Below are 72089 nucleotides of genomic sequence, written 5' to 3'. Positions count from 1 at the left end.
TCCATGCATTCTTACTTTTGCCATTTTTACTGATATTTATTTTTTATCGTAACGTTGAACTATCTGTAGGAATAATTTTCCTATTGCCATCTGCACTTATATACTTTGTTACTTGTTTATTTGTCTAGTTCCAGTTTTTCGCACATTTTTCCTAGCCGTTTCACTAATATCGTTTGTGTGTGTTGTTGGAGCTTTCTCACCTCGTGCCCTCTACCGGACATCTGTGACAAAAAGTGCTTCATAGCTCGTCGGATTCTTCCTACAGTAAAAAAAAACACACATTCTGATTCTGATATTATTTGTCAATTCAGTATTTTCGCTCACTCTGTGCCAAGCTCTCATGCGTTTGTCTTTGATGCCCAGTTTTATTCCTTATCTGAGGTGTCCTCCGAAAAAAGGATTTAACTCAAACTTCTGCCTATGCTGCTCATACAAATTTACAGCTTCAGGCAATAGGACATGTATGGAGTTTGTTCGACTGTCTCAAGAGATTTTTTTTTTCTCACAGATGTCCGTAGAAGAATGTTCGGTACCCATCAGCGTTTTCAGCGAGAGGTTCCATCTGTTTGATGGCTGCGTCGAGGTCCTCCGCAATACCCCACCAGTCTGCCTTTTCAAAAATTGTAACGTTAGCTGACAGGCCCACTTCTAATGGATACCGCACTGGTGAAGTCGAATTCGCTGACGGTGACCCATGGCTTGTCCTGGGCAATCTTAGCGTGGTCAGGAAAAGTTAAACTTAAACTTTTCTTTCCACCTGATGAAGACCGCTTTTGTTGTGATCGAAACATCGTGGGTTTTTGGCTTTTATTTTCAATTTTATTTTCAATTTTATAAAAATTTTACTTTTAATTTATTTTCATTTTCTATCTACATGACTTTACCGAAAGAACCAAAGAATATGAATTCCCGCGGTCACAAAAATTTTAAGTCAAAAGATATGTAAGTCTTGCTGATATGCCCTACACATCTGCTGCAGCAGACGGATAGGGAAAATGGCATCTGTGCAGGACCGCCCTGGTGTTAAACCACATTCTTTCCCTTAAGAATGGTCATAAGTGAGGTGCTGCAAGTTACTTTTTTTACGGAATTAAATAGTGATTTGAAGCTTTCGTGACTGCAGGAATCCATACTTTTTGGTTCTATCGGCAAGGTCCCGTCGGTAGAAAAATAAAATAAAAAGATTAATTATTATTAATAAAAAAAAATTATTTTTATTTTATATCTACGTGACTTTACCGAAAGAACCAAATAATATTAATTCCTGCAGTCACGAAAGTTTTAAGTCAAAATTTAAACTGGGTGGTTTGTAGAACGATGTGACTGCCTTTACCTCAATTGACTGACAGGTTCTCGATGTTATTATCGTAAGTGGTGTTGTGCAGACGATAGTGGCGGGCTTGACAAGTACAGTGCTTCAATATTGTTGGTAGGTCCCCAATGTGCCTCCTGTAGGTATTGAGCGTCCATGCACAGATTGGCGATCACGCATCGCTTTGTAATTCAGAATCTTTTATATTCACAGACGTGATGATTGTCAATTGCTCGCTCTAAAGAGGGCCCTTGTGATCGACAATGGAGACTGCTTTAGTCTCCAGGCATTATTAGTAAGTTCAGTAGCAGGATGGTGTTGGTCTTGGTATTGATGGTATTAGAGGAATTGCAGATTATGAGTAATTTGCTGGGATCTGCGATGAGCACTGACGCTCTGGGCCATTTTAGATGCCACTCACAGCTGCCGAATTCATAGAGCCATGTGCTCACCACTGCCACTGCTCTCCCCCAATTAAACATAGAGAGTCAACATGTTAAATTATATTTTTGAAATGTTTAGTAATTTTCCTCCAAGTTTTATCCCCTAATATGCAATCAGCATCCATGTCATAAGACTGATAATTATTTAATAATTATTGCAGCATAGTGCTGCAATAATAAGTGGATTTCACAGAACTCTTCATGAGATCCCTTTGGCTCACCCCTGGTCCACACACATTACTGTCAGCTTTCACTGTTAGTAATCTTCGTCCAATGACGGCCAAAGTGATATTACATTTTAGAGCTGTAATTGAGTAAAAGTAGGTGAAAAACCAAGTTTAATACTATGAATGGAATGTCCTTCATTCGTGACTGGGCTGAAAATATCAGCTCACTAAACATGAGAATCCAGGTTTAATCACATGCAGCTGAAATCCCAGAATGGAAACCAGATCTCAGCCCAGTGCTCTGACCCTTGAGCCACGCACTCAGACCCTTGCATATGTTAACCTATGCTACTGATATACAATATTTACCGGTGTGATGAAGCGAATTTCTGGTGGAGTCACGGGGTAGCTTTTCATAAACTCCACGTACAGCAGGAACACCCCAGAATGATAGGGTGTCTTTTGTGGTCCTTGTAGCAGGATATTCCAAAAGCCTTCAATAAAAAAAGAATAATTAGATTAGGCAACAATGCAAACTCGTGTATTTGCATATACAGCGGTATCTTGGTATACGTCGTTAATTCGTTCCAGAAGGTAGGAGGACTTATACCGAAAATGACAAATACCAAACGAATTTTTCCCATAAAAAATTAAGGGAAAGGAAACAATCCGTTCAAGAGTATAATAAATTATATTTTATATGGCATATTAAACATTAAGGGGGTTGTATAACATAATGTAGACACTACTTATTACTAAAATGCATACATACATTAAAATAAATGCATAAATAAATTAAAATGAATTAATCTCTTTTTCACGTCAACAGTGACCCTAACCATTTTGTTTGTACAGTAGCTTGGCTTCTCTCACTGACCTTCTTAGGAACGATCTTGAATGAATTCGCAAAAAAAATTACGTTAAAATGACAAATAATGCGTGAAAATTCACAGAGTTGTCGCAAGGGTTGTGCACTGAACGAGATCTACAGGCAGACTGAGGAGCGGCGCTTTGTTTCAGTCGTGAACGGGGTCTACGCAGGGACGCAGTGACTCATCCCGACCCATACAAGTTCTAGCAAGCGTGTCGTATCCCAAGCAAGACGTCGTATCCCAAGACATTTTTTTTATCGTCAAAACACGACGTATACCAAATTCGACGTATTCCAAAGCGATCGTATACCGAAGCATGACTGTAGTGTAATAATGTCAAATATGCGTTTGACTTCGTAACTATTTAGTTAGTTACACTGTAACAATATTACATTATTAACTGCACAACGAGAAGATGCAATATATAATGAAGTCATTTTGCAATGTCACACATAATGGAACCATCGCCTTGGCAATGATGCCATTTGCCTTGTCAATGATGTCAGTATGATTGTTCCTCCAAGGGTGGGATTACTATAAGGTAGGTATCTCATAGCAATACAACTTTACACTAACACGTGTTCATATTCACTCAATGGTTTAAAATTTGAACTTTTAAAATAACATTTAAAGGCATGGGAGAAAGCTAAGGAAAGTGTGAAGATTCCAACCGAAGGATGGCACTGATGCCAACATGCGTAGTTGAGGTATTGATCCTGTGGCAGAAGACTAATATTCGCCTTGTCTGGCTCGAGAGTGAGGCTTACCGAGGATGCCATTTGGGAGTAACGGCAGAGTTTCTATGCCACTAGCCACTCACTGGGTTGTTACATTTTGGGTTTTGCCCCACACCATGCAGTATCAGCCACATCATAGCGTGGGTGTGTATGAGAAGCCACTGCCTTTCCGCCCCCTCCCCCCTAATTTCCCAGGTGTTGGAGGTGGTAATGGTCTGCATTGGAGGGCCCCTTTCCAGAGCTCACGTTAACCTCAAAGTTACGTGATAAGTATAGGCAGGTGCTTGGTCACATTGATAGTGACAGAGTTTGGCTTGCACAAGTCATGCTAGCATTATCACCAGCTGTGGACAGAGGAATCCGTGTGGGTAACCGACACGTCGAGTGCACATGATGTAAGGATGGAATGTGTCTATTGATGAAGAGATGAAGTTGTTCAGAGCTACAGCAAGGCCATCAGGGTCAAAGATAGTGGAACATGCAGCATCATATTTGGTTATGTGTTACTTAAGTTTAGGGAGGCCATCTACATCAAGGCAGGAACGCGTGTCCGTTATGATATCTGAGGGATGGGAGGCAATGTCAGAAGTGGCGAGTACAGATCATGATCAAGAGAAGGATACTGATGGGGGGGACTATTAAACAATGAGAGAGGGGGGGGGGGTGGCAACCAGGCCAGAATGCGCTCGAGGAAAATGAGAAATGGACACGCAAAAAGGCAGAGACAAGGCGAATGCACAGATTAATTGAACCTTATATTTTTCGGGTTTTCCGGTAAAGCCACGAGGCTTTACCGAAAGACCCAAGTAATATGAATTCCTGCAGTCACAAAAGCTTTAAGTCAATATTTAATTAAACTTTATTTTATAATTGTTACAAATATATAATTTGGTACGATCAACTAAGGAAACATCACGTTAATTAATCCTCTCCAACACGCGTTTTTCCTCAAAAGTATATGTCTTAAGAAGATAGTGATTTGAGGGAGCCAAGGAATGCAACACATTCAATAATATGTCTGCCAAAGAGGTGGAGCAATTATTTCATCCAGTGTGCAGTTGCTGGTTGGATTTGTTAAAATGTATCACGATAACACACGAGTGTTGAGTTTTTCACTTACCAATATTGCTTTCACATGGGTAGACAGTGACGTAAGGATGTGGTGTACGATGCAGTATTTTCAACTCTTCCATAATTCTTGATTGGAATGTCGAGGGCAGCAGAGCAGGTTTTTTCTCTTCCTTATTTATTATACTGAAAAAAGTCAGTTAAAGCAATTTATAATGTAAAAAATGCGAAATTTTCACTGAAACAAGTTAAGAAATAGTCTGCACAGGCCTGGATTCTGTAACAATTTCCAACATGAATGTATTGTCGGTGTTTAATTAAAATCGCGTTTAATTTGCATTTAATAATCCATATAGAAGCTAACGCATAGATGCCAGGGCAATATGTTCAAATTTAAAGTACTCTTTGGTACTGCTTGTCGCTTCCTGTTTTGGACAATCCTTTAAACAATGCTTTTTCGAGGAAACTCGAAGCCACACAACGTTACACTATACTTTTTAATCGTGTTTCTGGGTATTTATTGTGACACCTTTTAGAAAGCTGGACAAGCTAAATTCTCCCAACCTTAGCTGGAAAGCCTTTAACAATAATTATAGTGTATTTCTCTAACTCTAATTAACCACTACCGTTCTGTCCAATCTTTCTGAACTGCTCTCAGTGGCTTGCTTCCAATCTAATTCTGCTTGGATACTGTTGTCTGGAGATTTTAGAATTTAAAGAAAATTCCCCATTATATCCTTTAGCTAGAGATATTCTCGCCATTCGTTAGTCGTTTAGTCTCACACAGCATGTTATTACTTGCTTGTGGCAGTCCACCATGACTGCAGGAATTCATATTCTTTGGGTCTTTCGGTAAAGCCACATAGATAGGTATTTTATTTGAACCTATCTACGTGACTTTACCAAAATACCCCAAAATATGAAGATAATGTTGCTTTCATTTGTTTGTTGTAAAATTATTTCGTGGCTATTGCTGCTGGCGATTATGCCACTGCATATGGCTATGCAGCCCGATCCTGGAGCCACATATCGTGCCGCAGCTGGAACATGTAAGGCCTGGGACTGGCGGCTGGGATGGTTCTGGTACAGCGTGTTGGTGTCTGTGCTGTCGAACCACTAACTACCTGCTGCTGGATGCGTTGTTCTTCAAGGTGTTTGACACCCTGTGTCGCATGAGGAGCGCCATAGTGGGCGGTCGGCTACAGCTGTCTCAAGGTCGCTGGGCTTGATGTTGCACCTTTTTAGTGTCCCCTTCAGCTGATCCGTACAGGTCAGTGTTTGACCACCCGGTCTTCTGCTGGCTGCTGGGAGTTGTCTATAGAGTACCTCACGAGGTAGATGACTGCCAGGCATCCGAATGATGTGGCCTCTAACCCAGCGGAGTTGCCTCTTTGCTCGGGTTGCTTCCATGCTGATGGTCTCAGTATGCTGGAGAATACGAATGTGAGGGACACTATACTCCCAGGTGATGCCAATAATTTGTTGGAGACACCTGATGTTGAAAGCCTAAGGCGCCTGATGTGAGAGCAGTAGGTTGTTCAGGCTTCAGAACAGTAGATTAACATTGACACACAGAGTGCCACGTAGAGTGCAACTTTCGTTGGTGTCCTTAGATTGCTCTTTTCGAAGACCTGAGAGCACAGTCTACTAAAGGCTGTCGAGGCAAGGTTGATGCAATCCTGGATGTTGTCATTAATAAGGCTGGTGGGACTTAATATGCTGCCGAGGTAGCAGAACCGCTGTACAACGTCGATGAGCATGCCGTCAATGTTAAACTCGGGGTGTGGATGATGGAGAACTTTCCTGAACGATGACCTCGGTCTTTTTGTGTGTTGACCAAATGGCCCATTGAGTGGTAAACAGAAGACACAACATTTAGCCCATGTTGCATGGCAGTTGGGCAGTGCACAAAAAGGGCACAGGCATCAGCGCACCGAAGCTTTTGAAAGTTGCTGACTATAGTTTTGATCTTGGCCTGTAGGCATCTGATGTTAAATAGACTCTCATAAAGGCAGAATTGTAGCTGTATACCATTATCTGCCTTGAGGGGTTTGCGGGAGAGGTGAGTGACTGCCACTTACGAGTATGCATGCCTGCATATCGTCATAAAACTGTTTGAGAATGAGAATAGGTGTTCCCCTTTTTTCTGGCAACAAAACAGGTGTTAATATCTTCTTTGGTTCTTTCGGTAAAGTCACGTAGAAGGAGAATAAAATAATAAATTGATAAAATAAAATAACACAATAATAATATGTTAAAACACTAAAATGAAACCTTTTACATGGAATCATGTCTGCATTAACCACCACATTTGTGGTGAGAATGCAAACAAAAAACATACTCTGACAGTATTTGCATTGTCCTTGAAACTGATTGGTCCACACCAGAGACATCTTTATTTGAAGCCTCGTCTCAATTGGTATTAGATCAGAGAACGACTTTTTGTGTCCTCTGGTCTGTTTGAGAATGTTTATGAATTTTGGTGGAACACCAAAATGATTGAGCACTGTCCAGAGGATTTATCAGTCAACAGTGTCGACGGCTTTGGTGAGGTCTATGAAGGTAATGTAGAGTTCTTTGCTCTGCCCTCTGCACTTCTCTTGTATTTGTCGCACAACGAAATTCATGTCAGAGATGCTTTGGCCTTTCCTGAAGCTACACTGTGTTTCTGGAAGAATGTTTTCTGAGACGTGGGTTGTGAGGTGAAATAACATGACTCGCGTTAGCACCTTGTCAGCAACAGAGAGAAGTGATATGCTGCAGATGTTTCCACACACAGATGTGTCCAATTTCCTTTTGTAGATGGCGACTCTGCTGCTGTCCTTCCACTCTTCAGGTCTCATTGAGCCAGATTTTACGAATGAGTTGATGAAGCTTTCTCATCAGGAGGTAGCCGCATTTTTTTAGGAGTGCATCGAAGTGTTCTGCCCAGTGCTCAAGGATTGCTGTTTATCCTTGAGAGAACAGAGCCGTCTGCTCATCTTACTGGGGTGACGTTTTGTTTATAAGGGCTGCACCGTGACCTGACAGTGTTGTGACATGCATGGGCATTTTTGGTGTCTGCGTAGCTCTGGATTTCATGGGCTTTCCTGAGCCACCACTAATTTTGAATGAGCCAGAGTCGTTTTTGGGTCTCTGCACGGATTTATTTTCAGTGAGCGATAAGAGAGTGCGACTGGGGGTTAGAGAGCTACGCAACATGGGCTTTGCGTTTTGCCTCTAGGAGCTCTCCTCTATTTTAGGGGAGATGTCATCAAACCAATACTGATGATCTTTTTGGGTTAAGCCAATTTTCTCGGAGGTAGCTTGGTCTATGATGGAGCACAGTTTTGCCCATTTGATTTTTACATCGAGGGCGTCGTCATGAGGGTGGTCATCCTATAGTGCAGCAAACCTGACAGCCAGTCTGCTGAGGAAGTTTGACAAGAAGTCTCGAGATTCAAGGGTTCTGCAGTTAAGTCGTTTTCAAGGCTGCTGCTTTTTGCGTAGTGGCCAAATTTTTATGTTGAACTTGAATCTGATCAACCTATGATTGGTCCAGCATTCGGCTCCGTGCATGGCCTGGGATATGGAGAAATATTTTGTTCTTGTTTACAAGTGATGATGTAGTCCAATTGATGCCGATGTTTGGACTGAGGGTGCATCCAAGATGTTTTGCCCTTGTTTTTCATTTTAGAGATTGTGTTCGTTATGACCAGCTGGTGTTCGGAGCACAGCAAGAGGAGTCTTAGGCTGTTGTTGTTTAATTTTCCGATGCCATTATTTCCAATAACTCCATGCCAGAGGTTGGCATTGGTGCCCACTCTCGCATTAAACTTGCCCATGGGAATCAGTTTGTCAATGCGAGGGATTCTGGATAGTACAGCATCAAGGGAATCATATAAGGAATCTTTTCTGTTGTCATCTGCATCCAGGATGCAAGCGTAGGCACTTATGATAGTGACAAAAAACCTTTCACTAGTGGGATGCACCAGGTCATAAGCATTTCACTGATTTCATGAGGAAACTCAGGGATGTTGCAGAGGAGCTTACTTCTGACAGCGAAGACAATTTCATGAAGTCTACGGGCATCTTCTGGAAGGCCCTTTCAGAAGACGCTGTAACCTTCGTCGACCTCCACCAGTGAGTCTTCGCCAGAAAACTTGGTCTCACTTAATGTTGCAATATCAACATTGTACGTTTTGAGTTCATGTGCAACAAGGGCAGTCCGTCTGTGAAGGCGTTCTGTACCATTCCGAATGTAAAGGAGAATGTGTACTTCCAGGTAGCGAGAGTCATAATCTTATATATATTTTTTAGACCACAAAGGGGAATGCCTTGATGGCTGCTGTTAGCCGCCCAGGTGTGGGAGGAACAGGCAATGGTCAGGAAGGGGCGGAGCCAGGATTTCAGGCCGGGCTGACATTCAACAAATTTTAATTTCAAGAATGATTAGAGAGTCAGGCTGTTGAACTAGACGCCATCGGTTGGCGACACGCTCTGACAATGCAGTTGCACGGAGTCCGCAGGACCGAGTGTCATACACTTATACGCAGAATGTCACCCCTGTCACTCCCCCTGGGTCCGCCCCTTAGGTCAGGTCACCGTTTATAGACCCTTCCCCATTGAAGGGTGAGCAGTGCGGACCCTTAAAAGGGCTGCTCAGTCACGCGAGAAGATGCCAAAGGAGAATGCTATTCCTGGTGCCATCGTCACAACGACCATCAAACACGTGCCTCCTCTGTGAAGGACTCGAGCTAGAGGCTCCCAGTCACATTCATGACCTGCCCCCGCCAATCTATCCAGTCGCCAGAGGGCTTCTATGGTGGAGGCAATAGGCTGTGCTGCGAATAGATTTAGTGTGGCAAAGGGGTGCGAAATTCCTTCCTCTACAAGCTTGACCGCACTCACCGGATTCCAGTGGCAAGAGAGAAAATTCGAGTCAACCTTCAGGTGAGCCAGGCTGCAGGGAGCTGCCAGAATCTCCGTTTTTATATCCTGCCTAATGTGTGTCCCCGACATAATTTTTAGATTTCACTTAGTCTGGGACCACCCCCTCGACCTTACCACCATGTGTGACCCTACCAGGAGTTCATGCTCTGGATGGCCTTGCTCTCAGGTTCATTGGAATACGCAAACCTTTCCACCACTACAAAGTGATCATTTTCTTTGGTTCTTTCGGTAAAGTCACGTAGAATGAGAATAAAATAATAAATTGATAAAATAAAATAACACAATAATATTCTCACGACGTTTCGGCCACAACACAAGCGGCCTTCATCAGGTGAAGGGACGAGACTGTCTGGTAGGACAGCGCTGTCCTTCTGTGGCCAAAACGTCGTGAGAATATTATTGTGTTATTTTATTTTATCAATTTATTATTGTATTCTCATTCTACTTGACTTTACCAAAAGAACCAAAGAAGATTAATCCTTGCAGTCACGAAAGCTTTAAATCGAAGGTGACCATCCTTGGAAAGGGCAGGATGTTCAGCGCCCTACTCACAGCCATGTGTACACGATGGATTTAGTGTGCTCAATTGACTTCCAAGTGAGCGACCCTACTTTAGTTGTTGCATGCTTATCTGATTACTCTACAGTAATCTTCGAAATGCCTTTCACTCACTCTCTTTCCATCAAAGTCAGATTTTTACTGTATGCTTAACTCCGTTACTTCCATATCAATCACTGAGGCGTTTGCCATTTTTGCCTTTCACAGTTGAAATTCCTCTTCGTTGGTGAGATTGGTTTGTTCTATAATACAACTGTTTTTTTCAAATATCAGATCACCTAGTTTCTGTCAAGACATGACTGATTTTCGCTACTAATCCATCCGCATGGTATTCGGGAGAGCTATGGGTTATGAAGTCGATGGTTCATTAATATGAGCAGATCTAGAGGAAGTCGAGTCTTACCATTCATTAACAGCTCTTTAAAATATGACTTCCAAAACTATAAGTGAGTCATATTTCAGGCAAAATGTGTCAATTTTCCTGTTCTATTTGCCACTGGAAAGAACACTTCTGGAGATATATTTGCTACTGTTAATAAGCGTCTGAAACCAGGCCAAGAGCTTAATTACTTAATCTGTACCAATAATTCACTCTCAATTGCTTCAAATTCCAATGGTCTATCTACCTCATGGTATCCTTCCACCTTTTTTAAGGGCACAGCATGAGTCGAGTTGTCTTACGTCATGATTTTTTAGCAGACCACACTCGTTACCAGGTCTCCTGCCACTGTTCCCTTTTCCCATATGGTTACTCAGGGTGAACTTTGCTCCATTGGCCCCAACTTGTATTAGATTTGTTCAAAAGGTCCCTTCAATATGATAGCAGCATCAACAATGTTCAGGACACCTCGCTTAGACTCGGACATTTCTGTCCGAGTCTAAGCAGTGTTAGATATTCTGATCGTCTGGTTGCATACAGCGTCCATCAGGTATCTATTAAAAAAAAACCTATGTTTATTTTATCAGATAAGGCCCACTGAGCTATATATTTCTTATTTAAGAATCAGCCTAGCGACAAATGATAGCCCAACGAAGTGGCTTATCATCACATGGACAATTAAAGCAGTAGCAAAACACTCTGAATGCATGTTTTTTTCATGTGGAGGGTAACATCCAGAGGAGCCGGAGAAAAATCCATGTGACCACGGGGACAGAGACAAATATACTCAAAATATATTTCACGAACTAGAAATGGGCGAAATTTGACAATAATATCTCGCCGGACTGCCCGAGATGCCTCCTAGCACCATCCAGACTGATGGATACGCATTTTGAATAAGCCCGTTGTGATTTCTACCTGACAATCACTTCCAGAAGGCTGTGTGGCTGAAATATTATCATGTGGACCGATGGATATGTGACAAAATACGTGTGCTTATTCGATGTGTTATTTATATTCTCTACATATCAAAAGAGTGATCTATGCATTGATTCACATTTATTCTTGAGGCACTCTGATCTTACAATGTGTTCAGTGTTCAATATTGCTTACCGTGATGTACATGAAACTTTTTAATTCACATCTGGCGGCATAACAGCAGCTGGAATAGCATCATATTCTGTTTGTTGGTACATTTTTTTTAAACAGTCCTGTAATGTAACCACAAGTACATAGATTATTATTAATTTATATTTCACACCAACGAATCTAAAACGTGTACGTTAGAAGTGTTTACATTTCTAACAACTCAAGCAAATGAGGCATCATGTAATCTTAAAATCACGTTGTGCGATTGCATTTTTGGCGTGAAAAATGCGGTCGTGACGCCACCAAAGGGACCTACTTTATTTCGCAATGTTTTTGGATCAATCCGAAACACACAAAAAATCGTATCTTTCCGAAATGTCACATTGAGACCAAATCGAGTTTGTCTAACAATCGGGTAGCAGATTCAGGATACATGTGGCAAGGGTTGCCAATATTCCAAACCATATTTGGAAATAAACAAATACACTTACCAAGACGAATGGCTCCTCGTGAGTCCAAACAGTGCCCTCGACTGTCATTGGCGAGGAAGCTATCTCAGGGGGAGCTGATACACAGAGCACAAATCAGATTTGAAGGTGGAGAACATTCAAATCGGATTGGTTGCCAGGGAAAATTAAATAGATACGAGGGAGGCACTTGGGGACAGTTACAGGGGAAATAAGTGGGATTGGTGGAGAGTCGCCAAAAGTTCGAGAAAGGATGGGGAAGATAATAACAGGAGGGATGGAAAGCGGTTTAGAGCCCCTAATCAGAGTAATTCCCGATATGTGACGCATTGTGGTGTGAAAGGTGTAATACAGACAAAGTTAAAGGTTGTCCCAGCTAGAACTCCTTTGTACCTGCATCACGTTGTTTTACATATTTAATGAAAAGAGCTACAAAAAATATCGCTCAAATCGCAAACATAATATCACTTGGGAAGGGAGTACGCCCATCAGCTTGGGTCTATAAATGGAGTTTTGCTATCGCTATAATTAAAGACAAATGTATCAAACAATGCTGTAGCTGTGTCTACCCTGGCGTACGAGATATGCCCAGCTACTATCCTATTTTGTCTTCTGCAGACCACAGAGCTTGCACCTCTTTCTGCCTTGTCCAGTCCTTTATGGTTGTCATCCAGCCTGCCCTTGGTCTACCACATCCATCATTGAACTCTGCCACTCAGTTTAAAAGTTTCCAGGATTCGCACTGTGTAGTCAGTATTATGGTTACTGGACTACGATGCTGTGTTACACGCAAAACCGCTGCAGCTTTCTCCTCCTCACAATTGTGAGTCACTCTGAGTGGCGGGGTAATGTATTTTGTAGAATAAACAGGGGTATTAATATCTCTGCCCTCCGCAGTTCCAGGTCCATACAGATCCAGGATGGTAGAACCTTAACCTTCACTGCAGCCTTGCACCCCTTTGGTTTTGAATTGTAAAAAAAAATTACAATGTTAATAAATACACAGACTTAATGAAACAAAGTAGTTGAACTTAAGTGCCCGTGCTTAATTTGTGTTTCCATTATTTGCCTACTAAAAAGATCTGGTATGTATCACACCCCCAGAAAGGGCATCTCGCACCCCAAGGAGGGTGCATGCACCTCAGGTTAAGAACCCGTGGTCTAGAGTTATAGGTGGTCCATGTTATCTTGTAAGGATGGCGTCTGGTGCATGTGGACATGACGCTTGTCACTCAGCAGATATATCCCAAGCAAGCTGATGGCAGATGAATCAGCTCAGAATGCTAATAGCACATTTCAATGTGAGACAAGAAAAACGTGCAATTCATGAAAAATGGTAATATAGCTGTTGAGAAAGGCGAGGGAAAACCACACAAATGGTCACAAACAACGTACATACAAAACTACAGCCAAAAGCAAAAACCATAAATAATGTCAACAATTGGAGGGTGAAAGAGGGGTGGAAGATAAGGTCCCAAGGTCGTCATCCAGAGAAACTCTTCCACAAGAATGTGAGATCAGTGAGAACGGACAAATCGTTGGAGAATATAGAAAGAGACATATACATGTTACAAGGGGATAGTTTTATGAAGAAGGGATAATGGAAGGGACAAGAACGAGATGATTGGGATGTTTGAGGAAGAGGCGGGCATGCAACAGAGAGGGATAGAGAAGATGGATTGACAGTGAGCAGAGTGGACTCAACAGCCCATGGAGATATGCCAATATTCACACTGTGAATTATGTTCATATTTACTGTGTAGTTTAATCAAATGCGTGATGTTATAGAAAAGTACCGTTAGGTTCTTACAATGGTTGTGGAAACACTACTTGCTATATTTGGCTTCTTCTGACGACGTTGGAGGGATAGCACCGTCTCTGCTTCAAAGATTGTGTAGCCTTCTTCAATTGGTTTTGGCCGAAAGGAGCATCCTCCTGAAATGTAATGTATAAAGACATTAAAATACATAATCTAGTACAACGTTAATATCCGACTTGCTGAGGACTGAAGTGGTGGCGCATGTGTCACACTGTCGGTTATTATTAACATCTAGAAGCCATGGCGGTTATTTCTCATCAAGGAGCTATAAACAGTCATCTAGCGAATTCCGGTTATCCTCACAATAGTGGCTTCTGGCTGGCCATCAAACAAAGATGGTCACTGCATTATCATGTGACACTTTCAGATTCGCTTCTGTGGCTGTCTGGAATGCTCTTCTTTCCGGTATTAAGATGCCACTGGAGCTATGCACTTTTAAATATAAATTGAATAGTTTTTTCTTTAGAACTGCTTGTTGTCGTGTTTAGTTTGTTGTACTTCCCTTGCACCTCCGATTAGCATGGTTGACTATGTACAGTGCGAAAGAAATTCAACATGCATATATATGTAATGAGCGACTTCCGCGACACGTCGTGTAGAGGGTACGTCTTCTTTATTACTTACACTTGGCACAACGCAGGCCGATACTTATTCCTTCTCACACTGAGTGCAACACTAGATATTAACATCTCTCCTGGCTACACACAGCCTATCAATCGCCGTGGTCCCATCGCCCTCACTCGGCTACGCCCCTGGCTGCTGGAGTGACGATGACGGCGATGAAAACCGCGCAGGAGATCTTCCACGTGGCCGGACGACGGAGTGAGATGTCGGCGAGCAGTGACGCAGCCAGGACCCAAGACCTCACACGAGCCCCGAACCCCGGGTCCGCTCCCCCTGATACCCCCCCAGGCGTGGCTAGGCCTCGCCTCCGGCCACGCCCTCTCGTGGACCCTTCGAGCAGGTTCCCGGAGTGTCTCGGCTAACCCATCCTTTTACCTTTGCCCCAGATACGCCTCCTTCTCTGATTGGTTGTTACTTAACCATGCCCGTAACCGTGATTCCCCTTCCAGGCCAGCAGGTGTCACTCTGTCATTACACATATATGCACCAATAGGCTACTAGACGAAATAGTGTGACAACTGCTTTCAGTACCAAAAAACTATTTGCTGAGGTTTAGAAGTCAGCGTATATGAGTGAGATTAAACAGACATTGCTTTGTATGAAAAAAATACGGTGACAGCCATGTGAGTAACTGATCTCCTCATCTTGCTAACAACCAGGACCGTAGAGATGTTTCCATTGGTTACTAACAGTCCATCGTATTTGAAAGTAAAAACCAATTAACCTAGTCTGAACTGGGGTAACTGACCATTAGGGCGGTCTAGGTTGGTTACTAAGATGTTCTGTCAATAGTACCTGACAAATGAGCCTACTCTGACTTAATCCATTTAATATCATTAAATAACACGACTTAATTCATGACGTAAAATAAATTGATGATCTATCACAACACTGTAACAACAAGAGTCTCTTCAATGCACTTGTTTCACTTATTCCTTGTGTGTTCTTATCCCCATAATGCTAATTTAATTAACCATGTTAACCAATTAACGCTTACAAATAACCACACTACCATTAAAATTCTGCTCTATACTTAACACAATACACTTTTACATAATGAACGATCGCCTATTTTCAACAGCACTAAATATATTCACCATATTCCAATAATCTAACCAGCCACTCACAACAGGCATCAGCTCTATTAAACTGGTTCACCTGCATGGTTGTCCTGATGATGGCATAAAGCCGAATCAAGGACCAGGATCAGGAACCTCTTTCACGCGGTAGATGTGCTTTTGTTAACGCCTGATGATGCTGGATGCAATCTCCAGTGAAAGGTCACGTGGAAACACTTTGTTGTTTTAACATTCCGGTTTGCTGAAAACCAAATTAATTGGCATATTTGCCCATGTGACAAACTTGATTTGATTGGCTCTGTCGGGTGGTTGGAGGCTTATACGTTAAAACTTAACATTCTGCATCCACGATCATCCCAAAAGAAACCAATTATGAATAACAATGTGTCGTGAAAGGCTACGTATAAAATTGCAGACATATAGACACGCGAACTAATTTAATTTTAAAACTTCTTCGCGAACACTATGATAAAAAATAATAAATTGGGGTAATAGTTGACCCACTTATCATGAGTCTTCTTATTATTAGTCCGGGTATGTGTTATGTGTGGTTTGTTTCCTTGATCAATTCTTCGCGTCAAGCAGACGCCAGGCGATGCGTTGTAGTGTGTGAGTGTGGTCGTGTCATACGAACAGCTTGGCTTTCCCTCTTTCTCACGGGCGGCTGAAGTTTCTGTCAACTGCTGGATGGAAGAGTCGGCACCACGCTCACCGTCGGTGTGCGATGATCCCGTCGTCAGATAGCGCCCGCAGCTTGTCCACTGGCAGCTGACACCATTGCTTGGCGACGCTGGTGGCGCTGCTCCGTGCTCTCTGGCAGTGCCGATTGCGCGTGCAGCTGGCTCTCTGCGATGCTGGCTCGGTCGATGCTTGGCGCTTTCCGCCCTTTCTCGAGGTTAATTGCTTGACGTTGCTCGTCAGTTCAACTCGAGCTACAGCTGCACGTGGCAGCTGGTACTCACTATAAAAGTAGAATAAAACTTTCAGCGATACTCTGTCAGCACAGAGCATCACCTCGCCTCTCTTCTCTGCGATGCACCACATCCATTGTTGATCTCGAGGTCATGCCCCGGAGATTGCCTGTCGCAGAACTCTTCTGTAGCTGGCGGTTGTCTTCTGTAGCTGGCGGTTGTCTTCTGTAGCTGGCGGTTGTCTTCTGTAGCTGGCGGTTGTCTTCTGTAGCTGGCGGTTGACTTCTGTAGCTAGCGGTTGACTTCTGTAGCTGACAGTTGACTTCTGTAGCTGGCGGTTGACTTCTGTAGCTGGCGGTTGACTTCTGTAGCTGGCGGTTGACTTCTGTAGCTGGCGGTTGACTTCTGTAGCTGGCGGTTGACTTCTGTAGCTGGCGGTTGACTTCTGTAGCTGGCGGTTGACTTCTGTAGCTGAAGGTTGTCTTCTGTAGCTGAAGGTTGTCTTCTGTAGCTGGCGGTTGACTTCTGTAGCTGGCGGTTGACTTCTGTAGCTGGCGGTTGACTTCTGTAGCTGAAGGTTGACTTCTGTAGCTGAAGGTTGTCTTCCGTAGCTGGCGGCTGACTTCTGTAGCTGGCGGTTGACTTCTGTAGCTGGCGGTTGACTTCTGTAGCTGAAGGTTGACTTCTGTAGCTGGCGGTTGACTTCTGTAGCTGACAGTTGACTTCTGTAGCTGGCGGTGGACTTCTGTAGCTGGCGGTTGATTTCTCTAGCTGGCGGTTGTGTTCTGTAGTTGACGGTTGACTTCTGTAGCTGGCGGTTGACTTCTGTAGCTGACAGTTGACTTCTGTAGCTGGCGGTTGACTTCTGTAGCTGAAGGTTGTCTTCTGTAGCTGGCGGTTGACTTCTGTAGCTGGCGGTTGACTTCTGTAGCTGAAGGTTGTCTTCTGTAGCTGGTGGTTGACTTCCATAGCTGACGGTTGACTTCCGTAGCTGGCGGTTGTCTTCTGTAGCTGGCGGTTGACTTCTCTAGCTGGCGGTTGACTTCTGTAGCTGACAGTTGACTTCTGTAGCTGGCGGTGGACTTCTGTAGCTGGCGGTTGACTTCTCTAGCTGGCGGTTGTGTTCTGTAGCTGACGGTTGACTTCTGTAGCTGATGGTTGACTTCTGTAGCTGACAGTTGACTTCTGTAGCTGGCGGTTGACTTCTGTAGCTGAAGGTTGTCTTCTCTAGCTGGCGGTTGACTTCTGTAGCTGGCGGTTGACTTCTGTAGCTGGCGGTGGACTTCTGTAGCTGGCGGTTGACTTCTCTAGCTTGCGGTTGTGTTCTGTAGCTGACGGTTGACTTCTGTAGCTGGCGGTTGACTTCTGTAGCTGACAGTTGACTTCTGTAGCTGGCGGTTGACTTCTGTAGCTGAAGGTTGTCTTCTCTAGCTGGCGGTTGACTTCTGTAGCTGGCGGTTGACTTCTGTAGCTGGCGGTGGACTTCTGTAGCTGGCGGTTGACTTCTCTAGCTTGCGGTTGTGTTCTGTAGCTGACGGTTGACTTCTGTAGCTGGCGGTTGACTGCTGTAGCTGGCGGTTGATTTCTGTAGCTGGCGGTTGACTTCTGTAGCTGGCGGTTGACTTCTGTAGCTGGCGGTTGACTTCTGTAGCTGGCGGTTGACTTCTGTAGCTGGCGGTTGATTTCTGTAGCTGACGGTTGTCTTCTGTAGCTGAAGGTTGACTTCTGTAGCTGACGGTTGTCTTCTGTAGCTGGCGGTTGACTTCTGTAGCTGGCGGTTGACTTCTGTAGCTGACGGTTGACTTCTGTAGCTTGCGGTTGACTTCTGTAGCTGACGGTTGTCTTCTGTAGCTGGCGGTTGTCTTCTGTAGCTGGCGGTTGACTTCTGTAGCTGGCGGTTGTCTTCTGTAGCTGGCGGTTGTCTTCTGTAGCTGAAGGTTGACTTCTGTAGCTGGCGGTTGACTTCTGTAGCTTGCGGTTGACTTCTGTAGCTGACGGTTGTCTTCTGTAGCTGGCGGTTGTCTTCTGTAGCTGGCGGTTGACTTCTGTAGCTGGCGGTTGTCTTCTGTAGCTGGCGGTTGTCTTCTGTAGCTGAAGGTTGTCTTCTGTAGCTGGCGGTTGACTTCTGTAGCTGACGGTTGTCTTCTATAGCTGAAGGTTGACTTCTGTAGCTGGCGGTTGACTTCTGTAGCTGGCGGTTGACTTCTGTAGCTGGCGGTTGACTTCTGTAGCTGGCGGTGGACTTCTGTAGCTGGCGGTTGACTTCAAAAGCTTGCGGTTGTGTTCTGTAGCTGACGGTTGACTTCTGTAGCTGGCGGTTAACTTCTGTAGCTGACAGTTGACTTCTGTAGCTGGCGGTTGACTGCTGTAGCTGGCGGTTGTCTTCTGTAGCTGGCGGTTGACTTCTGTAGCTGGCGGTTGACTTCTGTAGCTGGCGGTTGACTTCTGTAGCTGAAGGTTGTCTTCCGTAGCTGGCGGCTGACTTCTGTAGCTGGCGGTTGACTTCTGTAGCTGGCGGTTGACTTCTGTAGCTGAAGGTTGACTTCTGTAGCTGGCGGTTGACTTCTGTAGCTGACAGTTGACTTCTGAGCTGGCGGTGGACTTCTGTAGCTGGCGGTTGATTTCTCTAGCTGGCGGTTGTGTTCTGTAGCTGACGGTTGACTTCTGTAGCTGGCGGTTGACTTCTGTAGCTGACAGTTGACTTCTGTAGCTGGCGGTTGACTTCTGTAGCTGGCGGTTGTCTTCTGTAGCTGGCGGTTGACTTCTGTAGCTGGCGGTTGACTTCTGTAGCTGAAGGTTGTCTTCTGTAGCTGGTGGTTGACTTCCATAGCTGGCGGTTGACTTCCGTAGCTGGCGGTTGTCTTCTGTAGCTGGCGGTTGACTTCTCTAGCTGGCGGTTGACTTCTGTAGCTGACAGTTGACTTCTGTAGCTGGCGGTGGACTTCTGTAGCTGGCGGTTGACTTCTCTAGCTGGTGGTTGTGTTCTGTAGCTGACCGTTGACTTCTGTAGCTGGCGGTTGACTTCTGTAGCTGACAGTTGACTTCTGTAGCTGGCAGTTGACTTCTGTAGCTGGCGGTTGTCTTCTGTAGCTGGCGGTTGACTTCTGTAGCTGACGGTTGACTTCTGTAGCTGGCGGTTGACTTCTGTAGCTGACAGTTGACTTCTGTAGCTGGCGGTTGACTGCTGTAGCTGGCGGTTGTTTTCTGTAGCTGGCGGTTGACTTCTGTAGCTGGCGGTTGACTTCTGTAGCTGGCGGTTGACTTCTGTAACTGGCAGTTGACTTCTGTAGCTGGCGGTTGACTTCTCTAGCTGGCGGTTGTCTTCTGTAGCTGACGGTTGACTTCTGTAGCTGGCGGTTGACTTGTGTAGCTGTCGGTTGACTTCTGTAGCTGGCGGTTGTCTTCTGTAGCTGGCGGTTGACTTCTGTAGCTGGCGGTTGACTTCTGTAGCTGGCGGTTGATTTCTGTAGCTGACGGTTGTCTTCTGTAGCTGAAGGTTGACTTCTGTAGCTGACGGTTGTCTTCTGTAGCTGGCGGTTGACTTCTGTAGCTGGCGGTTGACTTCTGTAACTGGCAGTTGTCTTCTGTAGCTGACGGTTGACTTCTGTAGCTGGCGGTTGACTTCTGTAGCTGGCGGTTGATTTCTGTAGCTGACGGTTGTCTTCTGTAGCTGAAGGTTGACTTCTGTAGCTGACGGTTGTCTTCTGTAGCTGGCGGTTGACTTCTGTAGCTGGCGGTTGACTTCTGTAGCTGACGGTTGTCTTCTGTAGCTGAAGGTTGACTTCTGTAGCTGGTGGTTGACTTCTGTAGCTGGCGGTTGACTTCTGTAACTGGCAGTTGACTTCTGTAGCTGGCGGTTGACTTCTCTAGCTGGCGGTTGTCTTCTGTAGCTGACGGTTGACTTCTGTAGCTGGCGGTTGACTTGTGTAGCTGTCGGTTGACTTCTGTAGCTGGCGGTTGTCTTCTGTAGCTGGCGGTTGACTTCTGTAGCTGGCGGTTGACTTCTGTAGTTGGCGGTTGATTTCTGTAGCTGACGGTTGTCTTCTGTAGCTGAAGGTTGACTTCTGTAGCTGACGGTTGTCTTCTGTAGCTGGCGGTTGACTTCTGTAGCTGGCGGTTGACTTCTGTAACTGGCAGTTGTCTTCTGTAGCTGACGGTTGACTTCTGTAGCTGGCGGTTGACTTCTGTAGCTGGCGGTTGATTTCTGTAGCTGACGGTTGTCTTCTGTAGCTGAAGGTTGACTTCTGTAGCTGACGGTTGTCTTCTGTAGCTGGCGGTTGACTTCTGTAGCTGGCGGTTGACTTCTGTAGCTGACGGTTGTCTTCTGTAGCTGAAGGTTGACTTCTGTAGCTGGTGGTTGACTTCTGTAGCTGGCGGTTGACTTCTGTAGCTGACGGTTGTCTTCTGTAGCTGGCGGTTGTCTTCTGTAGCTGAAGGTTGTCTTCTGTAGCTGGTGGTTGACTTCTGTAGCTGACGGTTGTCTTCTATAGCTGAAGGTTGACTTCTGTAGCTGGCGGTTGACTTCTGTAGCTGGCGGTTGACTTCTGTAGCTGGCGGTTGACTTCTGTAGCTGGCGGTTGTCTTCTGTAGCTGGCGGTTGTCTTCTGTAGCTGAAGGTTGTCTTCTGTAGCTGGCGGTTGACTGCTGTAGCTGACGGTTGTCTTCTATAGCTGAAGGTTGACTTCTGTAGCTGGCGGTTGACTTCTGTAGCTGGCGGTTGATTTCTGTAGCTGGCGGTTGACTTCTGTAGCTGGCGGTTGTCTTCTGTAGCTGGCGGTTGACTTCTGTAGCTGACGGTTGTCTTCTGTAGCTGAAGGTTGACTTCTGTAGCTGACGGTTGTCTTCTGTAGCTGGCGGTTGACTTCTGTAGCTGGCGGTTGACTTCTGTAGCTGAAGGTTGACTTCTGTAGCTGACGGTTGACTTCTGTAGCTGGCGGTTGACTTCTGTAGCTGGCGGTTGTTTTCTGTAGCTGAAGGTTGTCTTCCGTAGCTGATGGTTGTTTTCTGTAGCTGATGGTTGTCTTCTGTCGCTGGTCGTAGCATCGATGTATGGGTCGTGTCCCTGTTTTTACGTGAAATTCTCTCCCCTCGGCTCGCCTTCTCACAAAGGACCGGAACTTCCTTTAATTTCGCTCTGTGCTGTGGGGGCAGCTGTTTGTCCGGCCTGTGTGTTCTAGTTTTATTGAAGTAATATAAGTTTCATCTAGGCCTGGTTCCTCTCGCCTTCCTGAAGCCATCCCGCCATCAATGGAAACAGATGCTCCAGATTGCCCCAAGTGCGTCCTTCCAGTCCTCCAACCCTCCTCAATAATTAATCTGGAAGGAGGGGGGTTCCCCCTGAACGGTCGCTTTCTCCCCCCTCTCCTTTTCACTCCCGGTGTGACATTCTTTTGCCTCTCACAACGGGGGTCTTGCGGATTTTGAAGTCGTATTCTGTTGTAAGTCAAAAAATATATATATTTTTACCTCTTATAGCTTGATACCGTACCACTTTGTAGTTTTGATTATGTAAGTGACTTAAAGTATGGTTGTAGCAGTGTTTACAGTACTTCCATCGTGGTTTGGAGTTCTTTCATGGTGTTTGATTTTTATGTATTAAGGGGAGATGCCCTCTGGATGCGTATGCAAATTTCTATCACGTGCTGCTGGGAGACGAAGGCGTTTGGGAGACTCTCTTTCTCTATGGGATACATTTTATCTTGGTTTTGTGTGATTGCCCTGTTTCGCCCTTTTTATTCTTCTGGATGACCCTCGGTCTAATACTTCATAATTCTTATTTGATTTATGTTTCCCAAGAGTTGTGTTTTAGCATTGTTATTACCACGTATATTCCTAGGGTTTTATTAACCTTTGTTTCTCGTCTGTGTCCAGGGATCTGTGCTGTTATATTCGAGTTGTATTTTGATGTCTTGAAGTTAGAGGCGTAAGTTGTTAAGCTTCTTGGCTGCTGGAATTCATATTTCTTGTTTATTTTTTTTATAACCCACTAATATGGATTGTAGCCTGGTTCTTAATTGGAGTGAGTTTGTTGGCAGTCTAACAGGTCCCTGCAGGGTGGGCTGGTAGGAACATTGGAATTTTTCACTTCGTTAAAGTATTGACGGACGGACACATTAATCTATTGCAGGCTGCTACACTCAGTTTACAACTTCGTTCCTACCAGTATAACGTCCCCTTCTTCTTGGCAGTCTATAATGTCCCCTTCTTCGTGTCGCCAAGTTCCTGGAATTTCCGTTAATTAAAATAACCAAAAAACTCGTCTGTTTGGTTTTCGCCGCCCGGGAAGCTGGTTACGCCTGTTCGCAATCCCCCCCCCCTTCTCTTTGTTTCGTGTTTTTATGATATTTTATTTTTTATCGCCGGCTGCCTGGTTCGGAGTGTGAAGGGCAGCTGCTGTCAGGGGAGGGTTTCGCATCACCCCTTTTGCCCCAAGCGACACCGCGATGGATAAAACAAAATATTGGCAGAATTATTCTTAATATCAATTTTGGAAAAAGGCCTATATATACAACAACTTCCTCCTGCCTAAATATGCCACCACCACTACAAGAGTCACCGCTAAAACTTCCATTGCGTCATTCTTCCACTTGGCATTGCACGATCGCACTTTGCAAGCTCAAAATGTGCTCTAAATAAGCTCACTGACCATACAGTCACAAGGAGGCACTCTAAGAGTCATACTATTATTAATGCGTATATTTATTGCTTAAGTTTTATCACATGTAACAAATACAATTATAATTTGAGAATTATATAGAATTATAATAATATTTAATATATAATGAGGCATTGTCACGAAACCCGAGCTCAAGCGAGAAAGTCTCAAATGCTGACCACGACTGCCTTCAAACCTGGGGTCTGTCTCCCCCTGCACTGTGATACTGAGGGGGGAAATGGGGCAGGCAGAGGCTATGATTAGCACGGTTGTCTGTGTACAGTACGAAAGAAGTTAACCATACATACTTCATCAACACCCGTGCCATGGCACAGGTGATATGGCTGGGTGCAAGGATGTGGCAGCTCGTGACAATTCCACTAAGTGGGGCTGCTGCGAGTGACCTCTGAAAATATGGTGTTCTAATCGACATGTTATTGGCCTTCCCGTGAAAGTAGAGTAGAAATTGCCCATGTCGTCGTCTTATGAGAAGCTTAATTAAGTCATACGTGATCATCATCATTATCCATTGCTTATCACCCGTGGTTTTTGTGTATCTGAATCATGGATCAGTGAGGAGCTGTATTAGCCAAAATGCCACACTAATGTAGCCTGTATTGTAGATGCACATTTATTGGGTAATGAATACAAAGTCACAGGGTTCTAATGGGAACAACACAAAGGCAAACTGCGCCGTTAACACAAAAGAGATTACGAATTTTTTTATAACGTTAATGAGCAACAACCGCGCTGACTCTCATAATTATCCACGATTTGTTACTGGTGGAAACGGGCTTCACTCGCTTTCCATCGCCTTTTAAGGGCACACTCTTCAAATGACGCGGTGGCTAGGAGTTCTCCCAGTTCACTTATGACCTCACGGGAGGCCAACTATTGTCAACAATCATTCTGTTCAACGTTGTATCCAGTTATAAAAATAATGCATCTTCAGATGTGCGTCTTATGACGCAGCAGTGGATATATTTCAAAAGGCGTTTTGTTCTTACCCAGTGATACCTAACATCGCTTTGTATGTATGTATGCATGTACGTTGAGCCTCTTTGTTACCGTACGTAGCCAACCGTGCTAATCGGAGGTGCGGGGGGGGGGAGAACAATAAACTAAAAACAGCAACAACAAGAAGCAGTTATTTTGGCTGCATCTACCTACTGCCCATAATTGTCGATGAAACGAGAGTGGTAAGCGACGTGGGAAAGGCACCGCTCACACTCAGATGACCCCCAACCATTTTGGAGTTAACCAGTCACACAGTTGGCACACGACGTTCAAGTGTCATGATTTTGACTAGAATAATAACACAATACTGTCATGAGTGCTATTTATAATCTGATGAAATGCTGTAGTAGCTATTGATTATGCTGTACCATTAAAACTATACTAAGTAGGGTTGATATGCCTATATCACTCCTATATATGTTGTAACTGTTATTATGATAAAAATATACGATAATTCGAATATATGTGAAATATACATGCTGATGAGTAGTTATACTCAATTCATGAAGGAAATTAATGAACTATTAAGTCAGGTTGAAATAGTCAGTTCAACACGACCAATATTATCGTTAACGAAGTTTTTTTGGCGTTAGATCGCGTCAAAATAGATGTAACGACACATTTATAGTCATGCAATCTGAGCCAAAACAATATTGAATATTTGTAAACATCGTAGTGGACGAGGTTAATGCAAAACAAGGTTATGAGGCGCACATGCGACCGGGTGCCGAGCGAGTTAGGAATTCAGGTGAGGAAAGAGAGGGTGAGCACTATCACCTACTTCGTAACCAGCAGAGCGTGAAAGTGATGAACACATTTTTCCTCCACCCACTCACTCACTCATTCCCCCACTCACTCACCCACTCACTTATTCACCTACTCACTCCCCCACCAGGGCCGTATTATCCAATAATTCACAGTAGGCACTGTGCCTTGGGCCTATGGAAATTGAAGTAAAGGGCCTACGAAAATAAATCCCTGAAGATGTTTTTGAAATGATAAACATCTTAACCAAGATTATTTGTTGAATAATTATATTTATATACAAAGAGGCAGAGTCAAGTCAATGTCAATCGTTTTTTCCTAAGGTGAAAGAAAAATTAACTTTTCGAGGTCCACTTTCTGCCCCGCCTCCTTCACCCCTCACCCCCCACCCCCCACTTCTCTCTACCCCCTGCAGCCGATCTCTCCAGTGCTGCTACGGTGGTCCCACTTCACTCCATTGACCCAGGTGCTGCTGCGGGGTCCTCTTTCTGCCAGGCCTCCTCCCCCCCCCCCCCAGTTCTCTCTCCCCCCCCCCTACTGCCGAGTCCTTTCACCTCGTGCCACGGCAGATCTCTCGCCTACTTTAGCAGTTTTTTCTTGCTGTGGTTGTCCCACCTGAGGACGATTTTTTTGTATTGCAATCGAAACGTCGTAATCTATTATTTTTTTCTACCTACTACGTGACTTTTACCGAAAGAACCAAAGCGTATGGATTCCTGCAGTCGCGAAAGCTTCACATCAAGATTGAGCTTGATGACTCATTTGTCTAGCAATGGATCATTCACGGCTGAGGATGATGATGGAAGGGTCTGGGCTTTGCTTTAGAATGAAAGTTAAAGTTCTGAGTGTTTAATTAAAAGGCAGTGGGCACGTCTGGTGTAACTGTGACCGTGTTTGTTAAATTCGCTGTGACAGTTACAGAACGGAGGCATAGAATATTACTACATTGGAATGGAAATCCCAGCAGTTAAGGCCATGCAATAATATAAATGTGACTTCTGTCTTAGAAACATACTCTTCTCAGCTCTTATAAAACTTCATTAGAATTACAATCACTCCATCACTCACGTCCAGCTATGTGTATAAGATCAAGCCTCAAATCACAAGGGAGAGGAAATGTGGGGAAAGATTTTTAAGAATCTTTTCGATATTCTTGGTTCTTTCGGTAAAGTCACGTAGAAGAGAAATAATAAAATAATAAAAATCAAATATAATAACAAAAAATATTTAAGATACTTAACAATCCATTCCTTTTTCCTCATTGCTGTGAATTTGCGACTATAGGCAAAGGCATTCTCGAATAAAAAAAAATCATCACTTCCCATACACATATCCTGAGCATTAAGTATCGATGTAAATTAATGAATCAATGCATCAGAACACGTGCAGTATTATATATCCGGAACCCTTGTGGATCTGTCTCTCTCTCTCGGGGGTCTGGGTCTCTCTTGTAGTTGTCTGGATGTCTCTGTATGGGTTCTAGGTGTCTCATTCAGGGGTCTGGGTGGCTCTCTCTGTCGTCTGGGTATCTCTGTATGGGGTCTATGCGTCTTTGTCAGGGTGGTGGGTGTCACTTTCTGTGGTCTGGGTATCTCTGTATGGGGGCTAGGTGTTTCTGTATGGGTTCTGGGTGTCTCTCTCCGTGGTCTGGGAGTCTCTATCATGGGTCCGTGTGTCTCTGTACAGAGTCTGGGTGTCTCTCTCAGGGTTCTGAGTGTATCTCTATGGGGTTTGGGTGTCTCTCTCAAGGGTTTGGGTGTCTCTCTCAGTGTGCTGGGTGTCTCTGTATGGGGTCTGTATGTCTCTGTCAGGGTGGTGGGTGTCTCTCTCCGTGGTCTGGGTGTCCCTGTATGGATTCTGGGTGTCTCTCTCAGGGTGCTGAGTGTCTTTGTATGGGGTTTGCGTGTCTCTCTCAGGAGTATGGGTGTCTCTGTCAGTGTGATGGGTGTCTCTGTATGGGGTCTGTGTGTCCCTGTCAGGGTGCTGGGTGCCTCTCTCAGGGATCTGGGTGTCTCTATCAGTGTGCTGAGTGTCTCTCCCACTGAAGCATAAACGGTCTCAAGCTGAGAAGTGACCCACGGAGTCTGACCACCAGCTGAGGTCAGGGCATCTCTATCCAGGGTCACGTAGGTGACCTCGTCTGCTTGCTCTTGATTCTGGAAATGACAGCAACAGCGTTGGTTATGCAAATTATCTGGTTACAACATGTGCTTTCTGGTTCCTATCAAATGCTATTCTGACTCTCAAACCCAGACGGTGGCGAGGTGTTAACTACCTCGCCTGGTATACAGGAGGTAGGGAGTTTGATCCCGACCATGACGCTTGCTGTATATTTGGAGTTTGCATGTCTCTCTTCCCGTGGTCGCATGGAGTTTTCTTCGAGTCGTCTGGTTATTCCCTCTACATTTAGGATTAATATTATGCTTTTAGAATATTTGGCTAATGCAATATATTTCCACACGAAAAGCCACTTTGTTGAGCTACCACTTGTCTTCAGGTTGTTTCTGAAAAAAAGCTAGATAGCTCAGTGGGGCCTTACCTGTTAAAATAATTAAGTAAATAGTACAAAAATGTAAATGGGCGAAATAACATTCACCCAATCTTCAAGCCGAGTCAGGAAAATATGCTGTCTCTTACATCAGCGCTGGTTTTGTCTAAATATATATATAAACAAGATCAGCCTGTCGTTCCAGTAGCAAAAAGCATCTATGAGAAGAAACAAAAAAAGGTGTCAAGCTGCAGAAGCAAACTACCATCCCATGCAAGGCAGAGGAAGCACCAAAAGTGCACGGTTGGCTATGTACCGTGTGTAAGATATTCAGAATACATGCATACATACAGTAGAACCACACGTAATGACCACCCTGTTAATGGCTAATCGCTTAACGACATGGGCCCTCCATAGAGCCCAATGTGTTTGATTATCGACCACTCCCCTGTTAACGATGGGCTGTTTTAGGTACAGTACATATTAATTAACGCATTTATTAACCGTCTTTATTTTAATATAATGTGTTTAAAATGGTGTTAGTATCTTTACCTATTAACATCCATTGTTTAAATATAATAAAGAACGTTTTTTGGGGTGAAAAAGGGGTAAGTGTCAATGCTATCGGAAGGAAGCAGTAAGCCTTTAACGTGTATTTGCTATACTCGCTTAACGTTCCAAATAAGCATCCAGTAGCATCCCAATGCCTTGTGTGAGGAAAATGATGCTACACTGAAGCAGTAGTTATGACCACTTATTCCTACTTGCTCGTGACATAGTTCCATTTACTGAATCATGTTATATCCTATTTGTGTTATAAAAACAACACATGGCGTTATAGGAGAACAGACTGCACAGTTGTAGCGACACCTGACATAAAAGTCTTCAAGAATAGGAGTATTATATATTCTTAGTTTTTTTCGGTAAAGTCACGTTGAAGAGAAACAACAAAATAACAAAATATATATAAAACAATAAAAAAATTCTCACGACGTTTCGACCATAACTCAAACGGTCATCATCAGGTGTGTTGGTTTGCATAAATTTATTTAAAAAACGGCACATTTATTTATTTATAAAAAACGTTGGCGTCACGCGCAGCGATTGGCAGTTTGCCCAGGACTAGTCCAGCCACTGTACAGTGGCTTTCAGACAGCATACATTATAAAAAATTTCGTCTCCCCCCTCCTCTTTTCAAAAAAATAGATGGACTAGTCCTGGGCAAACTGCCAATCGCTGCGCGTGACGCCAACGTTTTTTATAAATAAATAAATGTGCCGTTTTTTAAATAAATTTATGCAAACCAACACACCTGATGATGACCGTTTGAGTTATGGTCGAAACGTCGTGAGAATTTTTTTATTGTTTTATATATATTTTGTTATTTTGTTGTTTCTCTTCAACGTGACTTTACCGAAAAAACTAAGAATATGAATTACTGCAGTCACGAAAGCTTTAAATCAAAAAAAGAATAGGAGTCTTTATTTATTCCAACAAGAGACACAGGGGCTCTTCAAGGATTCCCATCACTCCAAGCATACCAAACTCTCTCGCTTCCCCTTCATATATTCCTCAAGCCCCTTATCCCGAAGGTTCCTTGATCTTCTGCTTTCCCTCCAGCCAATCACTTTCCCACTTTGCGAATGGATTCCAACTGTCCTCCCTGTCAATCATCCTCCGTTTCCTGTTCTTTCCATTTTGCATTTCTATCTCCAATCCATTCACCAATTTACTGCCTCCAAACAATCCCCTTTCAGGCCTCGTAAAGTTACCAATCAGAGGCTTCTACTTCATGATTACCCGTGTCACGTGGTCTCCACCATATCAGGTGAGAATCGTTGGGAGTGATACAATCTCTACATATGCAAGAGATGAATGCAAATAGATTGATTAACTTGTTTGGCGCTTTGGCCAGTGTCCTAACCACATTAATCACTTTGCTTACTCCCCAGAATCAAGTAGCATGGAATTAACCTAGGAGGGCTGATGGTGGGTTTATTGCGAGTTTAGGTTTAATCACGATGTCATTCATTCTAGATGGGTTGTTGTTGTTGCCTTCCGTGGCTAAAGAGCCCCTCCACCCCCATATGCCCTCTCACCGTGGTCGTGAATGCCGTTTGGCTCATGAATTGAAATCACCCATCTGCCTCTGATGTCATTTTATCCACCGCCGTCCCCCTACCCAACCCAAGCGCTCGTCTGCCCTAAGCTGTTGGAACTTCTGGGGGAGGTCGAGTTCATCGATCAGGGAAAAATAAGACGAATATGTATAATATATTTTTATGGCACAGATAAAACTGTAGGTGAGAAGATAAAAACTAGACAGAGGAAGTGGGTGGATTGCAGACGAGAAGTGTAAAACAATAGCATGGTAACAGAAAATTCTAACTGGCAGTCGTAATATAGTCATTCAGAACATTTTAAAAGTGCATTTCATCGCATGTATAAATATGTTGCATAAAACACGATAGATATACACGTGAAAGTGAACGCAAATTGAAGACATGTCAAATGTATTCAGGAAAAGGAGGTCCCATGATGTATTTCAGGTTGTCCAAAGTAGGTACATTTTATATCACAATTTGTCAATTACAAGTTTCATTTCCTAAAAATGCCAACGCTGATGTCCATTCACTAGTTGGCTCAATCAGGATACAAAAGAACATGTACTTTTTGTGGTCACCACATCTACGCCTCTATATAAGGAACGAAACAGGTGGACTTCTCCACATATCTGGCTGTCGCCTGATGAAGCTAGTTGTAATTACTAGCAAAACGTCGTACTCAGATGGTAAATGATGTGGCTTGGCTCTCCAACAAACCGGTGTGCTGTACTAGTGACGAATTGACATGTTCTGCTGACGTCACAACCATTACTAGTCGGCTGTGTCGGGTGGTGGTGGGTTTTAAATACACATTTATATATTTATGCGATCTAATCCAAAAAAACTATATTATGGATGTATTTAGTTTGTTGTCCTTCCCCCGCACCTACAATTAGCGTGTACGGTGCGAAAGAGGCTCAACATACATGTATACTTACGTAGTTACTTGCTTATTACCTTTGTCTTAATTACCACCTTGTCTTTGTACCATATATCTCTAAAGCTACGATACTTACTCGAGGCGTGTAGGAAACCATTGGGTGTGGCGTTGCTGACCACCTAATTATCTTTCCTGTAAATTGCAAACAAGAACAGAAACAGAACCATTAGGCCAACTTAAAGTACGAGAAACTGACGCTGTGGTGGGTGTAGCAGATGAACAGCTGCACAAATCTTGTGCAGTGATATGAAACGATGAGATGGCCTGGTCTATATGGGTTAATTTTTGCTCATGTCTCTTTCTATTTAACTATTTCAGTTATTATTTTTTTACCACGTAAGGCCCCACTGAGCTATAACGCTTTTTTTCAGAAGTGACCTGGCTATCACAACTGATCGCTGCTGAACAAAGTGGCTTATCATCATCACGTGGAAATTTATAGCAGCAGCCAAGTACTTTAAACGCGTGTTCATAAATGTGGAGGAAAAAACGGAAGACCTGGATAGATATCCACGCGACCACAGGGAAAGATAGAGAGAGACATACAAACTCTAAATATACAGCAGGCATCAAAGTCGGGATCGAACCCACGACCGCCTGTTTACCAGGCAAAATAGTTAACATCTCCTGGCCAATGAGAGACTGTCATGACTCTCCAGGAGCTAGCGAGTATTGGGGAGATAGTGATCGCTATTCGTGAATCGGTGCTGACCCCGCTCAACTTACGTGCCGGTAAGCCCTCGACACGTCATATAGCCTGGAGCCAGAGCTCTGGCGACGTTAAATATATTAGTGATAAACGTTGGATGATGTTAACGTGAATATACGTTGAACTTCTTTTGCACCGTAAGTAGCCAACCATACTAATTTGAGGTGCGAGGGAAGGACAACAAACTAAACACAACAGGCAGTTCTAAAGATATTCGTTTTTAATTTAGCATCATGGTATAGAGTATAGAGTAGTGCAGTGTATCGTAGTGTCTAGTGTAGTGTACAGTGGTCGAGTGTAATGTGGTGTAGTTTATAATAGTGTAGTGAAAAGTATACCATCGTGTATCATGTTGTGAATATTAATGTAGTGTGTATAGTGTAGTTTCTAGGGTAGTGTATGGTGTATTGTACAGTGTAGTGCATCGTGTAGTGTATAGTTGTGTATTGTACGTATGTTGAAATTATTTTGCACCACCATACGTAGCCAACCGTACTCATCGGCGGTACGGGGAAAGGACAATAAACTAAACACAACTAGATATCTTCTTATTTCGTATGGATTAATAGCAGCGTATTAGAAATGTAATTGTATTTGTTATCCACTCAATGGTATGTTCGGAAGCAGGGTGGATCTCGTGCATCTCCTTCAGAGGAGTGAAGAGAGCAGCGGGTGTATATGCATGTATGTGTCAGATGCCAGGAGTTTGTAATTACTCTACCTTCGAATGAGTTACCAAAGGAACTCAGATGTTATACCAAATTAAGTTTGAGCTCGAGGCCACTGGGAGACCGGCATTTGTGACTACTGTTGAAGCCAATAGACTAAACCCACCTAGAATCAGCATGGACAACAGGACGGGTCCCACACGATTAGAAGCACTTCCTGGTGATCTCCCTTTTAGAGAACGACTCCTGGATCATCTCCCTCTCCAGCGCAGCCCTCCTCGGGCATGCTGAGAAGAGGCTTGCAGATCTCCAGTGTGCTTTCAGGCCTATTGATCCATATGGATCTCCGTGTTTTCTTTCATATGCCGTCTCTTCTATTTAATTGCAAAGGGGAAAATGAACATTTGCGCTGGCTTGAAACGTTCAGGCTGGCCTGATAATATCCTGGAATTAACCAGACTGATGCTCAGAGATCCTTAAAAAAACTGGACAGTCCCATCGGTGAGCATATACAGCAGGCTGTGTTGACTGGGTCATGTGGCCTGCATGCACAACTACCACAACCCCAAGCAGATTTGGTTTGGTCAGGTAAAGGAGGCTAAACGGGCACAGCATGGAGTAGAGTAAGAATGTTCTTTTGTAGTATGGGGGGATGAGGAGCTGACTGTGCTTGCCAATGACAGGTTCCAATGGTGCTACGATTGGTTACCGTGTCGACATGTGAAGGACGCTACTGGGCAGATGGATACAATCGCCCTCCAACAGCAGCCGAGGGCAGAGGAGCAATGCTCTACCAACAATTAGCAGAGTGTCGAGCGGCTAAAACGTAGCAAGTTGGCAAAGTAGTGATCACAGTTTGTGCATCTGTCACTCGTGTCGGTCAGACATTCCATAACTCCCGTGTCTGTTCGCTGGCCTCCCGCCAGCAAGCAGTAAACACTTCTTGTGGTCTCAAAGCGGATCTAGCCTGGCACAAGCGTTTTGGTAACATCAATGCCGCTTAATTATAATAATTAGCATGTATGTGTATGGCGCATTCCATTAATGTTTCGAGGCACCTTATAACAATAAGGTTAAGGAAAGGCCAAGAGAGACAAAAAATCTAAATAGAATAAATGGACTTAAGAAGAAGTGGTTTCAAGACGAGACTCAAAGGAGTCAACATTGTCTGATAATCGCATTTCCAGTGGTAGGGAATTCCACAACTGTGAGGCAGCCACAGGAAATGCCCGCTCACCCTGTTATTGGCTGTTATCGTAATGTGTGCATTTTGTACATGACCTAACGACTGACCTTGTCTGCAGTAGTAAGTTATGAGTAGCCCGACGATAACCAGAACTAGGATCGTGAAAACAGGGGCCAAGTAGATGTAAGACTTCGCGTTTCTGGGTCCTATAAACATATGAGAACGGATTACACAACAAGAAACATAACAATTATACTCTGAGACTTTCCTGTCTGCAAGTGTTTAAATACCGTATTTACAGGCCAGTCTATAAGTCTATTAGCAACTAACGACCCCATGAGAGACCCGTCTATGTGTCTATAATTGTTTTACATTATCAAGTTCAGATAAAAAGAATCCCTCCTACCAACTCTCTTCCGCCTCTCTATCAGCATTTCAATCTTGGTTCGGGCTTCATTAGCGATCATAAGTGTACACAATGTGCTGTTTGTTAAGTTGCGTTTGTCCTACGGGGGGCTCAAACTTATAGTAAATATTTGTTTGTTTTGGACAGGTGTATCTTGAACCCAACTCAGCAGTTTTTATCGGATTCCTCCTCCTCTCCCTCCTCTTCTACTAACATTTCGTGCAGTTCAAGGCTATTTGTTCATTAAATATGAGACATATTCTTAGCTCTTTCGGTAAAGTCACGTTGAAGGGAAACAATAAAATAATAAAATATATATGAAACAATACAAATTCTCACTACGTTTCGACCATAACACAAACGGTCATCTTCTTTGGTTCCTTCGGTAAAGTCACGTAGAATGAGAATAAAATAATAAATTCATAAAATAAAATAACACAATAATATTCTCACGACGTTTCGGCCACAACACAACCGGCCTTCATCAGGTGAAGGGACGAGACTGTCTGGTAGGACAGCGCTGGAGTGAAAGAGCCACGTTCAGATCACGACCTTTAAGCTGTGTGAGAGGAAACAAAGTGCCTTGACAAAGGAATTAGCATATAATTTAGCATTGAAATGGCTGAGCCAGACAGTCTCGTCCCTTCACCTGATGAAGGCCGCTTGTGTTGTGGCCGAAACGTCGTGAGAATATTATTGTGTTATTTTACTTTATCAATTTATTATTTTATTCTCATTCTACGTGACTTTACCGAAATAACCAAAGAAGATGAATCATTGCAGTCACGAAAGCTTTAAATCGAAAAAAACAAACGGTCATCATCAGGTGTGAAAGCCAATGGCAAGAAACATTTGAAAGAAGCAGCGGTTTGCATTTATTTATTTATTTTTAAACGGTGTTTGTATTTATAAAAAAAAAGTTAGCACCACGGGCAGCGATTTGGCAGTTTGTTTAGAAGGACGAGTCCATCTATGTTCTGAAAAGAGGAGGGGGGAGACAAAAAATTAATGTATGCTGTCTGAAAGCCACCGTAAGCGTGAACAATCAATTAAGACCTGAAATGGTTTATCAAATCCTTCCAATGATTGCTAAGCCAGAATCCATTTTCTCTGTTGAAATTGTCTCTGTGCTTGTATATGTGGATAGCCTATAGAACGAATCTCTCATGGTAGCCAGATGGCTTACAAAGAACCTCTGTCTTGGAGCAGGCAATGTCATGTGAGCCTACTGAATTATAACAATGATCTGCCACGGCCGAGGTGTTGGTCCTACCGTGTTTAAGGTCTGCTTTGTGTTCACGAATGCGGTCCGAGACATGGCGTTTGGTTTCTCGAATGTAACTACTACCACAGAGGCAACTTAGTTTGTAGACACCAGGGTACTGTATGTCCGGAATCACATCATTTACAGATGGAACCAGATCACGGGTTTTATGTAATGTGTTGAAACGGGCCTGGATCTTGTGTTTATTCAAGATTTTGGAGATCTTTTTTGTGATACCCGCAATGTAGGGTAAAGTGATGGTTTTGAAAGGCTCCTCAAGAGGAACCTCCCTCGTATCCCTACCTCAAATACCGACCATACCAATTGTTTTCTCACCCGCTGCACATTTCACTTATGGTTGCTCGGTCAAAATCAAAACCGGAGACGAATTTGCTTTACGGGAGGTATTGACGGAGCCGGAAATGTACTGGACCAGAGTGGATAGACAGTGAGAGTTGGAAACATCCTATTTGTATTGGAGATGATATCAGCGACATTTGTTTTAATCGATAGGTTGAAGGACGTCAAGGAAAGAGAGGATGCCCTAACAGAGAATGGCTTGACAACGACGATGATGTCATAAGAATAGATTAGTGCCAGAAACATGTGGCCACTAATTTAGCTATATTGGCACTACAAGGCAGAGAAAGGAAAGTGGAAACAAGAGAATAAATGTGCAGTGGACAACTAATGGGCTATCTGCCTATGAATCGTGATGATACATTACACCACACATTACACTACTATATACTGTACTGCTATATATATACTACACTATATACGACACTGCTATACACTATACACTACTATACACTACACTATATACTACTATTATGTGCACTACTTGGGCCATACTAGCGCTATAAGACAGAGAGGAAAGTGTAAACAAGAGACGAAATGTGCAATGGACAACTAATGGGCTATCTGCTCCATGGATCGTTATGATGATGATGATGATGGACGACAAGGAGATAATTTGGGAGACAAAATAATCGACAATAGGAGTACAGTTAGTCACCAGATTGTCATTTAAGCTGTTTATCTACCTTTTGCATGTTACCAAGCCAACCACGCTAATCGGAGGTGCGGGTTTGGAAGCGAAATTTAAAACAATGGACAACTAAAACTCTACTCGGACTTTGACGAGGGGGTTCATAATAACGGTCGTAGCACACATTGTAACAGTTTACAATGGTGGCTGCCGTCTTAGTGCCTATTGTGAGTGCTCCTCACTGGGCAATGTCGCATCCGTCACGGTCAGCATCACGATGTCGCTCCTGGCCTTCCACCGTCTATTCCCCATGGCGTTTAAGACTTCGCAGGCGATCAGCTCCCCGTGCAGCTCCCTCTGCACGCTCCGCAGTGTCCAGACCCCCGTGGTGACCCCGGTCTCCCTCAGGCCCACGGTTGCGTTGCCTCGCAGCCACGAGTAGGAGACGGGCAGCGAGCCCCGGTGCGTTGCACAGCTCAGAGCCACGTCGCCTTCCTCCTCCGCTTCCACTGCCTGTGGAGTGAATCCGGGCCTCGGGACGGACTCTGAGACTCTCACAAAGCCAGAGCGGATAGAAACAACGTAAATTGGGGATGCTGCGGTGTGCTACGAGATGTTGACTACCTCGCCTTGCGCACAGAAGGTCGTGGGTTCGATTCTGATGCTGATGCTACGGTGGCTATGATATATTAACTTCCTTGCCTTGTACACAGGAGGTCGTTTGTTCTATCACGACCCTGACACCACGGTGGCTAGGAGATTTTACTGCCAAAATTTATAAAATAAATACATTAGGAGCAAACCCCCATCATAACAGAATACCCTGAAGGCTGGAGAAAGCGGGAACAGAGATTCTGTAACCTGACGAAGGCTGCTTTGCTGTTGTGTGAGTCAACTCGACACTGAAACCGGCATTTTCCAAATATTATGCCACAATTCTCGTGACACATATACGTCGTTATAAGGCGATGCTAATAAATCACCTGAATGCATGTCAGATATCGCTCATCGCTCACCCCGGCTCGAGTAGCAGTGTCAACTGGCTATGCTCCATATTCTTACCATCGCGAACAGACAGGAGCTGATGGACCTCAGCCTGCAGCATCCCCATGTCGGAGTCCCACGTGGCTATGGCCGTGTAGAATCCGGCATCATCTTGCGTGGGATTTTGAAAGGAAAGCGATAGGTTGAAGGAGTCGTCCCCATGGACCCGTGCTCTCCCTTGGTAATGCGGGTGCACGTGGGCTGAGCTGTTGAACGATGCGATCGGGAGCTTATACGAGATCCCCTTGTCTCGGTCATTGTAGTGGTCCTTGATCCACGTCACGTTCTGAAATATGATTTTGCATCTTTCACCTGGAAACAGAACCGAGCCTTGCTTCTTGAGGGGTGGGGATGCCAAAGATGCAACACTCATCCTGCCAATGGAGATTGGGCAAACTGCAACACACGCGCGCGCAGACACACACACACGCTTAATCACACATATAAAGACAAAGATCCCCAAATAGCCTTTGCCAGACTGTTGGGGGCAAGTGCTGTTTGCGAGCTCCTATTAAGGCCGGCACGGCACACAATTGTGTGGATAGCCAACACCATGCCCGGTTACCTTTGTGCCCCTAGTTGCGATGTTTACACACCGCACCATGTACTTATTTGAGGCTGAGTCGACCTAGGGCAAGCCCAAGATGACTTCAGATAATGGTCACTGGTGTTGGCCATGAGCGGGAATCGAACTCGGGTAGACCAGGTGTGTAGCGCAGCGTAGCAATAACCACTACACTACCGATCTCCGCATATTGTATATAAACAAACACCTATAGCCATATTCTTGGTTCTTTCGATAAAGTCACGTAGAAGGGAAACAATAAAATAATTAAAATATAAAACAATAAAATGCTCACGACGTTTCGACTGCAACACAAGCAATCATCATCAGATGTGAAAACCACGACAAGAAATTTTCAAATTTTCTTGTTGTCGTGAGAATTTTATTGTTTTATATTTTTATTATTTTATTGTTTCCCTTCTACGTGAGTACCAAAAGAACCAAGAATATGAATCCCTGCAGTCACGAAAGCTTTAAATCAAAACCTATAGCCATAATAACAAAAACAATGAGCTCCCTGTAGTTTACCTACACAGGCTGCGGGGGCAATAGCTGTGTCCACACAAAATATCCTTGACTTGTGTAAAAACATAGACACAAGATCAAACACCCTTACAAACAGAAACAAAAATCCACTATTGCCTGAACAGAATGCTGGGGCAAGAGCTGTGAGCGACACCCATGAAGGGAAGTTAACTATACGAGGCTAGCACTACACCCGGCATAGTATTACTTCCATCATCATCACACAAGGCATTGGGATGCTGCTAGATGCTTCTAGATGCAACCCACACACGCACCCAAGGTCTTTGTTCAGCCTGCATTCACGTCTCATGGGTTAACGCGGACTTTGCTTTACCCCTATAATTACATTATTATTCATTATAATTACATTATTATTCATTATAACGCGATATTTCCAAATCGCGGTGTTATTCAGGAACGCAACTACTACTAACAACACATTACAGGAGAGCAGACAGCATATGTATTCATATTAAGGCTGAGCAGTCCAAGGGGCCAATGACCAGTTGATATATTAATCGCTGGTGTTGGCCAATGGCGTGCGAAGGTGGGCAGAGTCGGCTCAGGCACTCGCCGTGGCACTCGCCGTGGCACCGCACCCACGCTATATGTGGAGTTGAATCTCCACTAACCTGTGTAGTTTCATAGTCTACAAAGTGAAGGTTTTGTTTTGGGTTAAATCGCGTCAGTATGAATGTGTCGTTAAACTGCCACAACCATACACAGATAGCCAGTAATGTTTGTCACGTAAACAAAACGTGCCGATTACTTGCTACAGTACTTCAGCCCACTGGTGTGTTGGAGAGTATATCCACAACATTGACAATTTTGAGTGACATTTCGCTGTTAATTACATCCAGCATCGGGCGATTTTTGCCAGAATTAAACACATACTTACACGATCTAACCCAAAAACCTGTATGAATAATATTGGTCGTGAAAGCCTACGTGTTAAACTTTCATGGCGTAGTATTACACTTAGAAAATTGCGTTGAGGGTATTTGGCTGTTATACATTTCCACATGATAAGCCACTTCGTTGAGCTATCGTTTGTGATCGCCAGGTCGCTTTTGAAAAAAGAGCTAAACAGCTCGGTGGACCTTACTTGATAAAATACATATATATGTATAGTTTTACAATCTCTCCGAGATAAAGAATGCACGCAGTTCTGCTGCACTAATGAGCACCCTGCCCTTCTGCCGTTACTTGTCGCGTTCCCGTGATTGTTGGTTTCGGTCGCTCGATCGAGTTCGCCTTGCGCACATCTTCTATACCGACGATTCAATCGCCTCGTCGGTTTTTGATGCAATATGCCAGCTTGTTTCAGTACTGTATTGTGTCCGTGTGTTCGTTTCTATCGTTACGCACGATTTTGGTGGAGGTCCTCCGTCCACGTGAAGCTCTTGAATATGACTTTGCATCTTTGAGCTTTCAACAGAACCGGGTCTGTTGGTTTTGTCTCCATCATCATCATCATCCTCGGAATGGAGATCAGACAAACTGCAACACACAAAGACAAATATCCCCCATATATCCTTAACAGACTGTTGGGACAAGTGATGCTAGCGAACATCTCTGAAGGCCGGCACGGCACACGAGGGGGTGGGTGGCTAGCACCACGCCCGGCCGCCTTTGTCTCCCGAGTGCAATATTTACGCATCTCACCAAATACTCATTTGAGGCTGAGTCGACCTAGCGGAAGCCCAAGACCTGTTAAGATACTCGTCACTGGTGTCGGCCGTGAGCGGCAATCGAACTTGGGCTGTCGGGTTCATAGTGCAGCGTAGCGCTAACCGCTGCAACACGCATACGCGCATGTAAACACGTAAACACACCTGCATGTGTTTGTGTGTATGTGACCATAAGTGAAAATGGCTGGGGGTTAGTTACCGTACTTTGTGTGGGATTGCATATCAGAATAAATATATATTTATCCTGGAGGAATCCGATGAGCTGTAAAGCTCTTTTTGTTGAGTCGAGAGCTGTTAGCTAGCACCTGTGAAGGGCAATACGAGCGGGTGGTATTGGCTGCCCAGTCACTTCAGGGTATTTGTTCTGTAGAACACCGCTGGTACACGGAAACGCAGGTTTGAAACGACTGTTCTAGACAATTATACACAACCAGGCCATTCTCTAATGGGGGATCTATAGACCAGTGGTTATTTTTTAACCTCGTTTGGCTGCTGTGTAGCCCCCTTGTCTGACCCAATACGGTTCTGAGAAATACTTTTACTTCATGACTGTCCGTGTCATCATTCCTTAACCCTCCAAACAATCACCTTCCCACTTTTCATACGGGATTCCAACTGTCCTCCATTTCAATCATCCTCCGTTTCCTATTTTTACCTCCAATTCTTTAATCAATTTCCTGCCTCGAACCAATCCCCTTTCAGGCCCGTTAAGTTACAAATAATAGGGCTTGATTTTACTTCCTAACTGTCCGTGTCTTCATGCACGCCATGTCTATGACGTGGGATGAGTATTGTTGGTTGTGATTGAATCGCTATACATTTGTAAATCACATTGCTTACCCCATCTTAGAGAATGCCACGGACCCCCTAGGGGTCTGCATGTAGATCAATTGCCGCTGTAGATGCCACACTATCTATCTTTCCAAGCCACCTGCATGTGGATTTGTTGTGACAGCTTCGTCAGGGCTTGCTGCGTCGCTCCTCATCACTCGCTACAGGACTTTTGTTGAAAGATGCTAGATCACAAGACACCATATAGTTAGCATGGATGTGCCTTAAGTCTATGGCCAGTGTTGAGTCTACGGGCATTATTGGGTCTTTGGGCAGTGTTGAGTCTATGGACTATGTTGGGTTTATGGGACAGTATTGATGCAAAGGGCAGTGCCGCTTAAAGCATAGGGGAAGTTTATTCCAGTGTAGGGGTGCAAGGAGAGATAATTATCCAACATGAGGTTAGGCACAATCGTGCAAAAAAAACGCGTTTCCCGTATTCGTAATAGAAAGTACAAACAAATCAGGCATTGCATTACCAAAAAACTGAACGTGTAATATACAGGGAGTCCAAAAAGTCAGGACACAGGGTTATTACAATGTATTTTAACACTCGCATTAAATATAGTTTTTGTCAATTATTTTATTTATACAACCACGAGGGGAGGTGTACAACTTTCACGACAGGTGAGTGGTGCATAGCGGCTGTAGGCGGCTCGGACAGACAACCAACACAGACGTGTAAGACCGTTGTGTTACGTGGTATGTGCGTCCGTTCCATTTTTCTTCAGGGAAGGAAGGGGGAAAGATAGCGGAGGTGGGGAGTCAGTCTAATTTCACGTTCAGTCATGTAAACTCAGGGTCTCTGGAGTGGCATTAACGAGGGGGTAACAGATCTGCGTGAACTCACCTTCCCTATGATTATAAATTGTAATCCTAAAGGTATGGACGTTGTTACGTTTTTATTATTATCTAGACTGGCAACTACAACATGTTCTCATTTGACTCCAGATTTGACCACTTTGATGTTGGTAAACCTTTAATTAATGTAATAATATTTGCAGCGTTCATGCAAAACTGCATCGCAACACTGTACGCGACAGAAAAGCAAATTAAATTAACAACTCGCAAGACAGAGTGCACCCAAACCAAATGTATTCAAAGCCCAAAATAAACAATAAAGTAAAAAAATAATTCGACTTAAATAGTGGAAGGGATTTAATTTGTCAAATATGGAGAAATGGGATTGCATTCCACACCGTTATCCAAGATACCTAAGAGCATCAAAACGCGAACTCCACTCAACCTCGCATCAGCGGCTTTTAGCTGGCCATCGAACAAAGATGGTTGGCACGGCATCAATACACTGCATTTTCAGATGCAACTTTTGTGTCAATCTGGAACGCTATTGCTTCCGATATTTGGAAGCCACTGGAGCTACGTATGCATTTTCAATTCATCATCTCCATTGACAAACTAATCTCTGTATAACTGCTTGTTGTTGTATTCAGTTTGTTGTCCTTCCCCCGCACCTCTGATTAGCAATGTTGGCTCCATATGGTGCGAAAGAAGTTGAACATGCATACAAAACGATGAAAATAAGAATGATGTTTTAACCTTTCTGGCAATGAAACAGGAGTTGTGTAAGATGTTCAAACACTAAATGGATACATTTTGCAAGGCATCAAGTCTGCATTAACCACACGTACTTGTGGCAAAACATGCAAACAAACGTGTTCTAATAATATACTTCCATTATCATGATGCTTTGGTGGTTGAACATCTTACACAACTCCTGTTTCATTGCCAAAAATCGGTAAAAAATATTATATTTTTCATAATTTTGGATCCTGGGAAATAGATACCATAGATGTAACTGCTCGACCCGAGCTTTAAGTGCTCTGATACTTGCATTGCCTTTTTACTGTTCACCTTTTGGAATTCCTTGGTATAACACTGTAGTGAGGCAAGGTGGAGGCCAATACATTTCAAAACATTGCATGCATTATTATCAGAGCATGTTTGTTCGATGTTTGAACATCTTAACACCACTGTTGTATTGCCAGATGGTGTGAAACGTTATTGATTTGTTTTCATTATTGCGGTGGTTGTAAAAAAGTTCCCATATATATACATACATATAATCTCCTTTGTTTATAGCTGTGTGCCTCCTAAGGATCTCCGACTGTTTATCAAATGCATTCCACATGACCTTTGCTTTTCTCACATTTATCCTGCACCCAAATTTTCAGCGCTCTTTATTTCATTATCAATTGGCATACATTGATAGCGTTACCAGCAAGTCCGAGATCGCTAATGTGTGTTTCTCTAGTGCATTGTTATGATGAAAGATAAATATTATTGTGGAGATTCTGTTAAAAAAAATTCCTAGGCTTATGGGTGCTTGTATGACTGGTTGAATTCATACGGAGTCACATTACTCTTTACTAGTCTACAAAAGAGCAGTCAAAATGATTTTGAATTGCATTTGCAATCCATAATCTGATTAATGACATACGTAAACATATATATAATCAGCGGAAGGGGAAAAAAACATCTTAAACCATACTTGCTCGCGTGGTTGGTCGGCGTCTAAATGTTAAACTATTCCATTCCTATTCTTGGTTCTTTCGATAAAGTCACGTAGAAGGGAAGCAATAAAATGATACAAATATAAAACAATAAAATTCTCACGACGTTTCGACTGCAACACAAGCAATCATCATCAGGTGTGAAAACCACAACAAGAAAATTTGAAAAAAAGTGTCAGAATCGAAACATTGCCCTCTGTGGAATCACAATATTGCCTTTCGTAAAATCCCAACATTGCTCTCCATGAGATCGCAACATTGCCCTCCGAGGAATCTAAACATTACCCTCCCTAGAATCGCAAAATTGCCCTCCTTGGAATCACAACATTGCCCTCCATGGAATCGCAACATTGCCCTCCATGGAATGGCAACATTGCCCTCCATGGAATGGCAAAATTACCTTCAGTAGAATTGCAATATTGCCCTCCATGAAATCGCAACATTAACCTCCGTAGAATCGCAACTTTGCCCTCCGTAGAATCACAAAATTGACCTCTGTAGAATCGCAACATTGCCCTCCGTAGAATCGCAAAACTGCCCTATGTGGAATCGCAACATTGCCCCCCATGCAATCACAACATTGCCCTCTGTGGAATCAGAACATTGCCCTCTGTGGAATCACAAAATTGCCTTCCATGGAAGCAAAACATTTCAAAATAGTTCCCCAGGGAGCTGCCTCCCCTAGTTCATCCCTCGTCACAGTCAGACTGGCATCTGTATCCAGGTGTGGTCACTGAAACCAGTAAAAAGTGAGCTCAAGCACATGCGTCAGCTAAAGTTTATCTCCATTCAATATGAGTAGGAGTTGATGGTTGGATGGTTCTGCTATTTATAGAATCGATACAGTGGAAAATATGTTTATCTTGAATCGACAAGTGACTGGAACAATGGATTAGTTTGCTGATAAGTAAACCTACAATTTCATGCTGATTCGGCTTCATAACAATTATATATATAAATTGTGAAAGTGAAGGGAAAACCAACTCCCTTCGCTTACGTCCAGTGCTCCTGTTAGCCACTGAGTTGAATGTTAGCTTGACATGAGGGTCACTAGCATCAGCCTTCGAACCTTTCAACCAAAGGTATTGCTCAGGACACACCACTGGGACTGTCTGATACCATGAAGGAGGTGGAATTTGTTGCATGAGACACGCAGCTAACAACAACAGCAACCGCCGTTCATCACGACATGGCGGTGACGTCACCATGGCGCTCGTGGCATGCTAGATGCATTTTTAGGCCAACTGAAGCATTGAAGGCTCGCTGATTGCAGGAAGTCATGGGGACAGATCCAGGTGCCATGGATTGACTGACTGAGATGAGTGGCAGATGCTCCACCTGGACTCCCCACTCTGCCAACTTTTAGAATTTTAGCTGGCCAGTGCGCAGCTCTTTGCTTTGAGTGTCGCTCCTCTGCCCTCCATTGTTGCTGGAGGGCGACAGCCTCCAATAAATTCCGCGTTGTGCGAGAACTGAACGGAACAACCGCGCACTTGCAAAAACGCGTCAAGCGAGGACTTAACCGTGACTTTACAATTTAGTAATTTGTGAATATTTTTTTCCTTTGAAAATTTTGAATAATTTGAACCACGATGCCGGCACACAATAGCTAACTATTGTGGATGGACATCACGAAATATAACTGAAGCGGGCAGTGTGAATCTGCGGTAATAAAGCAGCAGTGTTAAGTTGGGCCACAGAGCAGCTGTTTCCATGGAAGGCTGCCATCGGCAACCGTGAATGAACTCACGGCCTCCTAATATCTGCAGAATCTGGCCACATTGTGCACCACCAACAATGCAGCTTGGAATTATCACACCGCTGGAATGTAAACGCCAAAAAAGGCATTACCACATGCAGTCTAGGCAAAGACAAAGATGCCCCGTATAGGCTTTAACAGATTATTGGGGCAAGTGCTGTTAGCAAGCACCTATGAAGGTCGTCACAGCACACGAGGGGGTGGGTGGCCAGCACCACGCTCGGCCGCCGTTGTCCCCCTAATGGCGATGTTTCCACAGCACACCATGTACTCATTTGAGGCTGAGTCTACCTAAGGGTAGCCCAGGACCGTTTCAGACAATCATTACTGGTGTTGGCCGAGACCGGGAATCCAACTCTGGTCGCTGGGTTCATAGCGCAGTGCAATAATGTTGTGGTTAATACACTAACCTCAACAGTACCGATCCCCTACAGTATATGCACCATTCCTTGCACATCCATTGGCATGTATACATACGCATATCCAGTTCATAGGCATACACAACACATGCAAGTATATCCATGTATGGATGTTGAACTTCCTTCGCACCGTACGTAGCCAACCATGCTAATGGGAGGTGTGGGGGAAGGACAACAAACTGAACACAAGAGCAACAAGAAGCAGTTCTAAAGAAATATAGTTTTTGTCAGGAAAAGTTTTCAATGTACGTGTAATTTAAGGACGACATCATTCGTTTATAAAAGCGCTAAAGCACGTAACCAAATGTTTTCACGCACATTATTCTTCTCACACTTATGACCCTCATTTCACTTTTCCTCTGACATGTTGAGGGTTTACAGATCCGATTGGGTCATATGGCCTAACAAATCAGACGAGCCTCCTAATCTATCAACTCTGCTATGCCTTTAGAAGGGCACCACGGTGGGCAAGAGGTGTTAACTGCCTCGCCCTGGTATACGGGAAGTTCTGGGTTCGTTCCAGACACTGACGCCTGCTGTATATTGTGAGTTTGCATGTCTCTCTCCCGTGGTCGCGTGCATTTTTCTCAGAGTCCTCCCGTTTTCCTCTGCACATGTATAATTAATATGACGCGTTTAGAGTACTTGACTGATGTAAATTTCCACACGCTGATGATGATGATGAGCCACTTAGTTGAGTTGTCATTTGTCAAGGTCACGACGTTTCTGAACAAGAGCTACACAGTTCAGTGGGCCTTACTTTATCAAATAAAAAAATATAATTTAGCGCCTTTGTCTTATTTCGTTGCGATGTTTTTTGTATGGTCAATTTTATATAAGTAATTGTATCTGTAATCCATATTAATGTGTTAATTTTTCTAAATTTCGCATGGAGTGGGCATCTCAATGGGACGAAACTTATTCAAGACCTATATCGCCTAGGATGGGCACACTTTATTTATTATGCATTATAGCTACCATTCCTTTTACATTTGATCGCTTACACTATAGCGTATTCATGTTAATTCAAATTGATTGTACTCAGTTTTTGTAATGATAATTACATGTTATAGTAAATTCAGTTCATTGTTAAAAAGGATAACAAATGACCGTGTATCACATACAACATAATATGAACGATATCGATAGATTTCATTTTCTGAAAAAAAATATGACTTTCGTGTTGATTTGAAGCTTTCGTGACTGCAGGAATCCATACTCTTTGTTTTTTTCGGTAAAGTCACGTAGGTAGAAAAATAATATGTCACGACATTTCGATCGCAACACAAGCAATCGTCATCAGGTGGGACAAACACAGCAAGAAAAATCTGCTGAAGTAGGCGAGAGATCTGCCGTGGCACGAGGTTACATAGTAGGCCTCGGCAGTAGGGGGGAGAGAGAAGGGGGGGGAGGAGGCGGGGCAGAAAGAGGACCCCGCAGCAGCACCCGGGTCAATGGAGTGAAGTGGTACCACCGCAGCAGCACTGGAGAGATCGCCTGCAGGGGGGGAGAGAGAAGGGGGGGGGGCAGAAAGTGGACCCTGCGGCAGCACCCGGGTCACTGCAGTAGAGATCGGAGAGAGAGTCGGAAATAACAGCTGACATAGGCATAGGATGGAAGCATCACAGAGAGTTAAGTTGGTTAATAACGTCCTTCCAATGAGTGTTCAGTTTGTACCCATAATCGTGATCGATTATTTTTCTACCTACGTGACTTAAACGAAAGAACCAAAGAGTATGACTTTCGTGTATTTATTGTAAGGCAATAGCTAATTTTTTTACGGAGTTGTTGTTTTACAATCAATTTTAGAAATGGAAAATCTAATGCGTTGCAGTTGCCTTATCAGCAACAGCTGTAGCAGCTGTAGCAGCTGCTGTGATAAGGTGGTAGGCATTATAGCAACTTCTGATTATGTCTTGGGCACTGGTAAGCCCACATTCTAGTGTGCAGAGCAGCCTTTCGTTCTCTGTGTGTTGGCTCGAATTACAGCAGTTAAATCTTATTCTGATAATGGAAAAACGATGCTCCGTTGAACAATCATGGTCAGTGCTCTACTGCAGTGGTTCGTAACCTTTACTGCAATCTTGCACCCCTTTGTTATTCAATTATAAAACATTATAATGTTATTAAACACATAGGGGTTGATGAAATAAGTAGTTATAATTATGTTCTAGTGCTTAATTTGTGTTTCGATTATTTACCTTCCTATAAAAATCTTTCCATGTCACGTACACCACCAGGGAGTATGCGTGATGCACCCCAGATTAAGAACCACTGCAATACTGCCTCTAAAACCCCATTCCCTGTCCCGAAAAGATACGTAATCCTCAGCAACTTCTGAGCTCTCGCATGCTGAGTGCTACCATGCAATGTTCTTTCGATTTCAAGGTTGAGTTTGCGTATTCGCCACCAGAGATGGCATCTGTTTTTACACCGTCCCGATTTTGAGATCGTTGGCACTAGTTCTGATCATCTCTTAGTCTGCTTTTATATCTCCGCTGGTCTACTAACTTTAACTAAAACTATGCTGTTTTTTTACTTTACAACGAAGTGGTTTATCATAATGTATAGATGTATAGCAATATCCAAATAATCTAAAAGCGTGACGTTGATTCTACATGTGGAGGGGAAAAAACTTAAGGACCGGGAGAAAAATCCATACGACCATGGGAGAGAGAGAGAGAGAGAGAACCGACGATCTCCTGTATACCAGGATAAGTAGTTAACATCCCTGAGCAACAGCGACGCCCTCAACTTGTGTCTGCAACAGAGAAGGGAGAGGGATCAATCCCAGCAAAAATTTCGCGACCTTTTTCTATCCCAGAGAATTCATAAGCATGCCGATGGTCAACTAACACTGAGGCGCATTCCTACAGTGGGCGCGAGTCTGGCCGCAGGACATGCATTGGTGACTTCCTCATAGGTTGCTATCCATTTTGATTGTTACCGAGATGAAGCTTTGGGAGAGCTGCATTTAGTTCAGAAGAACTCGCAAACAAATAGCACCTTATTGTAAAATACCCCATCGCTGAAGATCCCACTGGGGTTTGATCTTCCAAGAAGCTGCTCATGGTCCACCCTGAACCTCATCCACTGCAGAAACCATAGTAGCAGTTGGTGCGGATGATAGCTGCTGATGCACAAATGGGAAAACAGGTCCCTGCAGGGAGGGCTGGTAGGAACATTGGAATTTTGCGCAATTTTATTTTTACACCCCAACAGCACGATATTTCACTTCGTTAAAGTATTGAAAGGGGACGGACGGACGGACACATTAATCTATTACAGGCTGGTACACTCAGTTTACAACTTCGTTCCTACCAGTATAAAAATTCCCTCCAGTAGCAGTGGTGCCATGACAGTGGTCATTCAGACCATACACAACGTGTGACGATGCAACGCCCAGATCCACAAATACGAAGGAGACATCACAGCAATGATGACGATGATGATTCACAACTCCGCTACTACTCCTGATGCGGTAATCTGGCTTGACCACCTGAATCTGAAATTGTAATTGTTGCTCAGCATCTTCATCAGCCATACGAAAAAAAATGTGCCCACCCTGAAGGGATGTTGAGATAAGTAAATCCCCTCCCAGCACTTGTATTTGTTACGTTCTCAATGCGAGCCGTTCACTCAACTACTGAGCCACGTGACTGGCAAATTGAAATTTCCGATATGCTCAATAACAAGTCTCAAAGATGACGACGCACACCAAATGTATTAATTGATTAATACACTACTAAGTTAGCAGAACACGTATTAATGATTGTCATCAAGCACCGCCATTAATCCACTGTGGAATAAAGTTATCCAAAGTTATACAAAGACAAAGATCCCTCGTATAGCATGTAACAGGCTGTTGGGGGAAGTGCCGTTTGCGAGCGTCTATGAAGGCCGGCATGGCTCTTAAAGGGATGGGTGGCCAGCACCACGCCCGGCCGCATTTGTCTCTCCAGTGGTGATGTTTATACAGCACACCAGGTACTTATTTGAGGCCGAGTCGACCTTGGGGACACCCAGGACCGGTTCAGGTAATTGTCACCGGTGTCGGCCGTGAGCAGGAATCGAACTCGGGTCGTCAGGTTCATAGCACAGCACCAACCGCTGCAATACTAGGATAGAGTTATTAACCGATTAGTAATTGTAGATATTAATCTATACACCTAATATTTGCTACTCCATCCCTATTCTTGAAAATTGGCCATCATTATGTATGTACGTTGAACTTCTTTCGCACCAGATGTAGCCGACCGTGCTAATCGGAGGTGCGGTTGAAGGACAACAAACTAAACACAAAAAGCAGATCTCACGAATTTATAAAAAAAAATGCATAGCTCCCAATGGCTTTCCAATATCTAAAGGGATGAGCGTTCCAGACGGCCGCAAGAAGCACACCTGAAAGCGCTGCGCAATGATGCAGTCACTGTCTTTGTTTGATGGCCCACCAAAAGCCGCTGTTCCTGTGAGGATGACCGGGGTTCGCGTGAGAATAAACCATATTTGCTAGTGATAGACTTATAGACTGATTCGAAATTGTAATCCTAGAGGTGTGGACGTTGTTAGGTTACTTTATTTTTATCAAGACTGGCACTACAACCTGTTCTCATTTGCTTCTAGATTTGACCATTTTGACGTGGGTCCACTTTTAATAAATATAGTAATTTATATTTATATACGTGACAGAAAAGCAAAATACATAAAGACCTCGCAAGACAGAGTACACCCAAACCAAGATTAATGCAGCCAAAAGGAAACAAAAAAAGATTTAAAATTTTCTACTTAAAAAGTGGAAAAGATGTAATTGTCAAATATAGATAAGTGGGAGTGAAATTGTCTCTGTGTTTGTGTATGTGGATAGCCTCATGAACGAATCTCTCAATGTAGCCAGATGGCTTGAAGAGAACCGCTGTCTTGGAGAAGTCAATGTCATGTGAGCCTACTGAATTATAACATTGATCTGCTACGGCCAAGGTGTTGGTCCTACCGTGTTTTAGGTCTGCTTTGTGTTCACGGATGCGGTCCGAGACATGTCGTTTGGTTTCTCCAATGTAACTACTACCACAGAGGCAACTTAGTTTGTAGACGCCAGTGTACTGTATGTCCGGAATCACATCTTTTACAGACGGAACCAGATCACGGATTTTATGTAATGTGTTGAATCGGACCTGGATCTTGTGTTTATTCAAGATTTTGGAGATCTTTTTTGTGATCCCCGCAATGTAGGGTAAAGTGATGGTTTTGAATGGCTTCAAGAGGGTCCTTCTTCATGGTTGGAGTGATAGCTTTGCGGATTGTGTAGTCGGAGTACCCATTAGCCTTAAGAGCTTGGTGTACCTGCTTGAGTTCACTGGCTATGTGTTCCTGGTCGGATATGCATTGGGCTCTATGGTGCAGAGTCTTGATGAGGGAATTCTTCTGGGATGGATGGTGGTGGGAATCCGGTTTCAGGTAAGCATCCGTATGGGTAGCTTTCCTGTAGACAGAGTGGCTCATTGAACCATCAGGTCTCTTTTTTTATTAGGACATCCAAAAAAGGTAGTGTGCCATCTTTTTCGACTTTCATGGTAAATCTGATGGCTGGTTGTATGGAATTGATGTGGTCGAGGAATTGGTCTAGAGCAGGCCGGCCATGTGGCCACATGACCAAAGTGTCATCCACGTACCTCTTCCATAAGGTTGGGTGCAGAGTGGCAGTCTGGATGGCGCCAGTCTCAAATTTCTCCATGAAAATGTTGGCTACAACCAGAGATAGGGGGAGCCCATTGTGGTGCACTCAGTTTGTTTTTAGAAAGTTCCATTCCAAGTGAAGTATGTATTGGTTAAGAAGTGTCTTACCAGCGGGGAAACCTCAGTGTTTAGTCCTTGATGAACCACGTCTTCAATGATTGCGATGGTGTCAGGTACAGGAACTTTGGTGAATAAGGAAACTACATCAAAACTGACAAGCAGGTCGTCTGTCGATACCAGATGAGTAGAATTTTGTACCGCAGAGGTGGTTTTTCCAGTGAAAGGCCGCAGGATTTCAGACAGAAAAACGAGTCAGTTTCTAGGTGGGGGAGTTGATAGTAGAGGCGATGGGGCGATGGGGTGTATCTACTTTATGTATTTTTGGTAAGCCGTATAATCTTGGTGGCCTGGCAGCAGAAGTTTTCAACGATAACTGTTTGATTTTGATTTAAAGCTTTCGTGACTGCAATGATTCATCTTCTTTGGTTCTTTCGGTAAAGTCACGTAGAATGAGAATAAAATAATAAATTGATAAAATAAAATAACACAATAATATTCTCACGACGTTTCGGCCACAACACAAGCGGCCTTCATCAGGTGAAGGGGGTGAGACTGTCTGGTAGGACAGCGCTGGAGTGAGAGAGCCACGTTCAGATCACGGCTTTTAAGCTGTGTGAGAGGAACAAAGAGCCACGGATAGCTACGGGCCCCGTTCAGACGGACGAGTTCGTCCATGGTCGGAACAGAGGAGGGGGAGAGAGACAGCTGCGAAGCCCTAGTATACTCCATGTTGTAAACCATACCATTAACCGTGGTGTGAGAGGTATTAAGAGGCAATGCTGGCGAAAGAGCTGCGGTCTGAAGGTCATCGTAAAATTACAATTAATTAAGAACAGAAATGATTTAACACATCTTTCCAGTGGTTACTAAGCCTGAATCCATCTTCTCGGTTGAAATTGTCTCTGTGCATGTATATGTGAATGGCCTCATGAACGAATCTCTCACTATGTCGAACAAATGTAGGGACAATTTGATTTCCAAATTCAATCACCTCTCCAGCAAAAAATCGGATCCACACACCGAAAAGATAGACGTCAACAAAGTCGTAATTAATCGCAGTAACAGTTCCATTTCTGATGGTCTGAAATCCGTTTTAGCTAAAGGTCTAAACTTTGCTGTCACACCGAGACACTTACCGGTTAATGATATCATTGCCCATGTCGACGTTGCACTCAAGGGCTTGAGTCACATCTCTGCAGACGTAGCAAGATCTGAAATCGCTGCAACCCTCAAAAACGCTAAGTTGCCACCTAGCAACATCAGCAAAGACGAACGTTTTGAATTATCTCAATTAAAAAAGAGGGATGATATTGTCGTTCTCTCAGCCGACAAAGGCAATGCCACTGTCATCATGGACAAAACAGAATATAACAACAAAATTCAAGAACTACTCAACGATGGCAGCTATACAAAAATAAAAAGAGATCCCACCAACAGCCTGGTCACCAAAACGAACAAAATTATCTCTGATTCAACAGCATTAATTGATGAGATCAAACAGTTCTCGTTGAAACCCTCTGCTGCCAGACCACCAAGATTATATGGCCTTCCAAAGATACACAAAGAAGATACACCCCTTCGTCCCATCGTCTCTACTATCAGCTCCCCCACCTACAAACTGGCACGTTTTCTGGCTGATATACTGCGACCTTTCACTGGAAAAACCACCTCTGCGGTACTAAATTCTACTCACCTGGTATCGACAATCAAAGACATTTCCCTGTCCCCAAACGACCTGCTTGTCAGTTTTGATGTGGTGTCCTTGTTCACCAAAGTCCCGGTACCTGACACCATCGCTATCATTGAAGACCTGGTTCATCAAGGACTGCATACTGATGTACCCCCCCTGGTGAGACATTGCTTAACCAACACATACTTCACCTGGAATGGAACTTTCTACAAACAAACTGAGGGCACCCCAATGGGCTCCCCCCTATCTCCGGTTGTAGCCAACGTATTCATGGAAAAATTTGAAACTGATGCCATCCAGACTGCCACTCTACGCCCGACCTCATGGAAGAGGTACGTTGATGACACCTTTGTCATCTGGCCACATGGCCAGCCTGCTCTAGACCAATTCCGCGACCACATCAATTCCATACACCCAGCCATCAGATTTACCATGGAGGTCGAAAAAGATGGCAAACTACCCTTTCTGGATGTCTTAATTAAAAGGAGACATGATGGTTCAATGAGCCACTCTGTCTACAGGAAAGCTACCCATACAGATGCTTACTTGAAACCGGATTCCCACCACCATCCATCCCAGAAGAACTGCCTCATCAAGACTCTATACCATAGAGCCCAATGCATTTCCGACCAGGAACACATTACCAGTGAACTCAAGCACGTACACCAGGCTCTCAGGGCTAATGGCTACTCCGACTACACAATCCGCAAAGCCATCACTCCAGTCATGAAGAAGGATCCTCGTGTGGAGCCACTCAAAACCATCACCTTACCCTACATTGCAGGGGTCACTAAAAAGATATCCAAAATCCTGAATAAACACAAGATCCAGGTCCGATTCAACACAGTACACAAAATCCGTGATTTAGTTCCATCTGTAAAAGATGCTCTTCCAGACATACAGTACCCGGGCGTTTACAAACTAAAGTGCCTCTGTGGTAGTAGCTACATTGGAGAAACCAAAAAACATATCTCGGACCGCATCCGCGAACATAAAGCAGACTTGAAACACGGTAAGACGAACTCCTCTGCCGTGGCAGATCACTGTTACAATTCAGTGGGCTCACATGACATTGACTTCTCCAAGACGGAGGTTCTTTGCAAACCAACCGGCTACCATGAGAAATTCGTTCATGAGGCCATTCACATATACAAGCACAGAGACAATTTCAACCGAGAAGATGGATTCAGGCTTAGTAACCACTGGAAAGATGTGTTAAATCATTTCTGTTCTTAATTAATTGTAATTTTACGATGACCTTCAGACCGCAGCTCTTTCGCCAGCATTGCCTCTTAATACCTCTCACACCACGGTTAATGGTATGGTTTACAACATGGAGTATACTAGGGCTTCGCAGCTGTCTCTCTCCCCCTCCTCTGTTCCGACCATGGACGAACTCGTCCGTCTGAACGGGGCCCGTAGCTATCCGTGGCTCTTTGTTCCTCTCACACAGCTTAAAAGCCGTGATCTGAACGTGGCTCTCTCACTCCAGCGCTGTCCTACCAGACAGTCTCACCCCCTTCACCTGATGAAGGCCGCTTGTGTTGTGGCCGAAACGTCGTGAGAATATTATTGTGTTATTTTATTTTATCAATTTATTATTTTATTCTCATTCTACGTGACTTTACCGAAAGAACCAAAGAAGATAACTGTTTGGTTTGATCAATTAATGCGGCTGAATCAAACGTGATTTTGTTGGTTTGTATGATGAGGCTGTTCGTGGGATCTCTTTTTATTTTTGTATTGCTGCCATTCTTGAATTTTGTTGTTATATTCTATTTTATCGATGATGACAGTGGCATTGCCCTTGTCGGCTGAGAGGATGACAATGTCATCCTTCTTTTTTAATTGAGATAATTCAAAACGGTCATCTTTGCTGAGGTTGCTAGCTGGCATATTAGCGTTTTTGAGGGTTGCAGCGATTTCAGATCTTGCTACGTCTGCAGCGATGTGACCCAGGCCCTTGAGAACCACGTCTACTTGGGCAATGATAGCATTTACTGGTATGTGCTTAGGTGTGACTGCAAAGTTTAGACCTTTAGCTAAAACGGACTTCAGACCATCTGAAATAGAACTGTTACTGCGATTAATTACGACTTTGTTAACGTCTAACTTTTTGGTGTGTGGGTCCGGTCTTTTGTTGGAGAGGAGGTTAAATTTGGAAATCAGGTTGTCCTTACATTTGGTCAATATAGTGGCAGCTGAAGATGCAGTCATATTGTCTACATGTTCCCAATCCGATGTGGACATTGTTGCCGTCAATGATAAGTGTAATTTGTAGAGTGTCTTGTCTAACTGATCTAGTTCGGTGTGTATAAGTCTGATTTTCTCTGAGATAAGAGCTAAGCTAGTTCTGGAAAGAATTCGTTTCGTATTAGAAGAAGTTACAGCAGCAGAGGTCAGTGTAAATGCGATTGGTATTACCCCAGAGTCGCGGCATCTCTTCAGAAAGGTGAGAAACTCGATCAGCTGAGCCTTCTTGTCCCGGAGTTTGTTGAAGGATCTCAAAGTTATGTGGAAACCCTCCCCGTAGAGGCGGTTAAATTTTGATTTAAAGCTTTCGTGACTGCAGGAATTCATATTCTTGGTTCTTTCGGTAAAGTCACGCAGAAGGGAAACAGTAAAATAATAAAAATATAAAACAATAAAATTTTCACGACGTTTCGACTGCAACACAAGCAATCATCATTCAGTGTGAAAACCACAGCAAGAACTCATATGCCCCCCGTTGTCACTTTTTTCAAATTGTTCTTGCTGTGGTTTTCACACCTGATGATGATTGCTTGTGTTGCAGTCAAAACGTCGTGATAATTTAATTGTTTTATATTTTTATAAAACAATTTATATTTTTATAAAACAATTAAAGAAAGAACCAAGAATATGAATTCCTGCAGTCACGAAAGCTTAAAATAAAAATGTAATGCATACATTATTTTCAGAGCATGTTTCTTGGATGTTTGGACATCTTAACACAACTGTTTTATTGCCAGAAGGGGTAAAACGCTAGTGATATGTTTTCATTATTGTGGTGGTTGGAAAAAAGTTCCCATAGATAATGCATACATATAATCTCCTTTGTTTTCTAGTTGTGTGCCTCCTAAGGCTCTCCGACTGTTTATCAAATGTATTCCACTTGGCCTTTGCTTTTCTCATATTTATCCTGCACCCAACTTTGCAGCGTTCTTTATTTCATTATAAATTGGCATAAATTGATAGCGTTACCAGCAAGTCCGAAATCGCTCGTGTATTTCTCCAGTGCATTATTTTGATGACGGCAAAATTTTATTGTGGAGAATCCATTTTAATATATATGTTAAATATGTACTTGGCTTATGGGTGCTTGAATGACCGGTTTAATTTATACGGATTCATGTTAGTGTTTATTAGTCTACAAAAGAGCAAGCGAAAGGGTAATTGAAATCCGCGTTCGTCTTTTCCATATTCGGATTAATGAAATATATATTTTTAAAACATATACTGTATATAATCAGAGGAAGAGAAAAACATCTTAAACCCGACTTGCTCCCGTAGTCCATTCACTGGCACTACCTGTTAATACCTTTCACACGATGGTCAATGGTATTGTTTATAGCATGTTGTATAATAATGAAGAGTATAACATTGTAATGTTTAACATAATTCATAAGGCAATATATAGTATCGTAATTGTATAGTGAATATAAAGCAGTGTGGTATACAGTAAGGTTGGAGAATAATACATAGTGTAATGTTAAAAGTCTAATATTTAACAGTCTAAAGTATAGGGTAGTGTATAGTAACACATTGTATAATTCAAGGGTGGGTTTGTCTATGGCAGTGTGTATTACGGTGTATAGTCGTGTAATGTAGAAAAAAAGTTTAGTTGGAGACATATCAATATAATGCATAATGTTAGAGCTTACATTGGGCTGCGTATACGATATTATACAATGTAGTTTAGATTGGAAGGTATAACATTGCAATGTATAGTAGTCTAGTTTATAACATAGTTGTAACGCAACACAGGACAGAGCAGCGCATCGTGGCTGTTTCTCTCCCCCCTCCTTCGTTCCGAGCATAGATGGATTCGTCCATCTGAACAAAGCTCGTCGCTTTCAGTGGTGCTAACGTTGAAAATAAAAAACCACCACCCCTTTTTTTCGACGTAGAATTGTAATGTATAACGACTTATTGTTAGCTCAGCTGATTGGAGAGTATATTGAGTTTATTGATAACATTGATGTAGTTTATATTTTGTTTTTTTTTATCAGTTTACTATATGGTATTCATTATATAGTGTAGTGTATACCCAGTTACTTTATGTTAATAGCTCAACTTATTTAAGAATATATTGAGTACATTTATTATATTGATGTAGTTTATACTTAGCTTTTTTCACATCGGTTTATTATATGATAGTTGGGTAGTGTCAGTCTTTTAGCATCAATATAATAAATGCCTCTGTTGATGTGTAAACTCTGACTTTAACATTGCTATTTCCGTGACCAGTGACATGCTAATCCCTCATATTAACATCATGCTAATCTCCCAGTTACATGCTAATTTCTGACTTTAACACCCTGCTAACCCAACACTTTAACATAGCTACTGTATATCAATGCTAAATTCTCCTGTTGATATGTAAACTCCTTTGTCAAGGCGCTCTGCTTCTCCCACCCAGCTTAAAAGACACTGCGAAGCTTAGCAACGTTCATTGAAGCGCTGCCGTCCCGACAGTTCTGTTCCTTCACCTGAAGAAGGCTACTTGTGTTGTGGCCGAAACGTCGTGAGAATTTTATTTTATTATGTTTTATTTTTATTATCTTATTTCCATTCTACGTGATTTTACCGAAAGAACCAAGAAGAATAATATATATGGTTAAAGGGAAGGGGTAACCAGTTCCCTTCGCTTATGTGCAGCGTTGTTAGCCACTGGGTTGAATGTGAGCATGCCATGAGGGTCACTAGCGTCAGCCTTTGAATTTTTTAACCAACGGTATTGCTCAGGACACGCCACTGGTACCGTCTGATACCATGAATGAGGTGGAATTTGTTGTGTAAGACACGCAGATAACAACAACAGCAACCGCTGTTTGTCACGACATGGCGGTGACGTCACCATGGCGCTTGTGCCATGCTAGGTGCACTTTGAGGTCATATGAAGCATCGAAGGCTCGTTGATGGCAGGAAGGCTTGTCACAGACCCAGGTGCCATGGGTTTACTGACTAAGATTAGTGGCAGATGCTCCACCTGTGATCCCCACTCTGCCAACTTTCTGCATTTTCGATGGCCAGCACTCTGCTCGTTGCTGCGAGCGTCACTCATCTGCCCCCCGTTGTTGCTGGAGGGCGAACGCCTCCAACTCCTCTACAATGTCCTTCAAGTTGACCTAAGGGATGCCCAGGACTGGTCAAGATAATCGTTGCTCGTGTTGGCCGTGAGCAATAATCTAACTCGTGCTACTGGGTTCGGTGTGCAGCGCGCTAACCGCTACACTACCACTCCCCACAAACATACAAAGCCCCCCGTATAGCCTATTAACAAACTTTTGGAGCAAGTGCTGTTTTCGGGCACCTATGCACAACGACATGCAACGCAGATACATACAGATTCCTACAACCGTATATGAATATTCTGATTCTGAAGTTGCGCATCAATTCGCAAATGGCATGTTGGGCCTGTGGTCAAACTGCCTGGCTCTCGGATCTAATTTTACACTTATAAAGCGTATTTTGCTTAAGGTGATTTGTATGGCTTAACAAACAGTGGCATAACATAATTATTTAGATGGCAGAAGTGGCGTGCAAGGGGAGGAGCGGAAGGGAGGGAAGGAGTGGAGGGGCGAGGGCAGGGAAGAGGAATAGAAAGAGTGATGGAAAAGAGGTGAGCTCTCGAATTGGAACAGTCTGAGTTAACATCCACAAATCCTTCGGTGTTAGTTAAATTATCGTGGATTTGTAAAAGGTAAAGATATGCTTATAATGGTGTATATATAGTACAGTGGTTCACTGCAGTCTTGCACCCCTTTAGTTCCCAATTGTAAAAATATATATGACGTTAATAAATAAAAGGGTTTGATGAAACAAAGTAGTTCTCAATTGTAAAAATATATATAACGATAATAAATACAAAGGGTTTGAAATAAAGTAGCCATGAATTTTAATTTAAAGCTTTCATGACTGCAGGGATTCATATTCTTGGTTCTTTCGGTAAAGTCACGTAGAAGGGAAACAATAACATAATAAGGTGTGATGATGATTGCTTGTGTTGCAGTCGAAATGTCGTGATAATTTTATTGTTTTACATTTTTATTATTTTGTTTCCCTTCTACGTGACTTTACCGAAAGAACCAAGAATATGTATAAATATATATTACGTTAATAAATAAAAGGGTTTGGTGAAACAAAGTAGTTCTCAATTGTAAAAAAATATATATAACGATAATAAATACAAAAGGTTTGAAACAAAGTAGCCGTACTTAAATGCCCCTTTACTTCATTTGTGTTCCTATTATATACCTTCTGGCATGTCTCGGACACCCCAGAAAGGGCATCTCGCACTCCCAAGGGGTGCATGCAACCTAGGTTAAGAAGCGCTGGTATAGTAGAATACATATGCATACACACACTGTCATAACGCCAATTCACCTAGATTATATGTCGATATATATCTGTGTCTATGTGTGTAGCGAGTACCTGTGTCTGCCTGCGTGATCAGCGGTAGAGCGAGCAGCACCAGCCAGGTCTTTGCGAGTTCCACACGCTCCTCCATCTCCTCACTCAGACACTAATTAATGAGACGTGGGGCTCAGTCAACGACAGAGACCGGCATGAGGGACGAGGACGGAGAGGGAGATGGTGATGAGGGAGAGGTCAGAGGGAAGGAGGAGCCAGAGGAAGGGGCGGAGTTAGAGAAGAAGAAGAAAGTGAGCAAGAGGCAGTGTTAGAATCCAGTCATACACGTGGTCAGACGCAGGACGAATTGAAGGGTTAGATGCATCTCCCTCCCAATAAATGATAAATGAGATATGATCTTCGATAGATGCCTAATGATGTCTGATATTATTCCCCAACGCACTGGCTTCTGATTAACCCCGTCAGGAGCCCATGTTTGTGTTGTTAAAGCCTCAACGCCCGTCAGCTGTCAAATTCCTCAAGCCTCGAGTGGAATCGTGTTAGAACATAGCCATGCATTTCCTTCCTCCCAGGGAGATTGGCATGCACCTACCCCCCGACGAGAGCATCACGTGGTGAGGGATTGCGCCAGTCCCTGCCCCAAGGGGTGGGGGGTGGGGTAAAACGAAGCTAAAACTAAACTATTATTTTGTTGCAAAGTAAGGCCCCACCGCTGAGCTATGTAGCTCTTTTACAGAAGCAACCTGGCCATCACAAATGATAGCTGGTCAACGAATTGGCTTATTATCCAATGGAAATGTGTCCCGGCTAAATACTTTGTATGCACGTCGATTATAAATGTGTGTGGGGGGGAGGGGGGGGACCGGAGGATCTGGAGAAAAATCCATGTCACCACAGGGAGAGAGATTGACATGTAAACTCACGATATACAGGCGTCAGGGTCGGGAGCGAAACTAGGCCCTCCTGTATACCAATCGAGGTAGTTAACATCTCGCCACCATGGCGCGCCCACGGTGGCGAGATGTTAACAGGTGCGGGGTCTGTGACTCAATCGCTGCCGCATGCACGCAAAGCCAATCGGGCTTTCGGGAGTCCGGCCAATGGGGAAGCGAGATGGGAGGATATTAAAACAGTAAGGCGCCATTTTGTGGTCACTGCTGTGTGGATTAGATGCATGGCCGGATTAAAACTGGTAGGAACCTCCTGGTTACACCAGCCCACAGGGGATTATTGTGTCCGTCCGTCGTGCATCCAAAAATGGGAGGGGTGGGGCTGGGTGGAGAGGGGAGGGTGGGGAGGGGCTGGGTGGGGAGGGTGGGGCTGGGTGGGGGTTGGGAGGGGTGTGGCTGGGTGGGGAGGGGATGGTCACCCCGTGCTACTCACGCCGGCTTGTGCCCGCCCTCACAGTCGGGCATATTTACGGAATACACCACGCCGCCGTTGACCTTGGCCATTGACCGAGCAACCCAACGTTCCTACCAGCTCCCTCCGCAGGAATGTGTTCCCTAAACGATGGACACAACATCATCGCGTGAACTCAGATGCGCCTCTGCGGCCGTCTGGAATGCTCTTCCCTCCGATATGAGGAAGCCACTGGAATTATGCACGTTTCAATAATCTAGAAATATTTTTTTCAGAATTTTGTGTTTAGTTTGTTGTCCTTCCCCCACACCTCCGATTAGCACAGTTGGCTACGTACAGTGCGAGAGAAGTTCAATATACAGTGGCTAATAAGGCCTAAGGTCCTCATATAGAGTAGCCTCTCCGTTATATGTTGAAGTAACAGCTGAGCGACAGATGCTAGCGCGGCAATCGGAATTTATTATTATTTGAATTACAATGACGTCATTCATAAGTTATCCACAGCCAAAGCTAGAAAAGGAAATTGTATAAATGTACGTAGCCATCCGTGCTAATCAGAGGTGCGGCTGAAGGAACTATATACTCTGCACAGAGAACACTCCAAAATTAATCAATTTTCAACGTGTATTTCCAAGTGCAGTTCCAGTAGCAGGTTTCTGGTGTCTAGAAGGGAGAGTTGTGGAGGGCACAGCTTCATTTTGCGCGTGATGATATCTGCAGAATCTTGCCACTTTGTGCGCCACCAACACTGGAGCTGGGAATCATCACAACGCTGGATAAGTAAACGCCAAAAAAGACATTGCCACATGCAGTCTATGCAAAGGCAAAGATCCCCCGTATAGATTATAACAAAGCCTTGGGGCAAGTGCTGGTAGCAAACACCTATGAAGTTTGGCATGGCACACGAGGGGGTGGGTGGCCAGCACCGCCCCCAGCCACCTTGGTCTACCCAGTGGTGATATTTACACAGCGCACCAGGTACTGATTTGAGGATGTGCCCACCTACGGGAAGCCCAGGACCAATTCAGATTATTTTATTTCTACCAACGTGACTTTACTGAAAGAACCAAAGAGTATGGATTCCTGCAGTCACGAAAGCTTCAAATCAAGATTATCCTTACTAGAGTTGGCCGAGAGCGGCAATCTAACGCTGGTAGTCGGGTTCATAGCGCAGTGCACTAACCAGTACAGATCCGATCCCCTACAGTATATGCACCATTGCTTGCAGATACATTGGCATATACTCATACATACATATATAGTTAACTAGCAGGAAGTACCCGGCGTTGCCCGGGTCAAAAAATATATTTCAAAACTACTCTTAAAAACCTTACATATACATACACAGATACAAAGGTATTGTGAAAGCCCGGTGGGCCGTTTGTCCATTTCTCCACCAACAAAATTATAAGAGGCTTGCACAAGTCCAAAAAGTTATAGAAAGTGGGGGGTAAATAGTTGGTCTTAAACGTTTCTGAAAATTGTCGACCCCACCCTCAAAAAATATCTTTACCCCCACGTAGGTATATATACCTACACACCCTACATACAACAGAGTAAGTAGTATCTATACAGTAGTATCTACTGAGCCAGTAGTAGTAACTGTCTGTTTAGTAGTATTTAGTGACTGTAGTAACTACCGACCGAAGTAGTATCTACTGGCTCTTTGGTTCTATTCGGTAAAGTCACGTAGGCAAAAAATAAAACAACAAAAAAACAAAAAATCACGACGTTTCGGCCCCAACACAAGCGGCCTTCATCAGGTGAAGGGATCAGGCTGTCTCGAGGACAGCGCTGAAGTGGAACACAGCCACGCTCAGACCGTGACCTTTAAGCTGTGAGCGAGGAAACAAGGTGCATTAACAAAGGAATTCGCATACAAATTAGCATTTGATTGCCCGACTCAGCATAGAAGTGGTGTACATGCAAGTGCACATGCCGGTTGGCGCGGGGGGAGGGGAGGGGGAGTTTCCCTATTGATGGTGTGAAAAGGGAATTTAAGAGCTGAGAAAGTTTGGGGTACCACTACTTGAAAAATATACTGTACCATTAAAAATTAGTTTAATGTTTGGTTCGATTTAGAACATATTTCCAATGTTCTTTGGTTCTTTCGGTAAAGTCACGTAGAATGAGAATAAAATAATAAATTGATAAAATAAAATAACACAATAATATTCTACGTGACTTTACCGAAATAACCAAAGAAGATGAATCATTGCAGTCACGAAAGCTTTAAATCGAAATATTTCCAATGGTTGCTTAATTTGAAACCATCTTCTCGGTTGAAGTAATTATGAAGTAATTATGTACGGATATTTAAGCCAAACTTGTTAGGGTCGTGCGCAGAAGAAAGCAAAATGAAAAGTGAGCAGAATTATAAAACGACGCCAGAAAGTGCAGTGTAGAAGAGGTCGCACCAGAAAGTGCAGTGTATAATCCCCTGCCTCCTATTAATTAATCCCGGTTGGGCTTCCAGTCGACTACGTTTCCTACCGGTAATGCCCACTAGGAGCGCATTTGTTATATATCCGGGTGTCCGGATACAGGTGGACAGACATGCACAGGCATACACAATTAATCCCCTGCCTCTTGTGAATTAATCCCGGTTGGGCTTCCAGTCCATATAAGGGCACCACGGGGTGACCAGCCCCTCCCCACCCAGCCCATCCCCACCCAGCCCCTTCCCACCCAGCCCCTCCCTACCCTCCCCTCTCCACCCAGCCCCACCCCTCCGACATGGACAGACATCCACAGACATACACAATTAATCCTCTGCCTCCTGTTAATTAATCCTGGTTGGGCTTCCAGTCCACTACGTTTCCTACCAGTATTATCACACACTCACTCACACAACCACTGACTAATTCACTCATAATACACTAATTCACTCATCATACACTCAGTCATCATATGATGACTCACTCACATATCATACACTCACTCACACAACCACCGACCCATTCACTCATCATACACTAATTCACTAATCATATGCTGACTCATCATATGATGACTCACTCACACATACATTCACTCACATAACCACCGACCCATTCACTCATCATACACTAATTCACACATCATACGCTGACTCACTCACACATCATACACTCACTCACACAACCACTAACCCATTCACTCATCATACACTAATTCACTCATCATACACTCACTTATCATATGATGACTCACTCACACATCATACACTCACTCACACAACCGCTGACCCAATCACTCATCATACACTAATTCACTCATCATACGCTGACTCACTCACACATCATACACTCACTCATACAACCACTGACCCAATCACTCATCATACACTAATTCACTCATAATACGCTGACTCACTCATCATACGCTGACTCACACATCATACACTCACACTACCACTGACTCACTCACACGTCATACACTGGGAGTGTCATGCTGTCAGCTATGGCTGCAAGTTTATTGCTAAATGAGAATCACAGTTGCTATGATTACTGTAACATTGTGTTTATAGCTTTATTTTGGTGATTTAGAAAACATGGTGAATCTATTTTATGGTTGTTATTGTTTGAATTGCATCACACAGGGATTTGAGCACACAGCATTGTAATACTTGGCGGTGGCGGCGTGTGTAGCAGCGTGAGTTGTTTTTGTGAGTTGTTTTGCGTGAGTGTAAACTGTGCATGAGTGTGTGAAAATGTAAGTAAGAATGAGCTGTGTGTGAGCTGCACTCTGTGTGTGTGATGGTGTGGTGATGTGCACTCTGTGTGTGTGATGGTGTGGTGATGTGCACTCTGTGTGTGTGATGGTGTGGTGATGTGCACTCTGTGTGTGTGATGGTGTGGTGATGTGCACTCTATGTGTGTGTGATGGTGTGGTGATGTGCGCTCGTGTGTGTACCTGACGCAGCCTGAGTGGGGCCTGGTTGGTCGTGCACATGACACTGCCCGAGTGAGGCCTAGCTGATAATGGACCTGGCGCAGCCTGAGTGAGGCCTAGCTAGATCGTGCACCTGGCGCAGCCTGAGTGAGGCCTAGGTAATACTGCACATGACAACCCGAGTGAGGCCGAGTAAATCGTGCACCTGGCGCAGCCTGAATGAGGCCTAGTTAATCGTGCACGTGGCACGGCCTGAGTGATGCTTAGGTAGTACTGCACATGACACAGCCTGAGTGAGACCTGGCTGATCGTGCAGCTGGCGCAGCCTGAGTGAGGCCTAGTTTATCATGCACGTGGCGCAGCCTGAGTGAAGCCTAGTTAATCGTGCACATGGCATGGCCTGAGTGAGGCCGAGTAAATTGTGCACGTGGCGCAGCCTGAGTGAGGCCTAGTTAATCATACACGTGGTGCAGCCTGAGGCCTAGTTAATTGCGCACATGGCGCAGCCTGAGTGAGGCCTAGTAAATTGTGCACGTGACACTGCCTGAGTGAGGCCTAGCTAATCGTGCACCTGGTGCAGCCTGAGGCCTAGTAAATCATGGACAAGGCGCAGCCTGAGTGAGGCTTAGTTGGTCATACACATGGCACAGCCTGAGTGAGGTTTGGCTGTGCACATGACACTGCCTGGGTGAGACCTGGTGGATCGTTCACCTGGCGCAGCCTGAGAGAGGCCTGGTTAATCATGCACAAGGCGCAGCCTGAGTGAGGCCTGGTTGATCGCACCCATGCGGCAGCCTGAGTGAGGCCTAGTTAATAGTGCGACGGGCCACAAGCTGTGTTCCTGCCAAGGCGGCATTGTCATGGACCACAAGCTGTGTTCCTGCCAAGGCAGCATTGCCATGGACTCCAAGCTGTGTTCCTGCCAAGGCAACATTGCCACGGACCCCAAGCTGTGTTCCTGCCAAGGCAACATGGCGACGGACCCCAAGCTGTGTTCCTGCCAAGGCAACATTACGACGGACCCCAAGCTGTGTTCCTGGAAAACTTCACGGAGATCTTCAAGATGGCCAAGGGTCGTGAATGAAGAGTCTGAGTGAGGCCGAGTAAATCGTGCACGTGGCGCAGCCTGAGTGAGGCCTAGTTAATCATACACGTGGTGCAGCCTGAGGCTTAGTTAATCACGCACATGGCGCAGCCTGAGTGAGGCCTAGTAAATTGTGCACGTGACACTGCCTGAGTGAGGTCTAGCTAATCGTGCACCGGGCGCAGCCTGAGTGAGGCCTAGTAAATCATGGACAAGGTGCAGCCTGAGTGAGGCTTAGTTGGTCATACACGTGGCACGGCCTGAGTGAGGCCTGATTGTGCACATGACACTGCCTGGGTGAGACCTGGTGGATCGTTCACCTGGCGCAGCCTGAGAAAGGCCTGATTAATCATGCACAAGGCGCAGCCTGAGTGAGGCCTGGTTGACAGTGCACCTGGCGCAGCCTGAGTGAGGCCTGGTTGATCGCGCCCATGGCGCAGCCTGAGTGAGTCCTAGTTAATAGTGCGACGGACCACAAGCTGTGTTCCTGCCAAGGCAACATTGCCACGGACTCCACGCTGTGTTCCTGCCAAGGCAACATTGCCACGGACCCCAAGCTGTGTTCCTGCCACGCAACATTGCGACGGACCCCAAGCTATGTTCCTGGAAAACTTCACGGAGATCGTCGAGACGGCCAAGGGTCGTGAATGAAGAGTCCCCTGTGTGGGCTTCAGTGGGGCCGTCTGGTCGGGCAGCAGAGATACGAGAGGCCAAGAAAAGACATTCCAGTCGTGGGCTGAGCTCAAGTTTGGCTAGCTCGAGCACCATCCTGCGGCAGGGAAAGGAGGCGGTGCAAGCGGTTCAGCCGAGCCCACAACAGCCAAAAATCTGCTGTCCCTGTCTGGCGGGGGGGGGGGGGGACGCTGCTCAACCCTAGCACATGGGCGAGAAGCCGTGCATGTGTGACGAGTGTGGCAAGACGTTTTATCGCGCTTGGCCTACATGTATATATATTTTTTCTTTTCCGCTTGTGTGTTAATCTGTGTTTACCCGGATATTTTAGAGATGGCAATTCTCCTGCTGTGTATCCTACTGCTGTCCCTCCTGGCCATATCTAGTGCCATACTCAACTCTACAAACAGCTACCCTCGTTACTTTGCGTCCATACTTGTTGCTCGATTTGCCACTACACCTGCTAATGAAACAGCTCATAGACACTTCTACACTCCATCATTGTATCCTTTTAAACCCTATCTTTGTCCCATTACTTCACCAGCACTCCTTCCAAACTTCATTCTGCTCTTAAAAATAACACCATCTGCGAGCTATTGCTATTCGTACAAGGTTCGCCGCTCTTCATCCTTTCACAGAAAATACTTGTGCAAACTATTCTACTTTTCTTATTTCTGGTTGGTATTGAGCTTCATCCTGGCCCAAATGAAAAGAACTCGTATAATTCTGTAGATTTTTCTGGCAGGAAAGTTGTTGGTGTTCTACATGTCAACATCAGAGGGCTTGTGATTAAATTAAGTCAACTAAAACTAGAAGTGGCAAATCTTGACCCGGACATTTTTTGCCTAACAGAAACATTTCTCACTCATGTCGTCAATGACTTGCAGATTGTGATTGACAACTACAACCTTTTTCGGCTTGACCAAAGATCTAAAGGAGGTGGAATTGCCATCTATGTTCGTAATACTATTGCATGTTCACTAGCTCACTCCTTGTTTAAAATATGTTGCTTTGAAGGTCTGGCTCTCAAAATTACTCTCACAAATAAATCAACAGATATTGGTAGTGTGCTGCTATCGACCGCCTAGTGGGAGGATGTTGAAGCTGCATCTGCACTGAGAGACTTTTTTGGGAGCCTCCCTAAAGGTGAAATAGTTTTAGTGGGTGATCTAAATTGGAATTGGCAAAACCTGCCAGCCGTGGCCACAAATTTTGCAGATGAATTTAATATGTTTCAATTAATAAATGTCCCCACAAGACCCAACCTAAAAAATCCGGAACAGTCATCTCTGCTTGACGTCCTATTGACAAATGCCCCTCACAATTTCACACTGACTGGTGTTCTGGGTAATAACCTCAGTGATCACTCCTTCATTTTTGGGGTGAGATCATCAGCCAGACCCAAAGCCTCCCCTAAATTGGTTGAGAAGCACTCTATGAGACACTTCAGCACTCAGGCATTTACTAATGATGTGTTTCACTCGGATATTGACAAGGTCTGTGATATCCCCAACCTGACTACGGCTTGGGAGACCTTCAGGTACACGTTTCTCCAAAATCATAACAAACATGCTCCTTTGGTTAGATTTAAAACTAAAGGCAACCGCCCACCATGGTTTAATCCATTGATTACAAAGCTCATGAAAACTAGGGACAAGGCTTGGGCATGTGCTCAGAAAAGTAATTTGGTCAATGACTGGCTAGAATACAGGATTTTAAGGAATCGATGTGTCAAAAAATAAGGCATGCAAAAAATGCCTACTTTTCCTCCACTCTCCTGGAATCACATGGAAATGCCAGGATTTTCTGGAAAACAATCAAATGTATCTAAAAGGCATCCAAAACAGACAATCTGCCCGTTGAGCTTAACCGAAATGGGGAATATTTTTCAGATCCCCAAAAAATAGTTGACAATTTTAACCTTCATTTTTCTGAAGCTGGTAATCTTTTTGATAATGTATTGGGAGTCACCCCTGCTCCTGCAAATTCCTACACCCCTGTCCAAACATTAAACGAATTTAGTTTCCAGCCAATCCACGAAAGTAATGTTCTGAAACAACTGTCTTACCTCAAAGGGTCCTCCTCTACCGGAGCAGATAGTATTCCCGTCTTTGCTCTACTAACTGTTGGTGACCTAATATACAAACCTATAGCCAATATTTTCAACCTGTCCATCAAAGAAGCATCAGTTCCTCTAGAATGGAAACATTCCTATGTCCGTCCACTTCACAAAGGGGGCCCTAAAAATAATGCAAATAACTACCAACCTATATCAATTCTGTCCCTGTTGATGAAAATTTTAGAAAAAGTATTAACCTACCAAATTAGCGGTTTCCTGTCCACCAACAATCTACTACATCTAAAACAATCTGGGTTCCGAAAAAAAATACAGCACCACATCTGCTGCATTAGACTCTCTGAATCACATTTACAGTAGCCTTGATAATAAGCAGTACTGTGCCTGTCTTTTTCTAGACCTGTCCAAAGCTTTAGATACAGTAGACCACAACACCCTGCTTAGTAAACTGAGTTGCCTCGGTTTTTCACAAAACGCAGTCAAATGGTTACAAAATTACCTCCTTTCTCACACCCAAACTGTATTCACAGATGGTTGGAGGTCAAACTGTGTTAAGATAACAAAAGGGGTTCCACAGGGTTCCATCCTCGGCCCCCTTTTGTTCTCTCTTCATGTCAATGACTTGGGCACTGACCTGGATCATTCCAGGGTAAATCTTTTTGCAGATGACACGATACTGATTACTGCTGCCCGCTCTCCAGATGCCGTGATTGCTAAGCTACAGGGTGATTTCAACAAACTACAACATCAGCTAGTTGCTCTTAAACTAGTCCTGAATACCTCCAAAACCAAGGTCCTATGCTTCTCACCAGGACTAAAGCAGGAAGTTATTTTTCCCCAATTACATTCCTTAAAAAATTATCAAATAGAGCAAGTCAAGATCTATAAGTATCTTGGGGTCATCCTGGATTCAAAACTGAATTTTGAAGATCACATTGATTATATTGGTAAAAAGACAAAATAAAAATTGGTTTTCTGTATCGACACAAGCACTGCTTCCCCCCAATGTTCCGTTTGGAATTGATAAAAGCTACCATACTGCCTCTACTTGACTACTGTGACATCGTGTATAAATCAGCCCCAAGTACTGTACTGAAGACGCTGGATTCCATCTATCACTCGGCATTAAGATTTACATTGAACTGCCCATATAGGACTCACCACTGTGATCTCTATATTGGGTCAAACTTAACATATCTTAATGTTCGATGGCTTGTGCACCAGATCATATTTATTCACGATGTACTTACAAAAAAATCCGCAGAATACCTGCTGGATCTCCTCTCTGTTTCAAAGATCAAATTTTACCTCAGGTCTTCGCTCATTTACCAACTTCACATTCCCTATTGCCGTAAAAAAAAAACTGGAGGAAGGGCCTTTGCTATTGATGCCCCCAGGGTCCGGAATGCTATTGCCACTAAACCGCAACTTGAATCGCTACCAATGAGATATTCTCTCAAAACTGCTCTAGAGGATTTAAAGCTTTCGTGACTGCAAGGACTCATCCTCTTTGGTTCTTTCGGTAAAGTCACGTTGAATGAGAATAAAACAATAAATTAATAAAATAAAATAACACAATAAAATTCTCACGACGTTTCGGCCACAACACAAGTGGCCTTCATCAGGTGAAGGGACGAGACAGTCTCATCCCTCCAGCGCTGTCCTCCAGACAATCTCGTCCCTTCACCTGATGAAGGCCACTTGTGTTGTGGCCGAAACGTCGTGAGAATTGTATTGTGTTATTTTATTTTATTAATTTATTGCTTTATTCTCATTCTACGTGACTTTACCTAAATAACCAAAGAGGATGCTCTAGAGGAGTTGTACACCCCTAGCTGCCACTGCTATTCATTGGCGTAAAATAAAATAAAATGTTTCTCTCCAGATGACGCTGCAAAGTATTATCTGTATTTTGATTTAGCATGCTGATCTCAAAGGTGCATTGAAACATTTGATAATCCAACTGATGCTTCTGTTGTTGAGGAGTAACTCATGCAGCCAGCTATGGCTCTAGCATTTGGTGTTACATGTTATTTATCTAGTTTACTGTAAAAATTCGGTCACAGTCCCTGTGATCACTGTTACGTTGCAATTATGGCTTTATTTCTTGGTGATTTCGAAAACGTTTTTTTGGTTTGGACATGTTTGTTTTGTTGTAGTATGGAGTTAGACTGATGGCCTTAATCTAAGTTTTCTTGTGGTTGTTGTTGTTGTTTGACTTGCATCCCACTGGGATTTTTTGCACACAGCGTTGGTGTACAGTGCTTTTTTTTCAGGAATATTTTGCTGTTTTTTTCATGGATTTTCTGTTTGCACAGTCACACATAGTCAGTTTAAGATGTTTTTCTTGTTCGTGTTTTTCTTTGTTTTGTTTGTTGTGGTTGCACCCTTATCAAGAGCCGAATGGCTCACAGGGCTATACCAAAATAAATAAACTGAATAGACCAAAAAAACTTATCCAGGACGTTTCTTCTTATTGAGAATAAAATAATATTATTTTAATATTATATTATTTTATTCTCAATCTACGTGACTTTACCGAAAGAACCAAAGAAGATGAATCCTTGCAGTCATGAAAGCTTTAAATCAGGATGTTTCTGTTGCGCGTCATCGCTTCAATCGATTTTTGGCACGTTCGGGTTTTATTTTATTTTAAATTAATTAGTTATCTTTTCATTTGTATGTTATGTTTTTAAGTTTTCAGACGTCTTAAAATATATATTTTCCCGCTAGTAGCAGTATTAATCGACTCTATAGTACAAAGTAATCACCTGACAAAGTGCCGTGATGAGGCCTAGTCCCGTGCAGAGCCCCCGGCCTCGCCTAGATTGCCGGCCGAGGCAAGGGGCTTGGCCGCTACCCCTCTCCCCCGCCAAACGCTACAATACTGCTATTCACTCGTTATCATTTCAGTATCTACCGACCCTATAATAGTAAGTGCACACATTGGGGTGGAGGGGGAGAGAAGAGGACATGACACTTTGATTAATTTACCTCAGCGTTGCGTGTACATTTTTTGCATTTTTAACGCGAATGAGAAATTCCCCGCCCCCCACCCACCCTCCGACTACGGCGTCTGTGCGTTGCCAGGGGCAACTCGTGTCAGCGTTTTGCGCATGCGCAACAGCGAGCCGGGTGGCAAAAAATAAATAAATAAATAAATATCAAAAAGAGGAATCGCACAAAAACACGATTTTAACCATTTTAGAGTTTAGGGATGGAAAAACGGAATAACCTATTTTCACCGCTGGGCCCGGGGCGTGCCGCCCAGCAATTTTTTTCGACGTTAACCCCACCGTCCGAGAGCCAAATCCCCCGCGAGCACGCGTGCACAGACAGACGGACAGACAGACGGCCAGATACAAAAAATGCCTTTTATAGGTTATATAGGAATACACAACGCATCTAAGTAACCGAGTATGTGTAATAACGACTTGACACACTTCTCTCTCTTGAGATGACACTTTATTGAAGACACGTACACTTGACATCGGGCGGAGATCCCACTGCAAGAGCCCAGATTCTCCGGCGCATCTACCCTTATATCTCAATACGAGGCCACGCCCCCCTTCTAGATCTTTCTCTCTGACTCTGGACGTTCGCTCTCCCGGCAGACTCTACCGTCCTCTTCCGTCACCTGCCCACACTCCCTTCTCGAACATTTCCGTAGCCACCTGTCCCTTCACACTCACAACTGATACCCCTGTCATTACCTCCCGTGGCAACTAGCCCCACACACCGCATGCAGGCTCTATTGTCATTACATATGTATGTTGAACCTTTTTTGTAACGTATGTAGCCAAATTTCGATTTAAAGCTTTCGTGACTGCAAGGATTCATCTTCTTTGGTTCTTTCGGTAAAGTCACGTAGATTGAGAATACAATAATAAATTGATAAAATAAAATT

This window comes from Petromyzon marinus, chromosome 73, assembly GCF_048934315.1.
Source record: "Petromyzon marinus isolate PM22_M1 ecotype Great Lakes invasive population chromosome 73, UKy_Petmar_22M1.pri1.0, whole genome shotgun sequence".
In the NCBI taxonomy this organism is placed as follows: Eukaryota; Metazoa; Chordata; class Hyperoartia; order Petromyzontiformes; family Petromyzontidae; genus Petromyzon; species Petromyzon marinus.
The sequence above is the reverse complement of the archived record's forward strand: the minus strand, read 5'-3'. Positions refer to the sequence as shown.